General features: G+C 57.9%; 3 protein-coding genes across 5 annotated transcripts; 2 read left to right on the top strand and 1 right to left on the bottom strand.

Annotated features, from left to right (window-relative positions):
- Nucleotides 1-16,720: 16,720 nt before the first annotated feature.
- On the bottom strand, nucleotides 16,721-19,589 carry NEUROD2 (neuronal differentiation 2). Its single transcript, XM_004591141.2, has 2 exons — nucleotides 19,400-19,589; nucleotides 16,721-18,202 (listed from the first exon to the last, which is right to left on the bottom strand). The coding sequence occupies exon 2, from the start codon at nucleotides 18,195-18,197 to the stop codon at nucleotides 17,049-17,051; it is 1,149 nt and encodes a 382-aa protein (XP_004591198.1). The 5' UTR covers nucleotides 18,198-18,202; nucleotides 19,400-19,589; the 3' UTR covers nucleotides 16,721-17,048.
- A 15,593-nt stretch (nucleotides 19,590-35,182) lies between these two features.
- On the top strand, nucleotides 35,183-43,346 carry PPP1R1B (protein phosphatase 1 regulatory inhibitor subunit 1B). Of its 2 annotated transcripts, none has more exons than XM_058676356.1 (7): nucleotides 35,183-35,602; nucleotides 36,967-37,027; nucleotides 37,309-37,331; nucleotides 37,698-37,776; nucleotides 40,205-40,405; nucleotides 42,342-42,461; nucleotides 42,549-43,346. In XM_058676356.1, the coding sequence occupies exons 1-7, from the start codon at nucleotides 35,522-35,524 to the stop codon at nucleotides 42,584-42,586; spliced, it is 603 nt and encodes a 200-aa protein (XP_058532339.1). In that variant the 5' UTR covers nucleotides 35,183-35,521; the 3' UTR covers nucleotides 42,587-43,346. The 2 variants fall into 2 exon arrangements, with proteins under 2 accessions (XP_058532339.1, XP_058532340.1); XM_058676357.1 differs by having other exon boundaries at nucleotides 35,184-35,602; nucleotides 37,701-37,776.
- A 404-nt stretch (nucleotides 43,347-43,750) lies between these two features.
- Nucleotides 43,751-62,915, top strand: STARD3 (StAR related lipid transfer domain containing 3). Of its 2 annotated transcripts, none has more exons than XM_036495980.2 (15): nucleotides 43,751-43,910; nucleotides 54,340-54,598; nucleotides 57,136-57,213; nucleotides 57,503-57,580; nucleotides 57,707-57,760; nucleotides 58,497-58,614; nucleotides 58,803-58,901; nucleotides 59,101-59,156; nucleotides 59,395-59,487; nucleotides 60,001-60,063; nucleotides 60,168-60,263; nucleotides 60,532-60,611; nucleotides 60,736-60,840; nucleotides 61,884-61,977; nucleotides 62,444-62,915. In XM_036495980.2, exons 2-15 carry the CDS (start codon nucleotides 54,389-54,391, stop codon nucleotides 62,546-62,548), a joined length of 1,329 nt encoding a protein of 442 aa, XP_036351873.1. In that variant the 5' UTR covers nucleotides 43,751-43,910; nucleotides 54,340-54,388; the 3' UTR covers nucleotides 62,549-62,915. The 2 variants fall into 2 exon arrangements, with proteins under 2 accessions (XP_036351873.1, XP_058531555.1); XM_058675572.1 differs by lacking the exon at nucleotides 43,751-43,910 and adding an exon at nucleotides 47,462-47,714.
- The last annotated feature ends 481 nt before the right edge of the window (nucleotides 62,916-63,396 follow it).

Below are 63,396 nucleotides of genomic sequence, written 5' to 3'. Positions count from 1 at the left end.
TAGTCATTCAGGAAATAAACTAGCGAAAAGAAGATTCTCTGTGTCTCTCCTCTCTCTGTTACCCAGCCTCTCAAATAAATAAGTAAATATCTTCCCCAAATGATGAAACACTGCAGCTGGCATTGCAGCATGGCAGGTAAAGTCACCACCGTGATGCCAGCATCTCACATGGATGCTGGTTCGGGTCCTGGCTGCTCCACTTCCAATCCAGTTCCCTGCTAATGGCCTGGGAAACAGCACTGGCGAATGGTGTTTGGGTCCCTGCCACCCACTCAGGAGTTCCAATGAAGCTTTTGGCTCCTGGCTTCAGCCCTGGCCCAGCCTTGGCCATTGCGACCATCTAGGGAGTCTACCAAGAGAGGGAAGACTCTCTTTTTCTCTGCATGTGTCTTTCTATCTGTTTCTCTGTAACTTTTGCTTTCAGTTACATTTTAAAAAAATTAAAATCTAGGGGCCATTGTTGTGGTGAAGCTGTCACTTGTGGTACTAGCATCCCATAAGGGCACTGGTTCAATTCCTAGCTGCTAGGGCCCGGCGGCGTGGCCTAGCGGCTAAAGTCCTCGCCTTGAAAGCCCCGGGATCCCATATGGGCGCTGGTTCTAATCCCGGCGGCCCCACTTCCCATCCAGCTCCCTGCTTATGGCCTGGGAAAGCAGTTGAGGACTGCCCAATGCATTGGGACCCTGCACCCATGTGGGAGACCCAGAAGAGGTTCCTGGTTCCCGGCTTCGGATCAGTGCGCACCAGCTGTTGCGGCTCACTTGGGGAGTGAATCATTGGACGGAAGCTCTTCCTCTCTGTCTCTCCTCCTCTGTGTATATCTGACTTTGTGATAAAATAAATAAATCTTTAAAAAAAAATTCTTAGCTGCTCCACCTCTGATACAGCTCCCTGTTAATATGCCTGGGAAAGCATCAGAGGATGGCCGAAATACCTGGGCCATTGTACCCATGTGGAGACTTAAAAAAAAGTTCCTGGTTACTGACTTCAGTCTGGCTTAACTGCAGCCATTGTGCCCAACTGGGGAGTGAAGCAGTGGATGGAAGATCTCTTTTTCTCTCTTTCTCTGTCTCTCTCTCTGTCTGTAACTTTGACTTTCAAATAAATTAAAAGAAAATCAAAATCTAGGAACTTGCATCATGACGTAATGTGTTCAAGCTACCACATGTGACACTGACATCCCATATGGGGACTAGTACGATTCTCAGCTGCTCCACTTCTGATTCAGTTCCCTGATCATGCACCTGAGAAAGGAGTGGGAAATAACCTAAGTGTTTAGGCCCTGCATCCACTGGAAGATCTGGAAGAAGCCCCTGTCTCCTGTCTTTGGCTTGACCGAGTCCTGGTTGCTGTAGCCATTTTGGGGAGCAAGCCAGCAGATGAAAAATTTATCTTTCTGTGTAACTTTTGACTATAAAATCTGTAGGTCTGGTGTCATGGTATAGTGGGTTAGGCCACCACCTGTGGCACTGGCATCACATGTGGCCTGGCTCAGCCCTGGCTGTTGCAGCCATTTGGGGAGTGAACCAGTTGTTTTAATTCTGCCTTTTAGATAAATAATAAATTGAACTTAAGAAATTATAATCTAAAAAAAAACATGATAAGACACCAATCAATTCTGCCATTCAATATGCCAGGTTGAATATCAATATTCCATGCTGGGCACACAACCTTCGGTGGAAAGAGATACTTGCATGCTCGCCCACAGGGGGCCTACAAACCGGGAATGGAGGCCCATGAAACACACATCAACAGAACAAAATGTTCCTGAGAGAATAACAACATGACCTAGAGGTGACTGGAGGCCTACTGTGGATAAAGGGACAAGGAAAGATCTCTAAGGTGGGTCTTATAGCTCTGGCGGTTAAGCTGTCTCTTAAGACAGCTTGTTTTCTTGCTGCTCCTCTTCCCATCCTGCTCCCAGCTTGTGGCCTGGGAAAACAGCAGAGGATGACCCCACATGGGAGACCCTGAAAAAGCTCTTGGCTTCTGACTCCTGCCTTCAAATCAGCACAGCTCCGACCATTGTGGTCACTTGGGGAGTGAACCAATGGACGAAAGATCTTCCTCTCTGTCTCTCTTGCTCTCCGTATATCTGACTTCCGAATAAAAATAAATAAAGCTTCTTTTTTTTAAGATTTATTTATTTTTATTGGAAAGCCATATATATAGAGAGAGGAGGAGAGATAGAGAGGAAGATCTTCCGTCCAATGGTTTACTCCCCAAGTGAGTGCATGGCCAGAGCTGAGCCAATCCAAAGCCAGGAGCCAGGGGCTCTTCTGGGTCTCCCACACAGGTGCAGGGTCCCATCCTCAACTGCTCTCCCAGGCCACAAGCAGGGAGCTGGATGGGAAGCAGGGTCGCCAGGATTAGAACCAGCGACTATATGGGATCCCGGCGCGTGCAAGGCGAGGACGTTAACCACTGTGCTATTGCGCCAGGCCCCCCCCCTTTTTAAGATTTACTTATTTTTATTGGAAAGTCAGATATACAGAGAGGAGGAAAGACAGAGAGAAAGATCCTCTGTCCGATTATTCACTCCCCAAGTGATTGCAATGGCTGGTGCTGTGCCGATCTAAAGTCAGGAGCCAGGAACTTCCTCCAGGTCTCCCACGCAGGCGCAGGGTCCCAAGGCTTTGGGCTGTCCTTTGCTGCCTTCCCAGGCCACAAGCAGGGAGCTGGATGGGAAGTGGAGCTACTGGGGTTAGAACCGGTGCCCATATGGGATCCTGGCATGTTCAAGGCGAGGACTTTAGCTGCTAGGTCACCGCGCCAGGCCCATAAATAAACCCTCTTAAAACAAAACAAAACAAAACAAACAACAACAACAAAAAGATTTGCAGAGTGAGGGCTCAGTGAGGTAGCCTAGTGGCTGAAGTTCTTATCTTACATGTGCCAGGATCCCAAATGGACACCGATTTGTGTCAATTTCCCATCCAGATCCCTGCTAAAGCACCCTGGGAAAGCAGTTGAAGATGGTCCAAACCCTTGGGACCCTGTACCTGCTTTGGATCAGCTCAGCTCTGGCCATTGTGGCCACTTGGAGAATGAACCAGCGGATGGAAGATTTTTTTTTCCTGTGTCTCCTTTTCTCTGTGCATCTGACTTTCCAATGAAAATAAATAAATCTTTAAAAGAAAAGATTTTCAGAGTGAAAAGAAAGGCAGATGAGTGGCAGTCAGAGGCCTTGGGGAGGCAGACCTCGCTCTGTCCGCCATCAACCCAGAGAGAAAACCATGGCTGTTGGCATTGCTCCCCTCCTCCGTCTAAGTCCCCAGCCTCTGGCAACCAACGTGACTTTATTCTACATGGGAAGGAAACCACTGGAGGGATTTAAGCCCAGGAATGTCATGACCCAGTTTATACCTTTTAAAGGTCTTTTTATCTTATTTTATTTTCACCTAATTGAGAGGCACAGTGACAGAGAGAGAGAGAGACAGAGAGATACCTTCCACACTCTTGGTCACTTTCCAAGTACCTACAAAAGCCAAGGTTAGAGGAGGAGGAATCAGTGGCTCATAATGAGAGTTTGCAGAGTGAGGGACAAGGAGAGCTCAAGGACGTCTCCTAGGTTTCTGGTATGAGCTAGTGTTTGGGTGCTGCCGCTGTGCGAGAGGGCAGAGGCTGGCAGACAGCCCCTAGATATGGAGTCAAATTTGCAAAGAGAGTCATGTTGAGGCTTTGCTGCCCTGACCTGATGCCCCAGACCACGGAGGTAAGGAGAGCGTCCTCTGCGCTCACACTCTGCTGCTTTCTGGCTGCTCCTGCTGTTCTATGTCAGACTGCCTCCTGGGACTGTCCTGCCTCTCTGGTGTAGACAGAGGGTCCTCCTCTCACTCTCATCTCCCATTAGGTGCCAGAGGTTCTTGAAGTTTCACCAGGAAAATCTTGTTCTGCTCCAATTCGCTGGACATCCATGCGGGGTCCACCCCTGACCTGGGAAGCTTTGCTACGTTCTTTCATTCCATTTAGCCAATGACTCTTTTCCTAGTCTTAATAATGCCATCATAGTGATCTTTTTAAAATCTCGCTGTGAGACAACCTGCCCAGGATCACATGGCTGGTTAGAATCAAGTCTGGGATGAGAAATCTAGGACTGTTTCCAGCACAACAGCCTCTTTGGGAAGATGAAGACTTAGCTGCATGGGCAGAGTGGGGCAGGTGGAGATGGGAGGGACCTATCCCCCACTTTTATTCTTTCTTAAAGTATGGAGGCAGCAGAGGCCAGGCTGCTCATTACGTAATGGCCACCCCAGAACCTAAGCTGTCTTGGAAAAGTATGTCCCTGTCTTAGGAGGGCACAGTTGTCTTCCCATGGCTTCCTGGCATCACAGAAAGGGGGCAACCTACTTTGAAGTTCACGATTCTGTTTGGTGATACCAAAGTGCATTCCTGCATCCTCCATCCCCTAAGGATGGCATGTGTGTGTGTCTGTGTGTGAATGTGCATTTGTAGAGAATTTGTGTGTATAGGGCCAAGTGATTTGCACACATGTGTGCAACCAGAAGAAGCCTGAATTCTGTGTGTGAGAAGATGTTTATTGAGATGCCTGGGTTCTCACAAAGACAAACCACTTGTAAATTTCCATCTGCACATTCCTATGGGTGAAGTTCACATGGGATCCAAAAGGTCTGTCCCAGAGCTGCGTTCTGAGTTCAGCATGTCACCTTTCCTTGCTATCTCCAGTTCCCTGCCTCCTCCCACCTCCCCCCAAGTCAGGCAGAGTGCCCTCAGCCTGTGCCGGCTGGCACACATGCCACATGGTGCCTGGCACACGTCTGGGTAAGGATGACGCCCCCAGGACCGGCTGGGAAACTAAGCTACCCGCCGCCTCCCTCACCTCCAGAACGGAGCGTCCCCTTTCCCAGCCAGGGACTCGGGGGAGCAGACGGGGACACAGCACAGACAGATACAAACACAGATGCACCCAGAGACGCCCACAGGCGTGTACCCCAGAGAAGCACAGAGACAGCGTTCATACAGACTCAGGCCCACACGACGCATGCACGTGCACACACACACACACTCATAGCACCCAAAGAAAATCAAGGGCAGCAGCCAACCTGTCCCAGCCCTTCAGAGAGGTTGAATTTCTGTCCATGGTGCTGAAACCAGAAGGCTTACCAGTCAGTCCTTTAGAAGGACAAGGCAGAAGAAAGATGGGAGAAATGGGCCTTGGAAATAGGTGGAAAGTGGTGAGAGATAAGCCCAGAAAAAAAGTGATAGAAAAGATTCCAGGGCAAATGCTTGCACCCTGGACTTGGGTGAGGGAGGTGAGAATGAAAGGTGCTCTCCACGGCCATTCCTGCCCAGCATAGACTCTTGGTCCTTCAGGGCTGAGAAAGAGAAGAATTTGGTAATGGTGCCAAGGTGGAGTGGGAACCCAGATGTGTGGGTTCTGTGGCCTCCAGCTGCCCCTTCTGGATGCCCTCTCGCTCTGGAGGGAGGGCCTGGACATTGTAGGGGCAGGAGGCAGACACAGAGAAAGTCCTAGGTGACCTGGCAGATACCCACCCACCACCCCCCTGCACTGATTTCTTATCTGGATTTGTGTTGGACAAGTAGACAGTAATGTTGATCTGGATTTGTTCTGGGGATTATAGATGACTCCTGAATGCTTATCTGTAAGATTGGATTATAGGTTTCTCTCGCCTCTTGAGATCAAAACTTACTTCCAGTGAGACTGCCTAGCAGGGATGGCTTTCCCACTGACAGCTTCGTACGTGTGGGCTCTCTACAACACAACAGGAAGAATGCCTACTCCCCTGGTGAGAGATAGTTCCACAGAGCTCAAGGGATTTTCATGTAACTGGGTGAGAGGAAAGGAAAAGAAAGAGAAAAATGTGTGAAGAGAAGTGAAAGGATATAAAGAGACAGGGGAGGAAAAAGGTGGCAGAAAGAAGGAGGGTGGTGGACCTGTAGAAGGCAGGAATGCGAGAGGGCAGGAGAGACTCAGACAGACCCCCAGGGTCTGGAGAAAGGGCAGGGGAAGCTCCCCACAGGGAGCACATTGCTCCCTCCAAACTTTCCTGAGGGCCAGATCAGACCGGAATTCCAGGCCAGCCCTGCAGCTGTTCCTAATGGCATCCTCCACCCAGAGTTTCAGGCAGGGAGACCCTCGGGGCCAGGGTTATGGATGTGAGGAGCAGCTGGCTTGGTAAGCAGGTGAGGCCAGATGTAGTCAAGTGTATGCATGTGCGAGTGCATGTATGTGTGTGTGTGGTTTCCTCATGGGCGGGATGGGCACAGTGGGTGCCTCCTCCTCCTCAGGGTGTTTCTACTTATGCATATGGGGGCAGTGGCAGGGGGCAGTGGCAGGAGGCAAAGGCTGCACATGTGTGGGCATTCCCTGGAGGGTGGCTGCCAGCTTGACTGAGGGCAAGGGATAGGTGGAGGAAGAGGAAGACAGGTAAAGGAGAGGCATGAGTCTGAAAGCAAGGCTGCCATACTGCCTTTTATTTTCCTACCTAGACAGATGCCCAGCCTAGGCTCTAAGTTGCCATTTGCACCTCTCCATCCTCGCCAGAAATGCAAGTATAAGCGCAGTCCCTGACACATCGTGAAGATGATTATTGCTGTTTGAGGGGTACTTAGTCAATTATTTGTAGATGAAAGTATTTCAAAAAGTTAATGGAAAGTGGAGTGGAAAGAAAATCTTATTTTGGTACTAAAACATGTGAAGCCTGAACATAGTTTTTTTTTTTTATCACAATCATTTTCTATGAACTTCCTGAGGACCCGTGGCATGACATTTCTGAGTGTGTGTTGGCTTCTATGCTGCTGTTACTGCGTGGTCTTGTCTAGCGACCAGCTGGAAACTCCTCTTGCTACAGCCTCAGGTCCGATCCTGAGGTCTCCCCTCGGTACTGCAGAGACCTGTGCCTTCCCAAATCACCAAACACTCCCTGAAGAAAAGCAGTAAGATGTTTTCTGGGGTATGGGAGAACTCCAAGGTGAGTGACAGGGTCTTAGGGCACAGGGGTTCCCTGAGCTATCAAACACATGGGCACTCTGTCCCACCCTCCCTGTCCAGCCTGCTGCTTCAGGCACCCTCATGTACTACTGAGGCTCCTGGCACTACAATCTTTTACAGGATCTGGGCCATACCTTCCCAACTTTTTTTCATAACCCCAATTTCTTCTTTTCCTTTTCCCCGTTCTACCCAATCTCTCTTCTTTCTGGGGACCCAGTTGTAAGGAAAGGAAATTCCCACACTTAGTGACTCCTACCCTGCAACAGCGAAATGGATAATCTCATCCTGGAGGGCCAGGGGGCGTCTGTGAAGGCTGGCACAGGGAGGGCACAGGGTGGCAGGGCAGCTCCCATGTCCCCCTGCTCCCCCACAGCTCTTGTCTCATCACTGTCACCATTCAATCATAGCAGATGGGCTGCAGCTGTGAGCGGCAGCCCGGCACACAGGCTGGTCTGTGCCACTTGGGAGAGAAGGAAAAGAAAGGGAGGGAGGGAAGGAGGAGGGATGAAGGGAGGAGGGAGAGTAGAAAGGGAAAAAGAGGAGGAGGAAAAAGGGGAAAGAGTGGAGGAGGAGAGAATGGGCTGGCAGAGGTAGGAGACTTGGTGCCTTTGCTGCCTCTCTCTTCCCAGCAGCAGCGCAGAGGCCAGGGCTGGGCTCACAAGCTGGGCAGTGCCAGGCGAGATGGGCATATGCCCTTGATTACCACCAGGACCGCAGGCCAAGCCTCCACAGCCGCCACGGTCTCATAAATCAGTTTGTAAGTAGCAAGCACATGGACATTTCCCAGTTGAGAGGCCTGGCCTCTGCTGGCCCAGCTAGGGCAGCCCTGGCGGAAGGGCAGGTGCCAGGCTGGGGAGCTGGAGAGACAGAGATAGAGAAGTGGCTTACTGGGAAGTAGTGCCCAAGGTTTTTGGGCAAAACCTGGGGCCAGGGGCTCCTGTCACTAAGGAATAGGAAAAAAGGTGACAAGTGGCTGGTAGTGCGTCCAGAACCCCAGCTGACTGGGGCTCCCAGACCCTATGTTGGATTCCCTTGGCCAAACTGCTTATAGATGAAGGAGGGGTGCTGCTGTGGACCCTCCCCCTCAGCTCCTCCTGCCCTGTGAACCCCAGATCTGTGTGAGCACCACCCTGGGCACCAGAGTGTGTTGTGAACTTGCTTTCCAGGCTGGTAGCTCCTGAGTGGCAGGAAAGTGCCTCCGGGCGCCAGTCCAGACCCAACCCAGGTCAGACACCCGGTAAACGGGTAAAGGAGCTTTTCAAAGTGAGTAATTGGGGAAGGGGCTGCTTTTGGAAGCTTGTGAGTGGTCCCAGAAGTGGAGGATGTGCCTGACTCCTGATCCCCTCAACCCCCCCCCCGTGTGTGTGTGTGTGTGTGTGTGTGTGTGTGTGTGTGTGTTCTAAGGAACTGGGTAGGAAGGGGGCGGACATCCTGCGAACCCTGTCTTTCAGCTTTCAGGAGCTCCACATGCACGGCTCTCTTGAGTTCTCCTGAGGACCCATGCGAGGGCTGGCAGCCCTTGCATCCCGTCCCGGGGCGGTTGTGTCACACTGGGCTTGGTCTCCATCCCTCCACCGCCCACCAAGGCGGGAGTGGCCGGGGTCTGCTCGGCTCCATCCGGCACCCATGGCTGCAGAGCGGGCGGGGAGAGGGCGCCCGGGCTGCTGAGCGCGCGGTGCTTCCTCCCCGGGTGAACAGATGTCTCGGAATTTTAGATGTGCTCTCCGCTCCTCCTCACAACAACTCCCCTCCCCAGCTGGCACCGGCTGTGGCCTGGCGCCCTTCCCCCCAACCCCGCACGCCCAGGGCGGAACGACTCGTGGATCACGCAAGGCGGTCCCGAGGCCTGGGCTGGGCGGCCGCCGAGACAGCGGTTGCTGCCGGAGCCTCTCGTCTCTCGCTCTTCTTCCTCGTCTCCTTATCTCTGCAGCCCGGACCTCGACCTCCCTCCGCCTCGGCTGGGCTGGGTCTCTTGCCCCAAGCGTGCAGCCTGCTCCAAGATCCACGTCTATACAGACTCTCGCACTTTGCAACAGAAACTCCTCCTGGCAACTTCGGCTGAATTCCTTCTTCTAGAGACCCCCTTTTCCCTGCCTTCTGGGAACCCCTCCCCCCAACTGGCCTCCTGCCCTGGGTAGAAACCAGAGTTAATCCGGAAAACCTAGGGGGACTGACAGGGGTGGGATAGGGGTCCGAATTAAGGAGGGGGAAGAGGCAGGCTTGGCCTGGAGCTTCCAGTCACCCAAAAATTTCCAATCACTGCTAATTAATGAATAATCCAATTCCGTGGACCCCCGACTCTGGGAAGGGGGCGGGACCCGCAGCGAGCGGGAGGGGGGTCTTGGCAGCCCTCCGCCGCAGGGTGGTGCCAGGCGCCCTCCCCCCCACCCGCTAGCATTCCGAGGTAACAGGCATTTGTTACCCAACTGGTGCCAGGAGCGATTGGCAGGTTCCAGTAAGCACACAGATGTCCCCGCGTTCACTCTTCTGATATGAATTCTGTCAGCCCCGAATCCGAGAGAGAAAAGCAGACAGTCACAGACACTCCGGCCGCAGACAGGGATTGTCTGGAGTGCACACCACTCTGCAGCAAGACTTCTCCTTCCGTGGGAGAAAAAATTGAAAAGGAAAAGAAAAATAGAAATACTCTAATTTGGGGAGGGCATTTCCACGTCCCTGGCCCCTGCTGCCCTCCCAGATTTTACCCATAGCCCTGAGGGTTCTCCCTCCGCCTCCCCTCCAAAAACAAACAAACAAACAACAACAAAACAAACAAACAAAAAAAAACACACACAAAAAAATCCCCACTTCAAAGCTGTAGCCTGGCTGGCCAGCAGGACCAGCAGTGTCTTGGAATTCTAGAAATTCGGTGTGCATGCAAGCTCTAGGACCTTCAATGTACAGTCCTAGAACCTCTGACTTTTGAAATTGAAGAACTTTCAAAACGTTCAAATTACACCCAGAGCCAATCCTCGTGTCATCCTCTTCCTACGGGAGGAGGATATGTGTGCAGCACCCCCTCTTCCCATCCCTGAGCAATGGCCCAGTACACCTGGCTCCCAGGAACCAGCTTGGGAATCTGGCAACCCACCCAAAAGCAGCTACCTGCCCTTGCAACCAGGAGCATCCTGGGGAGGACAAGCCCTCTGGCTACTGTTGCTTCCCAGGCCAGGCACCATTCCAGCTGCTGGCCCGCTCTGACCCTGGGTGTCCCACCTGGCCACCCTACCTCTACACTCCGCCTCCCCCGTGCGGGAGCAAGTTGGCTGGTCACCCAGCATCTGTGAGCGGGGTGGGCTTGAGAGCCACCAGGGAACAGCTGGAGCTCCTGAAAGGCAGCAAGGTGGGCAACAGGGTCAGAGAATCTTCTTTCTGACAGCAGAGCCGAGCATGATGGGGTATGGGTTGGGCATGGTGGGGTATGAGTTGTGTACTGTGGGGTGGCATGGTGTGTGTGTGTGTGTGTGTTTTAATCCTTTTCTTTCTTTTAAAAGAAAAAGCCCCCATCCTGTGTCATCATTTTTATGGGATCTGCAATTCTGGCAAAAATCTGTCTTTAATTTAGCTGTCCATATAAAAATCCTCACTGTATAATAATGAACAGATGCCATGGAATTTAAGCTGGAGTCTGGGCTCCTCCCCGCCTTCCCCCCGCGCCTGGCACCGGGCACCGGGCACCGGCTGAGTGGCACAGACTGGCACCGACGCGCCAGCGAAGGGTGGGCAGGGGGCGACCTGGGCGCAGCGCCAGGGCGTTGGGGTGGGGAAGGGGTGTCAGGCGCTGGGCTTGGCCAGGCGGGGGACCTTTCTGTGAGGGACCAAGAGCGAAGCGGGTGAGGGAGGCTTCTGTGTTTTTTACAAAATGATCACTAGTTAAGGATTTGTGTTTGGTGGGGCTTAGGGGCCTGATGCTTCTTCTGATATACGTATATATATGTGTGTATTTTAAGCAGCACCCTCCCTTCCCTAGAAACTCAAATATTCTCGAGATTTAAGCTGGGTTATTTGTGACCCTCCCTGAGTCGCTCCCTCCTGGGCTTCGCTTTTCCAGCCCCGCCGCGGAGCGCCAGTTCGCTGCAAGCGGGATCCGCTCTGTGCCCAGCCGGCCCGCAGTCTCCGTGCTATTCCCGATGCGGCCGCCTCCAGGGGCTCCCTGGCAGCTTGCACGGGGCAAGCAGCGCCCTGTTGTCCTCCAGGAGAGAGGCCCTAAGTGGCCTTAGAGAGGAAAACCGGCGACGCGAAGGCGAGAGAGAAAGCTCCACCTGTCCTCTATACTCCAGTCTCGCGCTGTTCTCAAGAGAAAAAAAAATAATAATAAATGGTGTGTGTCCTGTGCGCCCTGCTACCTCCGCCTGCAGTGTTGAGAAAGCAGGCGTCCACTCGGGCGGGAGGGGTTGGTTTGGAGGTGTCCCCCCGCCCCGCCACCATTCCGTCCGCATCCCTCGCCTTTAATTCGACTCTGGTGAGAACAGATGTCCCAAGCCGGGCGGACTGCCCAGACCCCGCCCAGCTGTGCCCTTGGTGAAGACTTGGCTGAGAGTAGGAACTGGCACGCGGGTCCCAGGGGGGCATGGGGGCTCTAGGGGCTCCAGCGGGGCTTGACCGCTGCCTCGGCCTCTTGGTCAGTGCAGCCTGTAGCCGGAGATGGGAAAACCCCAGTCCTAATTCCATTAATTCTAAAAGAAGTGAGAGGCAAACAAGCAGAGAGAGGGACTTGACTGAGCAGGTGCACAACCTGGGTGTGGAGTTCGCAGCCCCAGCCTGTCCTAGGAGACAGCTGAGCTCCTGCGCTGGACCAGACAAGGGAACTGGCAATGCCAGAGCCACACATCTGGGAGAGCCTCCACCAGTGCCAGCCACAGCTGCTGCTGCCAGCCTCACTACTGCCAGCCTGGAATTCCCTGGTCACGACCCCTCCCCTCCTATCACTGTAGTCTCCCCTTGGGAACCCCTCCCATGGCCCTCCTCTTGCCGCTTCCGGCCCCCACACCCCCTGGGGGGCGTGAGGACGGAGCTTCCCCAGGTGGGGGATGGGGTGGGGTATGTGGGAGGTAGGGTGGGGGAATGTGGCTTCTTACCCCTTTCCTTCTGGGCAGAAACTTTGTTGAGAATTGTGGAAGATGCCTGGCCGGCCCAGGAAGGTTGCAGCAGGACTCAGAACCAGGACTGGGCGTGGAGGCTTCTCCCCACCCAGGTGACAGCTTTGCTCTGGGTTTGTGGACAGCGTCTGGCTGTCCTGGCCAGCAGCAAGGAAGGATGGCAGCGTGGTGGGGTGAGAGCTGGGAAGCCTACTGGGACAAGGGGAGGCCTGTCTGCCCCCTCCCACTTCCTGAAAGAAAAAAAAGGAAGGAAGAAAAAAGAAAAGCAGTTTTCTCCTTCCAGTATTTGGGAGTGGTGGGCTGCCCCTCTGTCGTTCAGTGAGGGGGAGTGCCGCGCCAGGTTAAGGCTGCTGGGCCAGCTCTAACCTGTGCTGCGTGAGGGAATGGTGGAATCCAGTGGACCCTCGCCACCCACCCAAGCCCAGGAGTAGGTGACTTCCTGCGAGGGTGACTGGAGAGAGAGAAGAAAGCAGGAACGAAACTGGAAACCTTTGACCGCTGTGGGGAAAGCCTGGCGCCCCCGCTTACCGACTTGACAGGCAAAGGGTTCAGAGACGCAAACGCAACTCAGAGGGCTCCCGAGCGCCAGGGCTTTCCTGTCGCCTACCCTCGTGGGGCTGTTCATCGGGTAGTCCCCCTGGGAGACGAAATCCGAGTCGGCCTTTAGGGCAAGTGGACAGCGATCCTGCCCCCCCTCCCCAGGTGGCTGGAACGCAGGGAAAGGGTCAGGGGACAGGCAGCCACAGCCTTTCCTCCCTTTCCCGCCAGAGAGGCAGCGAACGGCCAGGACGCCCAACCATGGCAGTATCTCTGACATTTTCCAAAATGCTGGACTCGCGGCGGCGGCTGGAAAGCAGAGGGAAAACGTCCTCCCAGGTGAACCCTGCCGCGTCTTAAGCCGAGCACGGCGGCTGGTGCGCGCTTGGAGATCCTGCCCCTCAGGCCTGGGCACCAGGGGTTCCCCGCGGAGCCTTCTGGCCGCTGGCCCCCCAGCACCACCTCGCTGGCCCCTCCTGCTGCTGCTGAGCTCCTCTGGATGTGTCTGCGCGCGAGCGCAAGAGAACAAGAGCGAGAAAGCGACCTGGGAGGGGGCGTCTGGGGCTGAATGTCCGCGCACATCTTCTTCTCCTGCTCATCGCGCCATCTCGCCAGGGAAAGTTGAGTGTCGGGGAGGGCGAGGGGCGGGTAGAGTGCAACCTGAGTGCAGGCGGCGTGAAGGAAGGAAGGGACGGCTGGGGTGGACGCCAGGATTCGCCGGAAGCGGAGGTGCTTTCAGGATCCCCGCCCTCAAATGAGCCGCTACGCCCCCCCACCCTGAGCAAACACAGATGCAGTGGCTCAAGAGTTAGCCACCTGCTGCGAAAAGCGCAGGCACCTCGCTTCAAAAGCACAATGGGACTGCACGGGATGGCCCTTGGAGGGACGTGTCTGCCGTCTGGCCAGGGAAGCCACGTGGAAGGGTCAGTTGCTTCTGGCCTCAAACCACCTGGATCTCACCCAGCCCTATCCAGCCCAGCCCAGCCCTGGACTTCAGAGGCAGTTCTGGGAAACCGGCTGAAGCTGAGCGGGAGGGGGAGCCCAGCCCAACTGACCTGTTTCCTAGGCTGGCTAAAATCCGGGTCTTTTCTCTCCCACGCTGTTTCTGCCAACCCCACCTGGGGCTCACCTGACCTCTTTAAGTGCCAGTTTGGTGTGCAAGGCTTGAAAGAAGTGGGAGAGAAGGAAGGCAGGCATTCTCCTTTCTTCTCCGAAGTAGGGGTGGTTCTGAAGTTCCTAAGACGCCCCCATTAGTCAGTGACAAGGACTATCCTATGGACCAAGAACCCAATGGTGAACAAACTCATGCTAGACAGGCAATCTGAGAGAACTGCAGGGAAGACAGTGAAATTTGGAAAGAATTGCAGTGAAATTTTTCAAAAATTGCTGGAGAATCCCAGCTGGGCCTCATGTCGTGTCAGCTTCCCAGGTTGGAAGGGTAGGGAGGGTCTCCCTGAGCAAGCTAGGGAGGGTCAGCTTCCCTAAGCATTCTGAAGGCTACCAAGAGATCACCTGCTGGGCATCTCTCTGCTGGGCAGGTGGAGGGGGTGCAGGTGGACTTTTATAGGGGGCTGCTGAGCTCCGGTTCAGCGCAATGCACCCGCCTTTTATCGTTTAGGATCTCCTCCAACTATCTTTAATGTTCTTGCTTTTGTCTGGGAGCTCTCGTTTTGAGACCCTGGACCAAACCTTTTACAGCTCTAGCACAACTGAACTCCATCCTCAGTCTCAATGCTACACTCCCCACATTAGCCCTGAAACAATTCAGCAACAAGAAAATGGATTCAGAAAAGAGTGTCTGAAACAGCATCTTTAAGGAAACCTCAGGTGTGTTCGGGCTTTAAGATGAAGCTCTTTGGGGACTTCAATCCCTCTCCAAAGAATCAGACTGTGGTGGGCATGCAGTGTGGGGAGGGTGTGTGTTTTGAGGGGATGGTGGGGCAATCCTTTTAAGGCTGTAGGTTCAGCCTCTGTCTCCGAGGCTCAGAGACTAAGAGGTTGCCTTGCCTGGGTCCAGCAGGCTTTCCCCAGGGCTTTGCATCCAGCCTGCCCTCACTGGATGAGAGTCCGGGCCAGGGGCCTTTGCCAGGCAGGGAGGAGGACCCACGCTTAAGAAGAGCTCCCTCCCATGCTCTGGGTGAGCACACAGCTGCCCTGGAAGACCTCACCACCATGCCGGAAAATGCCAACATTTTCAATGCTCCAGGAACAGACTCCCTGAAACACACAAGGAAGATGGCGAAAGGGTTCCCAACTCAGACTGCTGCTTCGTGACCTTACTAGCATCAATATTTTTCATAGAAAAATAGCCCTGTCTGGCACTGAGGGTGGGCTCCACTCCCTCTGGTTTTTTTTGTTTGTTTGTTTGTTTTGGTTTGGTTTTGTGTTTTTGCAGCAGTGGGTGGAGGACTGCAAAATGACCATGACTGGCTGGTCCCACCTGGACCCTTCACCAGCAGTGGCAGGGGTTGGGGGTGGTGGTGGTGCAGGATGCTGTTTTCCAAGAAGGCACCTTGCTTTGTGCCAGGGCTGTGTGTATCCAGTGCTGGCGTGGGAGGGGCAGTGAGTGTGGCTGATCCTATGCCCATTGAGGGCGCGTGAGGGTCTGCATGCTGGGATCCTAATGCCAGCCAGCAATGTCCCCAGTCCTTCTCTGGCCTCTGAAAAGTCACTTGCCACTCTGTCTGGGTCATGTTAGTCTTCCCACCACTCTACCCCCTCCCCTACGTGGAAAAAGCAAAAGTAAGCCACCTTGAGCAACTGGGTCCATCTTTGCATCTCATTTACATAAATATTTATTAATCATCATTAAACTGAACAGAAACACGCAATGCACTTCGGGTGTCCGACGGGAGTTTCTTCGCTACAAGAGGAAGGTAAAATTGTGTGTAGGTGTGTGGGTGAGGGTGTGGATGTGTCACCTGTGGGTCTGGTTTGTGTTTTTGCATTTTTGCAGCCTGTGTTTGGATACCTGGTTCCCTGCCTCTGGTGGGAAGGAGGTCAACTTCCTCTCCTTTGGGGAGACACCTCCCTGGGGGAGACTTCAGCTCTCTTTCCTGGCCCACTTGCCAGGCAAAAGCCAGCAGGGCATCTGGGACAAAATAGACCTGCTCCAGCCTCTAGGAATCGCTGAGCACCTGGTGCCCACCCAGTGGCTATCTGGTCAAGAACAGGATTCCACCTCCTCCAGGTTCCCATTCCTCCCCACCCACCTCCTCTTACCTCAGGAGGGGATGGAACTGCCTGGGAGGCAAGCTGGGGGCCTCAAGTTCACCTCCCTATGCCCACTGGAAGCCCCTGCCAAGCCTCTGTGTGTGTGTGTGTGTGTGTGTGCACGCACGCGTGTGCAGTGTGGTGTGTGTGTCTCTCATGCAAGCCCTCCCTCCCCAAACCGACCCCCAACAGTTTGCCATTCCATACAAATTTGGAAACAGGTTTTTAAAAAACAGCATGACGCACAACGGGGGACGGGGGTGGGGGAGGGCAGTGGCACTGGGGCCCCAAATCTCCGAGTCATTTGATTGTAGGAACCTGGGGAGGGGAGGGGGCGGCGCGGGCCCCCACTTCACCAAAGTGCACTGACCCGCGCTGGGCGGGGCGGCCCGCGGGCCGGGAGGGGCCGCTAGGCTCGGTCAGAACCTCCTTGCATAGATATTTGTGTCTTTTTATTATTGGTAGTATTATTATTATTATTTTGCCTTTTATTGCTTCTAAAAGTTCTTACTGCGTCTTTCTCCGATCCGGACTCTGCGTTCGGTCTCCGTTGCCTCTTAGCTTTTTGTTTTGTTTTTGTATGTTTAAAAAAAAACGAAAAGGGAAAAACGGATTCTAGTTACAAATCGTCATGATTTCTCTCTTTCCTCTCAATCCACGTCCCCTCCCGCTAAAATGAAAGTCGGAAAAAAGGGAGACTCGGGGGTAGGGGTGAAGGTGGTCCAGGTCCCCACCCCTGACTCCCCGGCCCGGGGGCCCTAACTTCTGGCCCCTTTCGCCCGGTTGCTTTCTGCCTCGGCAGGTCGGTGTCGGTTTTTACAATAAATGCGGAGAGGAGAAAAACCTCACCCCTCAGCTCCGCAGCCCCCCTCACCCATGTTTTCGGACCTGCAGGGACGGGGTGGTCCCTGGGGAGCGCTGGAGAGAGGTTCCTGGAGAAACACTTCCTGGGATCAAGAAGGAGCGAACCCTTGGGGGGATGGGAGGGTAGAGAGGAGGCTTGTCCCCTGGTGGGGATGCCAGGCCCCTGGGACGGGCCACCCAGGGATACAGAGGCCCGCGGCGTTCCGGAATGCCACAGGCCCTGCAGCGTCGGCCCTTGCGCTCCCGGCTCCCCGCGCCCGGCGCCGGGAAGGTGAGGATGCCCCTGCCCTTGGGGGTGGGGATGTTGGGGGGTGGGGCGCAAAGGCCAAAGAAAAAAAAAGCAGGGGGACCAGGCGAGAGGATCAGTTATGGAAGAACGCGTTGAGCTCCTCGTACATGGGCCCCCGGTCGTGGTGAAGGTGCATATCGTAAGACAAGAGATTCTCCGAGTGGACGCCCCCGCGCACGGCCGAAGAGCCGAAGACCAGCCCGTGGCCCGCGGGCCGCGAGCCGGGCAGCGCCGAGTAGTGCATAGAGTAGTGGTAGCTCTTCTCGTGGTCGGGCGACGAGTCCTGCTTGAGCGAGAAGTTGCCGTTGAGGCAGAGCGGGGGGCTGAGCGGGCCCTCGTACTCGGAGCTGTTGTAGTCCGGGCTCGCGCCGCCGCCGCCCGCCGCCGCGTACAGCGTCTCGTAGGCGGCGCAGTAACCGTGGGTCCGCAAGGCATGTGCGGCGCCACCGCCCAGGCCGCCGGCCGCCTGGCACTGCGCTCCCGCCAAGCGCGAGCACGGGTACGGGTAAGGGTGCATGGCGAACGGGCCGCCCGAGCCGTGGAAGCGGCCCGCGCCGTCGGCTCCCTGCTCCGTGAGGAAGTTGCGCGAGTTGAGCTGAAGGCAGCCGGCCACCAAGTTGGTGGTGGGCTGCGACAGACCCTTGCACAGAGTCTGCACGTAGGACACCAGGTCGGGCCGCTTGCCAGAGCGCAGGATCTCCGAGAGCGCCCAGATGTAGTTCTTGGCCAGGCGCAGCGTCTCGATCTTGGACAGCTTCTGCGTCTTGGAGTAGCAAGGCACCACCTTGCGCAGGTTGTCCAGAGCCGCGTTCAGGTCGTGCATGCGGTTACGCTCCCGCGCGTTCGCCTTCTGGCGCCGCAGCTTGGAGCGCTCTAGGCGCGCCTTGGTCATCTTGCGCTTCTTGGGTCCGCGTTTCTTGGGTCGCTCACCTTCCGCCTCGTCCAGCCCTTCCTCCTCCTCCTCCTCCTCTTCTTCCTCGCCCCCCAGCTCTCCTTCCTCCTTGACCTCCGCTAACGCGGCCTCCGGTACTTCTTCTCCGCGGAGAGGAATCGGCTTGGCGGCCCTGGCGGGTCCCGGAGCCCCCTGCCCGGGCGCTGGAGGAGGTGGCGGCGGTGCGTCGCCCTTGTCGCTCCTCGGCTCGTCGTCGTCGCCGTCGCCCCAGCTGGCGAACTTGGGCACGTCCGAGAGGAGGCCGGGCTCGCTGAATAGCCGGGTCAGCATGGTGCCTGAGGGCGCCCCGCGGGCGGGTGGGCAGGAAAGGGAGACAGACAGCACAGAGTTAGGGGCGCGCAGGGGTCACGAAGCCCGCCGCCCACCCCCACCCCCGGCTCCTGCGGGGTCCTGCCCCGGGAACGACCCGGGGACGCCCACCTCCTACCTCGTGCCCCGCCCAAAGCCAGCCCTGCCCTGCCCTGCCCTTCCCGGTCGCCGCCCGCCTGGGATCTCGGCCCAGGCGCTCGCCCAGGGGCTGGGCCCCAGCTCCGCCCCTCACTGGAGTGGGGGCTCCCCACTCCCCGCGCCCAGCTCTTAGGGTCTGGGCTGAGATCGAGTGCAGCGGCGGAGGTTCGGGGGCAGCCGAAAGGATCAGAGATCCTAGCCTGGAGAGGCGCGCGCCCGCCCGGAATGCCCGATCGCTGCCCGCGGAGGAGCGAGGCTAGGCGGCCGCGGGTGCAGAGCCCTGCCCGGCTCCGCGGCTCGCGCGGCCGGGGCCCCTCGGCCCGGCTCCCCCACCCCACCGCCCCTCGCCCGCTCTCACCCCCACGTTCCCTAATCCAATTTGCAACTTGGCCGCGCGCCGCCCCCGGCTCGGCCCCCATCCCCGGCAGCCCCAGCTCCATAGGCGGCAGGATCGACTCCTGCCGCCGGTGTGTGCTCGGCTCGAGGAGCCGGCCCCGGACGCCAGGGAGCCGAGAGCTGGGCGTGGGGAGGAGGCGCCGGAGCGAGCCCGTTCCGTCTCCCCCGCGTCCAGGGATCCCCTTCCCCTCTGCAAACTGCCTGCCTCCCATACGGCTCTCCTGATCTCGTTGTATTTCGGGATCGTTAGGGAGATATCCAAATTTGTTTGTTTGCTTTTCTCTTTTTTGGGGGGGTGGGGGTGGGGGAAAAGGTCGCAGGTTCCTTCGGGACAACCATGGGATGAGGGGGTTCCCCCTCTCGACCTCGTCGCGCCCCCACCCAGGGCTTCTGCCTCCCCACCCCACCCCAGCCCAGCCCAGCCCGCGGCGGGGTAGAGACGCCTCCCTCCGCGCCCCCCTAAGCTGCAGCCCTTAGGGGAGCGCGAACCAGGGGTTGCCTCGGATGCCCACCCAGTGTGTGGGGTGGGATCGTCCTGGGCCAGCAGGATGGGGAACTGTCCCATCGGCCGAAGCGGCCGCCCCCTCCCAGGCGGCGGGTCAGACGCAGCCCCCTTTCGGACAACTTACCTCGGAGAGGAGTCAAGGGGAGAGGGGAGGGGAGGGGGGAGGGGGCGAGAGAGAGGGGGGAGAAGAGGGCTTCTCTAGCTTATTTCATTGTTCCCCCATCGTCAGGGAGCGGGGGCAGCGGTTCCTCAAGGCGGCGGGCGCCGGCGTCTTCAGAGCGCCATGCGAACCGCGGAGCGAGTGTGGCATCTCTACCAGGCGGGGTACCAGCCTCTATGCCAGGCCATATGGGCTTGGCACGTCACGGGCAGCAGCTATCACATGAGAGACGGTGATTGGCATGCGTCTGCATTGGGGGAGAGCCGGCTCCCCCGGGACCCGCCGCCATCTGTCACTCTCTACTCCAAAAAAAAAAAATAAATAAATAAAGGAAATAAATAAATATCTCCATCGCCCTCCCATCCCCGCCCAACGCAGGGAAATCAGGGCTGGAGGTGGGAGGGGGAGGAATTGCCCCCCTCCGGAAGAAAGGGCTCTCCCCCACGCCCCCCAACCCCCGACCTGGGAACAATGGGGTGGCCAGCCTGGGAACCGGGCGCTTGGGGCGGCCACCAATTCTGAGACTCCTGTAGGGTGCCGCTCTGTCCATTTCCTCCCTACAGGCCTTGGAGGTGGGTTAGGGTCCAGAAGACCCTGGGTGGGGAGAAGGGACCCCCTTCCTTGCCCTCACCCCCATGAGGGTCTCCTCCACCACAAAGGGACAGCTGAGGCCCCCTCCTAGGGTGGGAGTGGGGGGACGTCCCTGGCCCAAGCCCCATAGGTAGATGTTGGCACCCTGCCATCCCTCATCCCTGTCTGCCCTTCCCCCACCCGCCCGCACGCACACACAACATATGTGGCTGAACGAAATTCAAACCAAGGCAAAGACAGAGAAAGGGAAAGATTTTGCTTGGTGTCTGTGCCTCTGCATGGGCGTGTGTGTGTGAGTGTGTGTGTGGGGGTACATATGTGTTTCTGTGGAGTCAGCGGCAGGGAGGCATGGCTGTGGATGTGTGGGCATGTGTGTGCTGGGGTGAGGGGGCAGGACCCCGGAGATAAACCGGGTACCCACTCCTCTAGGGGTGCAGGAGAAGGGTTAGTCTGGACTGCTAACCTAGAAACCTCTCTCCACCCACTGCCATCCACTTCCCCTGGTAGAAAGGCCGGCAGGCATCCCGACAGCAGCTTGCTCCCCCCTTCTGCACCCCCTCACAGGCTGACTTAGAGGAGGAAGGGGCTGAGCTGGGCACTGTTGGACGTTCTGCTCCCCCTGCAAAATGTACAGAAGCCTTGGTGGTTCATAGCCGACCTCAGTGGTGCTGAGCCCGCGCAGGTCAGACAGGTGTCTGGAAAAGGAAGGGAGGAAATTGGCCGTTTCCCCTTCTAGCGCACCTCTCAGCCCTCCCCCCTGGGTCACACACAGATGCTTGCAGCACAAGTGAGCCAGGTAGTTCTAGATACACACACACACACACACACACCTGTTCCTCATCCTCAAGTGCAGAAAAGGGACACACACCCTCCATGGACAGACACATGCATGTGAGCAGGTGTGGGGACCCTTGCCCACACCTGGTTCAGGTATTTGTGTGTCTTGAGTTTATGCTGCCCGCCCTTCCCTACCCTCCAGCTCACAGAGGCACCTCCCAGTAGAGTTGCATGTATAGCACACACATCTGAATATCACCAGTGAGCTGAGCACCTTCAGGCTGGGGGCGGTGGCAGTGAGGGGAGGCTATGGCCCTCTCTCCCTTAGGGACCTCCAAAGGGGGGTTGGGCTTTAAGACAGGTGACGGGGTAGAGAGGCCTTGGAAGCGGGGGTCACTAAGCAGGAGCTGGAGGCCCCCTTGTACAGAGGTGATATGTATGGTGGGGATGGACTTCCCTGGGCACACACAGATGAAGTGGACAGAGCACCCAGGCCCTGGACTCCCGGCCCAGTGCTGCTCCAACAGCCCCCACATCTGCTTCCATGTCTCTTCTGTTCTTAGATCCACTTTTAAGGCCTAGGAAAGTAAGTTCCAGAGTCCAGGTGACCCTGGGCTTAGCAGAGGAGAAGGTCGAAGGGTGGGTGGACAGAGACATGCAGGTGCAACTTTCCCCCCACCCTGGATCCCTCCAAGTTCAGAGGCAAACTCAAAGGCTTTTGTGTTGCTTTACGCAGTCCCTGGGGCCCTGACCTTGAGTACGCGCACAGGCTCCAAGCTTCTGATTCCTGGTCGACCTCACTCACCAGCTTTTCAGAAATACCAAAATGCCTCAAGCAGGGAATGCAAGCTGTCAGCCTTGACTTCTCTCTCTGTGAGATGGGGCTACCCATGCTGTCCCCTCACAGAGCTGGTGTTACTCTTACATGAGATGTTCTGTGTGCTGAGCCTGCCTTGGGGCTAAGCAGTTGTGGGAGCAAGCCTTCCTTAAGTGCTGGCTCCTTTTCCAACAGTACAACTCAGAGCTCTTCCCGCCTGCAGCAGGCACTTCTTGCAGTACCCCCCACAGTGTACATGCATGCACACACACATGCTCACACACTCTTGCTCGCTCTCTCTCTCCCCAAATGCTGTGTCTGGCTGGAAGCTGGATTTTTTTTTCCCCCAAAGGTTTATTTATTTTTATGGGAAAGGCAGATTTATAGAGAAGAGAGACAGAGTGTGAAAAATCTTCCATCCACAGGTTCACTCCCCAAACAGCTACAATGGCCAGAGCTGAGCCAATCCAAAGCCAACAGCTAAGAGCTTCTTTTGGGTCTCCCACGTGGGTACAGGGCCCCCCAAACAGCCATCCTCTGTTGTTTTTCTAGGACATAAGTAGGGAGCTGGATCAGATGTGAAGCAGCCAGGATTTGAACTGGCACCCACATGGGATGGTGGCACCTGCAGGTAGAGGATTAGCCAGTTGAGCCACAGCGCCAACCTCTGGAAGCTGGAATTCAACAGAATTAAGGGGTGAGTGAGTGACTCGGTAGGAGATTGAGTGCTTCCCCCCCCCCCCCCCCCCGTCCCCTCTTGGATGCTGGTTGGGACTAAGCTGTGCCAGGGTCTCGAGGATCCCTCCAGCAAGAAGCAGGGAGCCACTGGGGCAGCCCTCCCATCTCCTTCCTGCCTCCTGGCTATGGTCCCATCAGCCTCTGCAGGGTCCGGCGGAGAAGCAGGCTCCCCTCCCCGGGCAGGGGGCACGCATGGCGGGGGAGGGTTACTAAGTACTTCAACCCTCTGGTCTGTTCCTTGTCCCTGTCTTCTCTCCCTTTAGGAAAATGGAGCAAGTTTTTCTCACTCGACACATTTCAACTTTTTTTTTTTTAGGAGATATAATAAAAACCAGGGGGAAATTGGAACAGAGGGAAGTGTGGGATGGGCCTGTTTCAGACATGGGCTTGCAAGAGGCACAACACGTGTGTCCACATGCACACGCATGAGGCATGCACAGGCAGGGCCACGCGCCCCTCACCATACACCCGAGAGGCAGAGATGCCGTGACGGAGAGACAGAAAGAGCCAGAAATGGAAGGAAGGAGACGGAGAAGGACACCCAGAGATGCCATCTGTTCTCCCCCTGGCACTGGGGGAAGGGAGTTGGTGAGGGGCCTGGTCCCATCCGAGAGGGAGCGGGGAGTGCTGGGCGCCTCAGCCAGGCCTGGCAGACCCATGTCTGCTGTCCCCTGCTCTTCAAGGGAACAGGGGGTGGTTGAGGAGGGGGCTGCGGTTCCCATGGAGACATAGCCCCATCCCAAGGGAGGCCACCGTCTGGGCACCTAAAATGGCTGCCTCCAAGGAGTGGCGGCCATTTTATTCAGGCTCGGGTCCTGGGGGGCAGGGGCGACGCTGGGGGTGGAGAGTGTGGGCAAGGGAGAGGGGGACAGGTCACTCCAGAGCAGTCCAGGGGAAGCTTGCTTTGGGGGTCGCAAGAAATGTCTAGAAAGCTCCTCTTAGGATGACCCTGCCCCACCCACCTGATTCCCAGGGGTCCCTGGGCAGGCCCCCCCACCCCATGAGACTGGCAGGGTCAGGGCTCGCTGAGGGATACTTCCTTCCTGCCATGGGGAGCAGGTGAGTCAGACACAGGTGTTGTGCCCACCCCCTAGCTCAGGCTCCACAGAGCAACCACCTTAGGCCAGGCAGGTAAGGCCTCCGCAAAGGCAGGAGCACGATGAGGAGGGGTCTGTTGTCCCCCTTACCCTGAGGGTCACATGTTGGGGGAAGGACGGGAATTTGGGGACTCTGGAGGGCCTTGCTGCCGGCATGGGCTGTACAGGCAGGAGGAGGAGTGGGGCGGCTGGCACTGCCCAGACAGCGCCTGCTCCAGCAGCGCCCAATAAGTGAAGCTCACCCCTGAGGCGTCAGGGCACCTGCCGCCCCCTTCCCAGTTCCCTGCCCCACCTCAAGTGCAAAGGATGTGGTGGGGGAGGTGGGGAAGGAGAAACCAGCAGTTCCTTGTCGGCTCTGGGTGGGCACCTGCCCCGCTGCCCCCTCCCCCGCCGCCGCAGTGTGCCGGGGAGCGGCGGGCACGCCAGATGGCGTGGCTGAGAATGCGGCGACGTTGCCGGGAGGTGAGGGCTGGCACGGGTGATATGCGGCTGCGTGCCTTGTGGTGCCACGGGGGAGGGGCGGCCAGGGCCAGGGAGGTGTTCATCCCCCTTCCTCCCCCACCTCCCCCGTGGGCTGACCTCTTCCAAGTCTGCGACTCCCTGCCTGGACTCCACCCAGCCACGGGTGGGCCAGAGGATAGCTGAGCCAGCGATCTGCCCACTGTTGGGTTCTCGTCCCTCTTTCCTTGGCTGGGACAAAGAACCTGCTGAGTAACTCAAAGTCCCCCAGGAGACCTCAGTATCCCTCCCAGGCACTGGACGTGGAGGGACCTTTGCCCTAGTACCCCTGGACTTGTAGCCTCTGAATCCCAACTTTCTCAGCAGGCTGCCTTCCCTGATGGGCGTTGGTCCTGAATCTCCAATCAAGTCAGTCCCATCCTGCTTCCTGGCCACCTCTTCCTGGGAGTCTCCCCTGACCGCCCCAGTAAGGGCAGCTTCCTGCCTTGACATGATCCCTCACCTACCTGTGGTAGGCTGCTTGCTTCTGTATTTCCACCCTGTGTTCCCCACAGGTTGCTCCACAAATGCCCCGCTGCTTGGGCACCTGCCTGGGGTGGAGCGGCTGGGGCCCTGGGACCTAAAACAGTCTCCTAAAACAGTCAGGGCCAAGGTCCGGGCCAAGCCCAGAGCTTCTGGGCTGCTCCCCCTGGCCTTGGCCACAGATCTCAATCTGGAGAGGTGGACTTGAGGTGGTGGGGTTGTGGGAGAGCTCCCTAAAGAGGTTCTGCAGAACGGCTTGGGACTTGAAGCTATGCCTGGGCACTGGGCAGGAGGTCTCACTGCAGATCCATGCCATGCTTGCTGCAGGTTCACAACCTCTCTCTGCCTTCCCTTGGCCCCGGTCACTGGCATGGGGTGGTGAGGTCCAGGGACTCCGCCAAGCCCTGCTCCCTGCCTTCCTCCCTTGGCCAATGACACCCATCCATATACTGCCCCATGTCCCACACCCTTCTGTTGTTCAGGCCTAACCCGAGCCTTCTTCTTCTGGAAAGCCGACTGCTCTGGCTTCCCCTCCCATCCATCTTGTCTAAAGTGCACATCCACACCTGTTGTTCACCTGCTCAGGGGTCTGGAGGTGGGGGGGAGGGGCATGGACACTCCCCATCGCCCCCTGAGATCAGACCAGGCTCTGTAAGGACTCGCCCAGCCCTCCTCTTGAACTCACCCCAGGGCATCTTGCACTGCTTCCCAAACCTCCTGTCTGCCTTAGTGCCTTTGCTCAGGCTGTGTGTCCTCTTCGCTGGCACCCCAGCCACACACCCTGGATTCCCAAGCATTACCTTGCATAGGGGCAGGAGATGGGCTCACAGCCTGGCATGGGGAAGATGCCCAGGACACACCTGCTGCCCTTGTGAGAGTGGGTGCCCCCTCAGCCCTAGAAGCTTGCAACCTGGACAGGGCACCTACCCTTGGATCCTCCACCTCCTCCCCAGCCTTCCCACCAACTCCACCTCTAGCACAGAGCAGCAGTCTTCCCATCTGTCAAATGGGTGTGATCATTACAACCATGAACAAGTAGATGTGTGTTTCCCCTGCCCCAACACCCTGGTTCCCTGGCCAGGGTCCAAACAGGAGGGAACTCCAAGGGGCCCAAACCTTGGCCTATTCTGTCACCCTCTGCTTCCTTGTCTGTAACGTGGGAGTAGCGCCTTCCTCCACCTGCACCCCAGCCAGTTGTGAGGTGTACCCTCCAGGCACTGAGCCCTGGCTGCTGGGGGCAGGTTCCTCCTGGGGCCCGTGCAGGGCACGGGTGGGGGGGCAGGGGCAAAGGGTGCTGGTTGGGCTCTCTTTCCTCTGGATGGGCTTCTCCACTAATTTCCCTACGACCCTGGGGAATTTTTGTGTTTCTTTTCCTGAAAGTCAAGCCAGAGGTTTGGGCTGCATGTTCTGGGAGTCCGCTACTGGACAGCTCTCTGCTGTGGGACTCAGGGTTGGTACAGGGACAAGGGGCCCCTGGGGGCAGCAGGCCCAGCACAGCGCCCCCTGGAGGGTGTAGGTGTAGGACAGGCTGGAGAGAGAAGGGAGGTGGGGAGGAATGCGGGCATGGGGAGAGGGGCACACAGACCAGAGGACCAAGCAGCCCTGACTTGTTCTTAACTATTGCCCCAGTTCTTTGGCCCCTGCCCGCAGTGTACTTCATGGCCCACAGGCCAGGACGGGCTGAGCAAGGACTGCTGGGCTTCAAGGTCCACAGGCAGGCCAAGGGACAGCCTAGGGCTGCTCAATGCTGCCCACATTGGGATGCCATCTTAGCAGCTCAGAGAGGGGAGAAAGCTCATTTGGAGGCACCCAAGGCAAACCCGGGACTAGAGGCCAGGACTGATTCCCGCTTTGGAGGTCCTCCTGTCTCTGATTGTGAGGGGCCTCACCTCCTTAACCTGCCAGCAATTCAAGTGCCTGGACTGGAATAGACCCACACCCCTACTAGTCCTAGGATAGACTACTAGTCCTAGGAGTCCTACTAGTTTGGCTCTGGGTCCTTGTCCCTAGTCCAGCCAGGAGCTTGCAGGGCCAAAACCCAGACCAGAACTTGGTGCCGGGGTGGTGCCCCTGTCCAGTCCTCTGCTCTGGTATTGTCTCCTGGGTGCTGGTACCATCTGTGAGTGAGTGATAGGTACTCCATCTACACGTGGAAAGAGGCAATTCCGGGAACCATGGCCTTTCCTCCGGCTCACTGAGGTGCTTCCTCCTCCAAGAAGACACCTGGATGTCCCCTGAGGACACACTACTCCCTTCTCTGGTCTTTGGAGATGGACAGCATTACCACGTGCCCCCTTAGATGGCTGTGATGCCTTGCTAAGTCTTCATCTGTGAAATGGGTCCATTCTGACCCACACGAGTCAGAGTGGCGAACATGGAAAACATTGGTCCCAGGAGGGAGCGCCTGACACCTGGCGAGCACCCGGGCCACTCACCCCTGCTCCTGTCCATCTGCGTCTCCACACCCCACCCTGTGCCTGGCCCGGAGCCCGGCGCCAGGCTTGCAGTCCTGGCTTGGTACCCATCAGGCTCCCTCGGCACGTGCCCCGCGTCCGGGGAATGCGCCCCCCCTACTTTCTGGGCGGCCCCCGCCCCCGCACGCGCGCGCTGGGAGTGGCGGTGGCGGGAGGACTCGGCCCCTTTAAGGTGCCACCGCCGCGTGGCAGGGAAACAGCTTGTGCCAGCCCCATTCCGCCGGGCTCGGCTCGCAACAAGAAACACAATGCATAACAATCAGGCGCGCGTTTGGAGCCGAGCCACGCGCCGCGGGCGGGGCGGTGGCGCCGGGGTCGCGACCCCAGCCCCTCTGGCCGGGAGCGGCCACGGAGCAGTTGGGGACCTGGGCCGAGCGCTTTTCGGCGCGGCCACCCTGGGCGCCCCCCACCCCTACTCGCCCCCAGACTCACCCCCTGCATGCCTCCCGCTCCCTCCCGCCATCGCGCTCCCTACAAAGTTCATTCCCACTAACTCTTTTCCAGGCCACTTCCTCTCACATCTGACAATCCGGGGCCCCTCATTCTCCCAGTAATCACTCCACTGCACTAATTGCACATGCAAATATGCAAATGCGTATTAATTAATTACTATACTAATTAGTTCTGTGGTATTTGCGAGTAATAAATCATTGGATGGGAGCGAGGAAGCTGGAGACCTGGCCCATTTTCATTCTGCATAAAATTTTAATGGTCTCTCTGGCTGATCCGGGACGGCGGCGCGCGGAGAGGCTCTTAAAGGGCCAGTGGAGGCTGGAAGGGGCCAGGGCGGCAAACTCCGAGCAGCCCAGACTGGGTCCCGCGCCCCTGGGCAGCTGCCTGGAGGGGCAGCCACTGCCCCTGAAGGCTCTGTCACAGCCTGCCGTGGGCCTTTTTCTCCTCGCTGGGGTTAAGCGTCCCCCTGGGGAGGGGAGGTCTTCTCTGGAGAGAATCTGGGCTAGGGATGGGGGGGGGGGGTGGTTCCAGGAAGCTGAGCTCGGTTTCTTTAAGAGAGAAGAGAGGGCCAGGAGATGGTGAGGTCTAGGGGGCCTGGGTGACAGGATTCCATCCCCCAGGGCTGAGCCAACCAAAGCATTGGGCAGGCCACTCTGAGCTCCCACGGCTCCCTGACCCTGGAGTGGGGGTGAGAAGACAACCAGGAGCCTGTCATGGATGTCCCACAAACCTTTCTTGTCCCCAGGTGGGGGCAGTGGGCGTGCCCAACCTTCCCCATCCACACGTTGGGACTGTTGCCCCGCCCCCGTGGGCACCAGCTGGCACCCTGGCAGAGCAGCCCTGGGTTTGAGTGGGCCCCAGGGATGCTGATGCAGCTTCAGGAGGTCATCAGACCCTGGGCACCAGGGCTGGCTGGGCACAGGGACTGGGTAGGGGCATGCCGGAGCCCACTTGTCTGTGCTGCCAAGGCCTCCTCCAGACCAAGTCCGCTCCTGCCTGCGCAGTCAGCACTGCCCTGCAGGGGACTAGCCTGATCCCACCTGAGTACTGGAGCAGCTGTGGCTCTGTCCAGCCAGCCTGGGACTTGGGGCATGTCCTGGGCTCCACTTGCTGGATGAAGAAATAGTGACAGCTTAGGGTTGTCCAGTGGGGCAGGATGGGAACCCAGACAGCTGAGCTCTGGCATATGCACAGTCATGTCCACACTGCATGCTGCCAGCCGGGGCCCAGGGCTGAAAACCTGATGGGCAGGAACCAGGAGGCAGGTTCTGCAGTTCTTTCCTTTCAGACCTCGGCACCCATGGCCCAGAGAGAGCAATGGAGTTGATCTGTGACACACAGGGAGCTTGTGGCAGAGGTGGCTTCATGGCAGGCAGTAAGAGGGCCCTTAATAGCTCCTACTGGCTGGCGAATGGGAGCGGAAGTGGAAATGGACAGGTGGGGACCCCAAGAGCTGGAGTCTGGATCCCATAACTAACCCAGGAATCCTGTCTGCTTTGCCACATTTGCCCTAGAAATCCCTGACATGGCAGGCAGGGGGAGCTTTAGGTGAAGGCCAAGTGCCCCTTCAGAGTAAATGGCTCAGAAGTGATGTGGGGGCAGCTGTGGTACAGCCAGCTGACTGGCTTATGACACCCAACTTCCACACCCAAGTACTGACCCCTGTTCTTGCTTCTCCTCCGCTGCTGCCCAGCTTCCTGTCAATGCACCTGGGAAGGTTGCAGAGGGTGACTGCCCAACAGCTTGCGATCCTGCCACCAGAGGATGGCACTCCTGGCTCCTGGTCACAGGCTGGCCCAGTTCTGGCTGTCGTGAAAATCTGGGGAGTAAACCGAACAGGTGAGAGATTTCTTTCTCATGATCTGAGTCATTCTGCCTTCCAAATAAAAACAAACAATTTTAAAAATTATATGCGCGGGGCCCAGAATTTTGGCATAATGGGTTGAGCTGCTGTCTGCAATGCTAGCATTCCATATGGTCACTGGTTTGAGTCCCAGTTGCTCCATTTTTCATCCAGCTCCCTGCTAATGTGCCTGGGAAAGCAGCAGAAAATGGCCCAAGTGTTTGGCTACCTGCCATCCACATAGGAGACCTAGAAGAGGCTCCTGGCTTTGGTTTGGCAGTCCTGGCCATTGTGGTGGTTTCGGGAGTGAACCAGCAGATAGAAGATCTCTCTGTCTCAGTAACTACATTTCATATAAATCTCTTTATAAGCTCTGTGTTCATATGCATCCACTCTAATTTTCATAGCTGTCCTGCTACTTTTAATCCTTATTTTGTAAACCAACACACTGAAGAAGTGGGACCAAGTGACCTGCCCCTGGCTGCACACCTTGGAAATGGCGAAGCAGGGACTGGACATCCCGAGGTGGTGTGCCTGGCCACGCTGGTCCTTCTTGGCCCTTTATTTTATCTACTTGAAAGGCAGAAAGACCTAGAAAACAACTTTTCTTCCATCGGTTCACTGTCCCCCTAAAGGACTGCCAAAGCTGGGGCTGGGCCAGACCGAAGCCAGGAGCCGGGAGCTCCACACAGGTCTCCCAGGTGATCCCAGGGGCTTGGTTCTCTCCAGGTGCACTAAGCAGGGAGCTGGGCTGGGATCAGGGTGGGGGCTTGAACCCAGGCTCTGTGAAGGAGTGCAGGCTCCCCTGGCCGCCTCTCCCTCACCTCCCCTTCCTCATGGTGGCTGCTTCCTGGTGTGGGAGAGTCGGGGTCATGAGGTCTGGGACAACAAGGAGAAAAAACAAAATGCACTTTCTGGCCACTGGCCACACCCCTGCCATGTTCACACTGCCTCTTTGGCGCTAAGAGGAGCCAGTAAAGCGAACAAACAGGACATGCAGTTTCTGTGTTTGCCCCGAGGATGGGTGTGTCTGGGACCTTCCTCTTCCATCCCCTGTCCCTCTTGGGAGAACAGCTGGCCAGGGTTAGGGTAGCATCACCCAACACGGGAGCAGAAGAGCCCTGTACTCATGGTGGGAGGGGGCTCTCACCTCCCAGTGCCTCCGGGAGATTTCTCCAGGGACTCTAGATGCCCTCGTCCCACCCTCAGAACTGGGGGTGGGGGGTGGGGGTGCTGTGTCACCCACTTGCTGGGCTTGGGGTCTTGGGGGGGCATTGGAGGGATGGTCTCTGCACTGAAGCCCACCAGGAAGGAAGCCTGGCCTCGTTTCTGCAGGAGAAGAGGGACGCTCAGTGGCCAAGCTCACTGGGGTTTCCCCCACCCACACCCTATTTCTGGGACCATGGGGGCAAGTTTTGGGGGTGGGGAGAATGAGAGAGGAGGGGCAGGCCGGCAGCTCTGAGCTTCACTGTGCAGCCCCCAGGGCCGGGGGCCTGGGCAGGAGGAGGGGGCAGAGCAGCTGCTGGCGATTTATTAAGCAGTCACGGAAAAATTGGTTTATAAATTAACAGCTGTTTTAACTTTAGGGCCTCTTCTTCAGGGAATGGAAGCAGCCGACTGGACCGGGATTGGAGTGTGTGTGAGGCTGGTGGAGAGCGCGGGAGGTGGAGAGCTCCAGCAGCTGGCATTCTTAGAGGGGCAGTCTCAGCTGGCACCTCGGGGGGCACCAGGCAGTGGCCAGAGCAGGGGGTCTCCAGGTGCTGGGGGCCGACGTTGCCCCTCGCTGTGGGCCACAGCATGCTCTCTTCGCAACCACATCCCAGCTCTAACACTGGGGGGCGCCAGAGGGCACGAGACGGCTGCACTCGTTTCTGCCACCAGAGGGCAGCGTCGGCACATCCATTTGCTTCGCCCATGATCTGTGCAAACCGGTGGTCCATCGCTGAGCCGGGGGAAGCCGGTCCTGATGCGCCAGCCAGAGGGTGACAACGACACGGAAAAGAATGGGGGTTGTGGGTTAGGCAGCGCTGGAGGGTCGGCATGTAGCGCCGCAACTGCCAACTGGCATCCTGTATCAGAGTGACAGGTTCAAGTCCCGGTGGCTGTGCGTCCCATTCAACCCCCTGCTACTGCTCCAGCCAAGGCAAGGGAGTTTGGCCCAGGCTCTTGCCTTGAGGCCACCCCCTTGGAAGACCTAGTGGCAGATCCTGGCTTCTGCTTTGCTCAGCCCCAGCTGTGGTGGCCATTTGGGGAGGGAGCCAGCACAGGGAGCTCTCTCTCTTTTACTTTGAGTTCTTTCCAAAGCAGAGAGCGAGAGAGCTTGTGTCTTCTGGTTCACTTCCCACTTACTCCCAACAACCGGACAGGGTTGGGTGTGCACCAGTAGGAAGCTTGTGGCAGGAGCAGAGCTGAGCCACCTCAGGCTGGGGCGCCTTCCTGAGCACGCCTCGACCCCCACCCCCGCCGCTGGCCCTCTGCCTGCACCCCCACTCCCAACCTGCCCAGCCAAAAGTGGAGCATCAGTGAGGACTGAGCCCAGGGCTGTCAGCTCAGGTGATTGACGTGTTCATCTCTTCCCCATCCCTCAGCTCCTGTCAGCACGTGGCGCCGTGGCAGGCAAGTGGTGATGTAAAGGGTACATGGTGGGAAGGACCGGTCCCAAAATAGAATGCTGAGAGTTAACAGGGAGGTGTGCTCGGAGGTGCGCAAGAGGATGTTTTAGGGAGATAAAGATGTTTCCTATTTCCGTGGCAGTGTCAGCGCACGCCATGGAAGGCTTTAAACAACTCACTGAAATGCGTGTTTGGAATCCATAGCTTTATGGCATGCACGGTGCAACTCAGCCAAGTGTATCTGTAAACTACATAAGCATCAATGTGTGTTTACTGAGCGGCGGGCAAGGGGGTAGACGGATGAATGAATGGATGCTTCTGATGACTGCTGTGCTGCTGCCCTCCCTGTCCCCGCTGAGGGTGCTTCTGACCACTCCTCTCTGGTCCATGGCTTGCCCCGAGGAGAGCCCTGGCACTGTGCTTTCTGTGTCCCCTTCCTTCCCCCTGCCCTCCTTTCTTTGCCCCAGTGGTAGGGGAAGATGCCCCCCATGTGCCCAGACAGCTGCCTTGGCTCCTCTAAGGCTGCTTCCCGGGACTTCCTGGGGCCTCCCTTCCAGATGCCACATGCAGCTGCCAAGCCAGCTCTGGTTCAGTGATGACAAGGTTGGCCGCGCCATACCCAGCCATAGACCTGCAGCACTGCACCTCTTGCCCAAACGCTGGCCGACTCTGCCATCTGCTGGCTTCGTTTGAAACTGCAGCCCCAGCGCTGCAGGGACGTTTTGAAGATGGGATGGGGACTGGGGGGGGGGGGGGGAGTGTGGGGCTGCCGAGAGTGGGGTGGGTTGCGTGGTTGTGTTCCTGCACTGGGCAGCCACTCATCAAGATTCATCCTGGACCATGGCCATGTGTGCTACCTGAAGTGGGTTTTAAAATCTCAGGAAACTGAAGCACAGAGAACCAAAGCCATTCATCCAAGTTCACATCGTGATAACAGCCCCTGAGATTGCTACCTGGCCAATGTGACATAGAAAAGGGAGAACATTCCAGACTGAACCTCTCCTCACCTCCCAGAGGCAAGTCAAGGACTCACCCCACCTTCCCACCAGGCACACGGTCCTCCGATGTGCCAGGCACCACAGGCAGCACAGGGCAAGGACACGCGGGCAAATGGTACACATCTCTGCACCCCGCACCCCAGTGGCCATCAAAGCTTCCTGCCGGCCCTGGGAAAGAGACCCACAGCTCAACCCCAGTTAAGTCAATCGAGGTCTTGATTCATTCCTGTGCCTCTAACTCAGGAATAATAACCTAGGAATGGCACATTATATTTACATCTCATTTGCATACCATTAATTTTAAGTCAAAGGGAACACAAGTCGCCCTAGCCCCTTCCTTCCCAGTGCCTCCACCCCCACCCAGCTGGGCCTGGTCTCCTCCCCAGCCCCTCCCTGCCCACCCTCTGTGTCCCCTCCTCCAGCCCCGGTCTCCCTCCCCGACTCTCTACCGCCCACTTGAGAAACTTTTCCCCAAGTTCTCTCAAAGTCGCGTAGGATCCAGGAGAGAGAAATTGAAGTAATAAAACCTCATTTAATTCCTCACGGAGGGCAGGGCGGCACTGCAATTATCCTAATGTGGAGCTATTTTTACTTTCTCCCCAGTGCCGGCTTCTGCCCCTCTCCCTCCCTGCCTCCCTGTCTTGCTGTCTATCGCATATGTTCCCTGTGTCTCTTCTGCCTCTGTCGTCCTTATTCCTTAACCCTGTCTGTCCTTCTGTCAGCCAGTGTCCCCCAGGGCACAGGATGGGCACAGAGGGTAGAGACACCCTCCCGCACCCCTCCAGGCCCTGTCTTGGAGCCCACAAGGAAGATTCTCATCTCCCAGCTGGCCTGGCAGCTGTGCCTGCCTGGATCAGGGTAGCTCCTCCTGGTCTAGGGCCTGCCAGAGTTCTGGGGCTGGGGGCCAGTCCTGCACAGAAAGCCCTCCCTGGCCATGCATAGGCCAGCCGCAGGGTCCCCAAGGCAGGAGGCTCCAGGGGCTCCCAGTTGCACTGGCCCAGCAGGCCTTGCTTTCTGCTCATGGTATATCCAGCTGGCCCCAGTCCTCTGTCCCGCAGTAGGCTCCAGCATGGAAAGCCACAGGTCCCCTTGCCCAGTGGCTTTTCAGGTGACCAGAGCCTGGGCCATGCCCCTTGGGAATACAAGTTGCAGGCCAAGTCAGGGGCTGCCAGAGAGGCCCACACCCCTGGCCTGCCACCTGGCATCTGGCCGTTTGCTGAAAAGTCAACAAGTACATTGGGTGCCAGGCCCGTTGTGGCCGGAGGATGGTGCACTTGCTGGAGTGAACCGGCCTCCATTTCCCTGCCCCTGGAGGTGGCCTGACCCCAGTTCCCTCATTTCCCTGGTGGTGCAGGGAGTGCACAAGTTCCCAGGGCAGCTGGGGTAGGAGAGGTCCTGGCTGTCCCAGGGCTTGAGAGTCCCCAGGAGAGGAGACGCCACATGGATGTTTACATCTGTGCCCCCTTGGCATGCAGACCCCCACCAGCGGCGGGACAGACAGCCTGGACACTTCCCCTGGACACTTCCCTGCAGACGTGCCACGCCTCGTTAAGTCAGAGCCTTACACCCCAGAGGCAGGGCATGTAGCTCACTCCCCTGGCTCACTCCAGCAGACACCCAACTGGCACACGTGAGGACACACGTGCGACACCAGACACCCCCATCTCTGCCCCCTGGGCTGGCTCTGTGCCCCCTTCCATCAGATCTGAGGCCCAAAGGTAGGGAACAGGGCAGGGCACCACCCCCACTACGGGGCAGACTGTGAAGGGGGGGGTCTTGCACAGCCTGCCCATCACCTTCCCTGCCTCCGGCTTCCTTCCCGCCCCCATCCTGCCCCGCACACAGGCCTCCCACGCGCTGCCACTCACGCTCACATGCACCCACACCCTGTGCGCACACACGCACCCGGTTCCCCGCCACGGCTCGGCAGGCCCCTGGCATTCGCACCCCCTCCCTGCCACGGTGACTGGCAGGTGTCCTCCCACGCACACCTTGTTCACGCTCACTCGCTTTCTGGGACACCCCCATTCACGACGTGACTTGGGGATTCTGTCCCGCAGACCTGAGTGCGATTGCAAGCCGCAGGCAGGGAACCAGTTACTGTGAGACCTGATGCCCGCCCCTGTCCGCTGCCCTTTGGAGGGAGGCATCGCCCCTCTCTGCGGAGCTCCATCAAAAATGCAGCCTCAAGTTCAGGGGCGACGGCAGGGGGCCCCCAGCCCACTCCAGCCCAGACACACACCCCCACCCCACCCCTCAGGCGAGGGCAGGGCGCGGCTCTCAGCGCTCATTGGCCACGTCCTCCAGTGCCCTCCCTCCGAGGGGACGGGCTGGGACCCCAGGGCTGGCACGCGGCGCGGAACCCAGCAGAGACTTGGAAGAGGGAGAGGCAGAGCGAGGCAGACGGAGAGCAAATCCGGGCGGGGACGCTCCGGGCCGGGAAGGAACGAAAGGCGGAGAGACCCGCGTGGCGACCTGTGCCCCGGGCGCGCGCGGAGCCTGCACCTGGCCCCGCCAGCGAACCCGAGCGGCCGCCTCCCGCTCCCGCGCCAGGTCTGCGTCGCGAGTGGTATTTTTATCCGTGCGTGAATAACCCTGCTCCTCCTCCTTTTCTTCCTCCTCCTCGCCGCTCGCAGCCCGCCCGCAGCGCGGGCAGCCTAGCGCGCACTGCAGCCCGAGACCCCGAACCGCGAGCCCCACCCGCCATGGACCCCAAGGACCGCAAGAAGATCCAGTTTTCGGTGCCTGCACCCCCTAGCCAGCTCGACCCCCGCCAGGTGGAGATGGTAAGGGGCCCGCCCCCCCAACACACACACTGGGGGCTTCTCTGCTTTTCTCGGGGCGCTGCTGGGCAGGGCTGGCGAGGGGCGGCGGATCGGAAGAAGCTCGGTCTTGGCCAAGACCGAGGCGCGGGAAGTTGGCGGGAGACTCGCTACTTTTCCCAGCGCCTGGGGGCCGATCCCGCACGGAGTGGCAGCAGGGAGGAGGTCTGGTAGGCCACTCCCGGAACGGGGCCTGACCATCCTGGACCCTGCAGAGTCCCCCAGGTCTACTCGTTTCTGGGATCCTGCCCCAGGACAGGTCAGGACCCCCCTCACACAAACACTTTGGATTGGAGCCTTTTCTTGACTTGCTGCTGTCAGCCCCGGACGCCCGCCCCCCCAGGGGTGTGCAGCACATCCCATACCCCTTCAAGTTAGACTTCTTCCTGCAGCTGCCGGGTTTTGAGGAGCTTGCTGGGAATTAGGGGCCTCCGAAGGTTGGGGGGCAGGGACAGAGGGCTCCACCGCCACCTCCCCTAGCACACAGTCACTTGTTGCTGAGACACAGCATGGCAGAGCCCTGAGCATGGCACTCAGTCCTTTTGGGCAGAGGTGGGGGGACAGGACAGGGAGGCCTAGGCGTCCAGCCTGCAGGGGAGGCAGCGCTCTGACCTCACCTGGTTCTCTTTGTGCAGTTCCCTGGAGCTCAGAGGGGACCTAATTACCCGTCAGTTGGTCTGATTGCCAAGGGGGTGGGGAGGACAGTTGCTGGGCGATCTCAGCAGGTTCCACCACCACCACCACCACCATCAGCAGCAGCTTGGTGCATGTAGCAAGGAGGGCACCAGAACTGGGCAAAGAGTTCTAGGGCTCTGGGGACACTGTCAGAGGCACCCAGTCCCAGGCTGCTCCCCCCACCCGCCACCTGAGGGAGAGGGGCAGGGCGGCCATCAGGGGCAGGCAGGTTGAGGGAGCTTACAAGGCCTGGCTCTGCCTCCCTGGCAGCTGGACCTGTTGTTCTGCAGCCCTTGAAGTGTTGTTTTTCGGGTAGGGTCATGTGGCAGCTGTGGCCATTGACACATCTGCCCCAGAGGACCCAGGTCTGGCAGCTGGAGCCCCAGCCGGCTTTGGCTTCCGAGATCTGTTGTCCACTGGAGCAGCCGGACACGGGCTGGGAGTCTGTGACAGGTGCCTCTCGCCGGGCTCTGTGTGGTGTGTGACCCTGAGTACACAGCCCAGCCTCTTTGAGTCCTGGGCCTTGCCTGTCAGATGCAGGTGGTGGAGGAGCAACAGAGCTCCTTGGAGCTCTGAGTCTTGAGTTCAAGTGCCCAGGGTGAGCATGTATCTGGGGTGCACCTCCTGCACCCCACCTTCCTCCTTTTCCTTAGATCCGGCGCCGAAGACCCACCCCTGCCATGCTGTTCCGAGTCTCAGAGCATTCCTCCCCAGGTAGGGCTTGGGGCCCGCCCCCACCCTAACTCTGATGCTCTCCTGGATGCCCTGCTGGGGTCCCTGGAGTAGGAGATGGAGCTGAAGCTGGTGGTGGGGGATAAGCAAGGCCTGAGAGTCCAGCTCTGCCACCGCTTTAGCCACATTTCTCAGGCCAGACTTGGGGAGAGGGCCTTGTTTCCTTTCCCAGAGCTGGTGACTAATCCTGACATTCTCCCTCTCTCTCCTCTCTCTCTCTCTCTCTCTCTCTCTCTCTCTCTCTCTCCTGGGGGGCTCATCAGAGGAGGAGGCCAACCCCCACCAGGTGAGTTTCCTGGGGCAGCTGGAAGGAGGGATGCTGGATCCTTGGGGGTGGGGTGGCAGGATGCCCACAGTGGTGCCAGCCAACCCGGGGTGCCACCCAGGAGGCTTATTTACATATCAATCAGTCCTCGGAGAGCCTGATTCCCGCAGCTCCTCTTCCGCCCTGGCCTCTCTGCTCAGACTTGCACGGGGCCACTTGCAGAGGGGCTTACCCTGAAACACGAGTGGAGTGGGGTGGAGTTGAGTGGGATGGGGTGCAGGACCCACTCACAGAGGCTGGAGCAGGCTGCCTGCTGGGTGGGATGCGGTGGAGGGGGAGGTGTTGGGAGGGGCCTCTGGTGAACACCTTTGATCTGCACACCCCCAGCAGAGAGCAGCAGGAGAGGGGCACCACCTCAAGTCCAAGAGAGCCAATCCCTGTGCCTACACACCCCCCTCGCTGAAAGGTACCACCCCCTCTCATGCCCACCCTGCTCATCTCCCTGCTGTCCCCAGGATCCCTGATGGAGGGAGGTGGGAGGCGGGGCTTCGGTCATGGGGAGGTTTTGCTGCCTATTGCCCAGCCAGTGCATGGAGATTAAATCTGTCTTGGTCTGATTAGGGTGGCTGGGGCCCTCAAAGGCAGACTGTGGGATGGAAAGGCCCTCTGTGACAGGTGGGCATGGCTGTAACCATGGCTTTGTGAGCCTCTGCTCTTGGCAAGTGTGAGCTGTGCTGGCTTCCACTCCCCATCACGGGGTGCCCTCTCCTATGTCAAAGGCACCTGGCTACTTCCACACAATCTCTCAGAGCAGCACATGGGAGACCTTCCTGGTAGGCTTCAAGCAAGGCTGGGTTTGCAGGACCTTAGGAATGCACCAGGCAGACTAGAGGCAGGAAACATGCAAAGGAATTCTTACGCGGGTGCAGCTTGGGGGAGAGGGGGCCTCTTCCCACGGGATGCCTTTCCACCCCATCTCAAATCCTGCCTAAGGCGCTTCCTGCTGCCAGCCGGCCCACTCCTCCCCCCAGGGAGGCAGGGGAGAGAGTCCGGAAGGGTGTGCTGAGAGCTCCCTACAGGGGAAGGGGGTGGATAACAATTTCCAGCCAAGGTCAACAGGTGCACCTGTCGGGGCTGCTGCCAGGTTGGGGGCAGAGAGGCGGGGCTGAGACGAGAGGAGAGCTGGGGTTCATTCTCTTGCCACGAGAAAGGAAAAAGAGAAGTCAGGAGCCATAGCAGTGGGCAGTGTGCAGGCCCACCTGTGAGGAGGCGTGGGAGAGTCCCAGGCAGGTGCAGGGCAGAGGGACAGGGAGAAGGTGGCATCTCTCCAGGAGAGAAGGAAGTCCCTTCCTGATCCTGAGTTGGGGAGAGTCTGGGTGGATAAAAAGGGGAGAAACCGTCCCTTGGGCTCCTGATCACGGCCCCCTGAGGAAGTGGGACACAAAAATGTGCTCCACCTCCACCGCCCCTACATCTCTCAGGGAAGAGGAGGGGGTCAGGCATGAGCAGTCTGGGGTCCTTTGAGCTTATCAGAGGAGACTTGGCATGAGTGAAGGGTTCAGGGCCCCAGGGTTGGAGTGTGGCAGGAGACAGCCTAGCAGGGACAAGGGGCCGACCCCAGCAAGCCTGCAGTGGAGCACGAAGGGGAGGCCCACCGGTTGTCAGCATCCTGCACACCTGTTATCACTGGGGCTTAGGAACCTGCTCTCCTTCTGCTGAGGGAGCTGCCACTGCCTCACACACATCCCTCCTGCCCTCCCGGCCTTTCTCCAGCAGGAGGGCGCTGTTTCCTAGGCTCCAGCCCCTTTCTGGGAGAGGCAAAGCAGCAGGCAGATGGGGGTGTGGGTTGCAGGGGAGGGACCAAGTGGAAAACCCTGAGTCTTGGGGTGAGGTGTTCCAAGGTAGCACTCTCACACTTGGTTCAAGGTGAAACTGCCGCGTCTCCAAGGCCGGGGCAGGGCAATTTATCGCACTTTTATTGCCTGGGTCGCTTGCCCAGAGCCGGCAGGAGGCACTGGGCTTGGAGGTGGGGGCAGGGCGGGGCAGCGTGCACACACAATGCGTCCTCTGTGCCTGTCCCCGAGTTGGCAGGAGCGCCTTGCCCTGCTCACTGCACCGCAGCTTTCCAGCCTGCAGCTACCCCACTGGGCTTTTGCAGGAAGGGGGTCACAGTGACCTTGCCCCTGGGCTTGGCATGGGCTTGGGACAGTTGGGGAAGGCCAGTGTCCCATTTGCTCTCAATCCCTTTCTTTCCCAAGCCCCTGCTCCTGGCCATCCTTGGGGCCGGAGCAAGTCTTGGTGGTGGTGGTGGTTTGGGGGCGGTGTTGGCTTCTTTCTAGGTCGTCGCAGAGGGAGCTGGGAGCTTGGGGATATGGGTCAAGATTGTGGGGGCCACCTCTGCAGTTTCCTCATGTTCTCACCCTCAGAAGTATTGCTGCCCCTTGGGAGCCCTGTGAACTGGAGTGGGGTGGAGTGTTGTGTGTGGTGGGTAGTGGGTAGTGGGTAGGATTGGGGTCAGCAGGGAACCATTCTCCACAGAAACTCAAAGGGGGCATATGCTGAGGCCACTAGGTGCTGTGACTTCTACCCAGGGTGGAAGCTGGTAGATACAGACCCTCGCTGAGTCCAGGGAATGTTAAGCTGTCGTGTTACTCGTCTGGTCTTGCCCAGCCTGGCGCCCTGTGGAATAGGGGTGCTTTCTGGTGCCAGTCTCCTGGGGGAACAGCTTAAGAGTCAGACAAGATTGAGTCCGCCCCCCACTGGCTTTGCCCTGGTCTGTTCCCCCTCCCCCACTGCCTGCATGCGCTGCCACCCCCCTCCTCCCCGCCCCATCCCTGACCCCAGGGCTGACCATGCCACTGGGGTGACCATACCACCGGGGCACCCTGTGTCAGCCGTGCAGCGCATTGCCGAGTCTCACCTGCACTCCATCAGCAACCTGGGTGAGAACCAGGCCTCGGAGGAGGAGGATGAGCTGGGGGAGCTGCGGGAGCTGGGCTACCCACGAGAAGAGGATGAGGAGGAGGAGGACGAGGAAGAAGAGGAGGAAGAAGAGGACAGCCAGGCTGAAATCCTGAAAGGCGGCAGGGGGTCTGGTGAGCCAGTGGTCCCCTTGGGGGTGGGGGCCCTCCTGCATGAATGTCCTGCCACACGCCTTCCCCTGTAAGCATTTCCCACTGCAAACTGCAGGGACAGGAGCCTGCTCAGTGCACAGGAGCCTTGTGGGGCGCCTGGCCCGAAACCTGGGCCTCCTCCACCCTCAGCTCAGCCCTCGCCCAGCCAGGTTCTCCCCCATGATGTCTGCCTTCTCTAGGCATTAGGCAAGGCCACCTGAGGCTCTGGACCCCCACCCAAGGAGTGAGATGGTGGGGGAAGGCTCATACCCAGGCCACTGAGACAGCCCAGCACCCTCACAGCCCGCTTTTTTTTTTTCTTTGAAAGGCAGAAAGGGAGAGAGATCTTCCACCTGCTGATTCATTCACCAAATGTCCACATGAGTCAGGTCTGGGCCAGGTTAAAAGGTTAAAGCTAGGAGTCCAGAACTCCATCAAAGTCTCCCAAGGGGTGGCAGAGACCCAAGTATTTGGGCCATCTTCCACTGCCTCTCCAGCCTTATTGGGAAATGTGAGATTGGAAGTAGAGCAGCTGGGAATTGAACCAGCACTCTCACATTGCAAGTAGCAGCTTAACCTGACATGCTGCTCACCTGAGTTTCTGAACCTAAGATGTGGTCTCTGTGGCCCCACGGGGCTGACCCACGGATTCATCTTCTAGGATCTTATTTTCTTCTTTTCCTTTCTAGGATGGGTAGAAGGGTGCCCTCTAGTGTCTAGATTTAGAATTTGGGACTCAAGAATCTACCTAGCTCCCACCAGGTCCAACCTTAGTTGCTTAGGGAAAAAGGAGAGCAGACAGCAGTTTAAACCCAAGCCACCTCCAAAAGCAGACAGCTTGTCTCCTGCCATGGCTGTCCCTGCTGTGCTGGAAGGCTGTGCCACATCTGGCCTTCCCGATGTGCAGTCCACTTTGAGTCTCATCCTTTATGGGAATGACCACCCTTGCACACAAAACCCCTGGCAGTGAGCACAGCAGCTTCTGCTGCCAGCCGCAAGAGCCATGCTGGAAGTGCCAAGTCAGCTGTTGCGTGGCCCATGGTCTGGTGACCAGGAGGCAAGAGGAGGCTGCCCCTCAGGACAGGCAGGCAGGCAGGCAGGCAGGCACTGGGTCAAATGACAGGAGTTCCGCAGGGAACAACATTCCCACCACCACTCCAGGGTGGCTCCTGAGGGCTGGGCTGGACAGGGACTAAGCCAGCTTCATTGAAAGTCACCAACACAACTTTTCTGTCACTGTCTCCTTCAGAAGGCACCAAAATGTCTTTAAAAAAAAAGTGTTTATTTTTTATTGGGAAGGCAGATTTACAGAGAGGAAAGACAATGGCCAGAGCTAAGCCAGAAGCCCCTCCAGGTTCTCCCACGCAGGTAGAGGGTCCCAAGGCTTTGGGCCATCCTCCATTGATTTTCCAGAACACAAACAGGGAGCTAGATGGGAAGTGGAGCAGCCAAGACACAAACTGGCACCCACATGGAATGTCAGCACTTGAAGGTGGTGGATTAGCCAGTTGAGCCATTGAGTTAACCTCACCCCACCCCCATCTTTTTTTAAGGGTTATTTATTTATTTGGAAATTACACACAGAGAGATTTTCCATCTCTGGGTCATTCCCCCAAATAGTTGCAACATCTAATATCCTGGGCAGGATGAAGCCAGGAGTCTGGGTCAGCACTTGGGCCATGTTCTGGTGCTTTCCCAGGTGCATTAGCAAGGAGTTGGGTCAGTAGTGGAACAGCCCAGACTCAAACTGGTGCCCATATGGGATGCTGGCATCATGGGTGGTGGTGTAAGTTGTGACACAGTGCAGTCCTCCCAGCTGACATGTCTGTCACACAGCTCAGGAGCCATCCTCTGCCGTGATGCCCTGGAAAGGGCAGACTCAGAACCTGTGTTTCCACCTGTTCTTTCCCGTCCTCAGCTGGGCAGAAGATAACCTGTGGCCAGGGTCTGGAGGGGCCCTGGGAACGCCCACCCCCTCTGGATGAGCCCCAGAGAGACGGACACTCCGAGGAGCAAGTGGAAGATCCAGTCCTAGGCGGTGAGGCTGGGGAAGGGGGTGTGGGGGTGAGGCTGGGGTCATGCGGGGTAGGGCCAGGCCCTGAGTCCCTCCCCGGTTACCTTACAGAGCCTCAGGGGCCTGCTCCTGCTGAGCCTGGCACATAGACACCCAGTCCTGCATCTTCCAGAAGGAAGTGGAGGGGACATCGCTGCTCCCCAAGAAATCCACTCGGCCCCCACCCTGTTGGTACCCTTGCCCCTGCCCTGCTAGGCCTGCAGCTGCTAACTTCTAGGAGACTAAGGCTGACTTGTGCTTGCCCACTGTGTGTTTGCCCACTTTTGGCCAATGCCTAGAGAACTCCCCTGGGCACTTGCTGCCTGATGCTGACTCTTTGCCAGTCCTTCCTCCATTCTCCCAGGGGGCGGTGGGATGTGAGAGCTCCCCCACTGGACAAGTGGGGACACCGGGAACAAGGACTTGCCCCTCACAGTTCCCCATCCCTGGGTCCAGGAGACCAACAGGGCAGGGCCCTCAGATCTGGGGAGAGGAGGTGCCTGCAGATGCCCTTTGATCTTTTTCCTTCCCTTCTCCCAAGGGAAGGGGTGGGCACGTTGGGAGTCCCATCCCCCATTCTCCCAGCAGGGCCCAGAATTCAGGCACCAATCACAGCCTCTGTATTTTGGAAACCTATTCCGATCACCCCTGCTCCCACTGGGTGCTTGGAAGAGGGACTGGCAGAAGCTGCTTGCTGCTGTCGTGTTGTGTTTCTATGCCAGGAATGCCGCTTGGTATCTGTCCTTGAGGGGGTGCGCGGCCGCGGGGAGCCAGGTCCTGCTGAGTCCTCCAGCCGCTCCGTCCCCTCCGTCCCGGAGTCCAGGCTTGGACCCCCCTCCCCCGCTGTAATAAATCTTTGTAAATAACTGGGCTGAGCCTTCCTTTATTATTTTTTTAAAGGGCACGCGGCAGAGGGGGGAAGCGGGGTAACCTGGTGTTGACGGTTACTCATAGGCTAGGGCCTTGAGTTCCTAATGTCCAATCTTCTATCGTGGCAGGCTCGGGGAATTCAGAAAGAACGACATCCTTGCAGGGATGGCTGGGAGAAGGGCAGAGAGGCCCCTTTAGAGTACAGGTGCATTCCTCCAGGAGCCTGTGCCCCGCCCCGCCGCGCCTCCCTCAGGAACTTCCCCCTCTCCCCCGACAGGGCCGCGTCTCTGTGGCTCAACAGCGACGAAAGCCCCGGGCTTCTTCTTTCCCACTTCCCCACCCTCCATAAGCCCCGTGCCCCTTAAAACCCGACTTCAGGTCCCGCGGCCTCCGGGCGGGGCTGCAGCCTGACGTAACTCCGGTCCGCTCTCGGGGGCGGACTCAGCCGCGGCGGAAGTAGCGCCGCCGGCGGAGCTGCTTCCGCTCAGGACCGCTGCCGGAGCCGCGGAACTCAGACTGCAGCCCGCGCTGGACGAGCTGGGCGCCCGGGCTGCCATGGAGCAGGTGGGTCCTGCCGAGGATGCTGGAACCGGGCGGTGGCTCGCGGGCTGCCTTCGGCCGGCAGGTCCCGCCTCCCTGCCCAGTGTCCGCCCTGGGTTCGGTCCGACCCTCCCCGCGCCCGCCTTGTCCCGGGTTCCGCCCCCTGGCTCCGCCCCACGTAGTGTGTGTGTGGGGGGGGGGGGGGGTGGTCCCCGGAGCTGCGACCCCCGGCTCTGGGTCGCCTCCCAAAGCCTCACTCTTAGGAGAAGCGAGGGGACTGCATCTTTTTATGGGGCAGGGATAGAGCATGGGGGGTAGGGATCGAGATTTGGGATTGAGGAGGTGGGTCTCTGTCTCCCTGTGGCCCCGAGGTTTCTCCAGCTCGCTTTGCAAATCCTCTGGGAACAGCTTCCTGGCGTCCCCAGGGCCTTGAATGTAGCCTTGTGGAGTTCTTAGGGACGCCTGACACCCTGGACCCTCATTCTGAATTACCCTCCCGCCCACTTGTTTTGCTAACGTGCCGGCAGGATTGGGGGGCCCCCACCTTCCTTTCTTCCCCACCCAGGCCCTCTCTATCCCTGGAGTCGGGTTGGTCCCATCCACTTCCTAGCTTCTCCTTCACGTCAGCTGAACACCCAGCTGTATGTCCATGGCTCAGCGCCTTCCTTGGAGTGCCAGCCTGAGTCTTCTTGCTGCCCCCCTCCCCAGGGTGGGCACCCTGGCTGAAGTCTGGGCTAGTCTGGCAGATTCTCTCTGCTTCTCCAGCCCAGCCAGAAACCTGTGAATTCTCTTACACTTCCTCTCCTTCCTCAGTTCCCAAGCCCAACAGGTGGCCTCTTCCTGTTCATCTATCCATCTGAAACAGTATCACCTTTGTGGAAATGATTCCCAGCAGGAGACTGGATCATCTCCCGCCACTTCCAACCACTGCCAGCCCTGTCTCCATTGTCACTCTAGTGTTTTGCTTACTTGCCACTTCCTTGCTTGGAAGAACCTAAACTGGCTCCGGCAGAGACTGGGTCCAGCAGCTGCAGTGTCCTGCCCATTGCCTGGGGTGGCCCTAGCTGCCCTGCATTCATTATGCCTTCTCCTGCTGCACTCTGGCAGCCCCCCACCCCCGGTCCCTGGGAGTCAGCTTAGCACCCTTTCTGTGGTAGCATCGTGGCTAAGGAGACAGACAGATGACCTGGGCTCTGATGTGGTTTTGGGAACGCTGACAAATCTCATTTTCCTCCTTGGTGAAGTGGAAAGTCGTTGGCAGGATCCCAAGAAGTCCGGGGGGGGGGGGGGCAGCGAGGGGGTGGGGCTTAGCACAGTCCAGAGCGTGTATGTGTCCAATATGTAACCTTTTGACCATTGTGACTTCTGTGAAGATAGCATAGCTCACTGGTTAAGATCTTAATTTCTTCTTTTGAGATAAGATCTATTTGAAGGGTGGAGTGACAGAGGGAGAAGCACAGAGAGGTCTTCCATCTGCTGGTTTTTTTCCCAGATAGCTGCAATGGCTGGTGGTGGGCCAGGCTGAAGCCAGGAGGTTTATCCAGGTCTCCCACGTGGGTGACAGGACCCAAGCAGCTGGGCCATCCTCCACTGCTTTCCCAGGAGCATTAGCAAGGAGCAGAGGTGGTGCAACTGGGACTCCCAACCAGCAGGCTGGGATATGGGATGCTGGCATTACAGGTGGTAGTATATGGCGTCACAACGCCAACCCCAGTTTTCTTTCTTTTTTTCCCCAACTGCTTGAGAAGCACTAACATGACTTCTCATTTTGCCTCAGATCCCCCAATCCTTACTCTTTGTCTATAAATAAAATGCTGAGCTGGGGGCACTGGAGGCAGGGGTGAAGATTCAAAGGTGACAGAGCCACAGACCTGCTGGCAGAGGGCTCAGGAAAGTGGATCTGGAGATGGACAGGGGTCACACTGCCAGCAGTGACTTTGGTGTCCTGGGAGAGAAAGGCTGGGGGTAGTTTCCTCTGGGGAGCTGGTGGCCAGGGCCGTCATGGGAACAGCTGCAGTCACCAGAGGGGAGGTCAGGGCTGGTGGGGGCTCGGAGAGCTGGGGCCTGTGAGCAGAACTGCAGTGGTAGTGATGGGGGAGAGGGGAAAAGGCTGAGGATGACAGAGGTGGCTTCGGCTGGTCAAGAGGAAGTGTCCCCTTAGCCCAGAGTGCAGCTGGCGCCATGCCCTGGGGAGATCTGCAGGCTTGGCCTCTGGTGTCTGGGACTGCGCAGCCCAGGATGGTGTCACCCAGGAGCCTTTGTACGGGCCTGTGCCTTGGACCAGAGTCGGCTGTCTGCTGGTTTGCCTGCCGGGCTTGCCCACTGCCTTTGTCTGCAGCTGACAGGCTTCTCGGCCCACAACCCCTCCTCTCTGGGGCTCCCCTGATTGAGCTGACTCCAGTCTGGGTCTGCTCCTCCTTCTCTGGCACACATTTAAACACACATACACACACACACACGCGCGCGCTTTGTTCACTCCTCCTTGCAGCGCTGGCCACAGTTGTGACATGCATGTGACTGTGTCTTCCTCACCAGGCTAGAATCCCTGATGGGCCAGAACAGGGTCCTAACGTCCTTGGGGGTAGCCCTCTGTAGACAGTAATTCTGTGTTACGTGAAATCAAACTCTTTCTCAGCTAGACTTTTGGCGGTGGGAGGGGTCCTGCGGCTGAGCCCGAAAGTCCTGCCCATTTGGTGGCTCGTTCTTGTTCCATTTGGTGGTGGACCTTGTTGACTCCATTTCACAGATGGGGAAGTTGAGGTCCAATAAAAGTCATGTCAAGATCTGTTTCCCCCAGCAGAAATTTGAAGAACCATATCCTAATACCAGGGCCATGGCTGCCTTCCAGAAACTTTCTTAGGGCTCCAGTTGCTGCTGCCATGTCACTGGGTCCAGGGCAAGGAGGGCATCCCATCTAAGCTCTTTCTGGCTTCTCCGTGGCCAGGGCTAGCGCTGGGCACATGTGGGGACTTCTCGAGGGGAGCAAGACCTCCCCTGGAAGATGAAAAGATGACTGCCCCTTTCCAGACTGGCCTTGGGAGCTCGACCCCATCCATCTCAAGGGTTGCTGGTGTGACTCGGGGGGCCCTGACAAGCCAGGGATCACAGTGTGCCCAAGCTGGGGCATCCCCAACATTGCACGGGGTCTGGGTGGGCTCATTGGGATTTTTGAGTAAATGCAGACACCAGAAGGAGCCTCTGGGGCGCATCGAGTTTCTGTTTCCACTTGACTTGTCTTTCCACTTCCCCAGAAGGAAAGGAGAAGGGGAAGGGGAAGGCCTTGGCCTGGGGCGCTCAGTTATGACCGTGGCCTTGGCCTCCCACTTCTCTAAGAACTGCCCAAATCTTCTGGGGTGCAGTGGGTGGGGCTAGTGAGCCAAGGCATAGGACTGGAAGCCTCTGAACTCCACCACGTCTGTCCTGGTTCAGCACTGTGAGGCCCTCAGCAAATTGGTGTGCAGGGAAAATGAAGGGTTCCCCTGACCTGCCTGCTGGGAAGGGGAGGAAGGGGCCTGAGTGCTGACCAGGGCAAGACTCCAGCACAGGGTACCCAGTCCCCAGGAAGGGTGGTCTGGCCTGGCTGAAGTGTGGGCGTGCACCTCTGACTCTTGAGTTGCGGAGCGCATTTCCTGGTAGCCTCTGGGAGCCTGGGAGCGCAGCTGCAGCTACAGCTACTGCCTTGGGGAGCAGGAAGTCTGAGCACTCTGAGTAGTAGATGAGCCTACTACGTGGAACCCCTCTGACTGTTAGCGGTGTCCTTCTCTCTGGCTGCTGTGGCAAGAATAGACTTGGGACGAGGAGGAAGCAGAAGGCAGGAAGTGATAGCAGGTGAGAGGAGGTGGCTTGGGTGGTGACCGGCTGAGCAGTGGAAGATCCCAGCTGGATTTCCCAGGGAAAAAAAAAATCACAGGGTTTGCTGATGGTTTGAAGTGGAGATGAGATGTGTGTGTAGGGGGCAGCCTGTCCTGTTGGGCTCCATGCATACAACCCTATATCCAGCAGAAGCTCACAGCCGGCTCCTGGGGAAGCCTGGGGAACCTATGGGGTCAGCTCTGCCCACCCTGGTATGTCCTCCTCCTGGGACCAGCGTAGACCACTCCCCGTCTGATAGCTTCTCTTGCTGTGGTCAGCTGTATCCTTCCTGAGCCTGCATCCTCTTAGGTTGGCCAGTGGCAGGGTTGCCCTCATCCACACGCACAGCCTTGCCATTCACCTTGCTGTGAGTCCTCCATTAAGTTGGGCACTCACAGGGCTTCCCCAGTCAGCTCTGTCCCTCCAGGGAAGCGAGAAGAGTGCCTGTTCACACAGTAGCTCTGCCTAGAGCCACTGCCCAGAGCAGGTGGCTTGCTCCTGGTAATTGCTGGGAGGAGGAGGTGCTGTTGTTGGCCGCGTTGGACTGAGGAGGGACACTCAGGCCACAGAGTAAGTGACCCCTGTGGGGGGAGTCGCAGGCTTGGCTTGATCCGTCTCCTTGTGTTGAATCCAGTTTTCGCTTGACTGCCAAATCCTGCCTTCCTTGGGGTGAGGGGTACCCCAGGCAGCCCCGTGGCCCAAGTGCGGCTGGTGCTGGCATTTCCCGAGGGACGTAGTGTGAGCCGGTGGTACTGTGGAAAGCCCTGCCACCTCAGGAGAAGCTATGTCACTGGGAAAGGGGGGGCACTTGAGGACACGGTGGGTGGAGCTGGGGGATTGCACTCCCTCCTGTAGCCCATGGAGCTCAGCCCCCCGTAGGGCGGCACAGACAGGGTGTGGGGTCTCTGGAGTTGGCATCACTGACCCCCAAGATGCCCCCAGAGGCCTGTGGTCCAAACAGGTTACAGCCGCAGCCACCAAGGCTTGGGCAGGCGGTTGATTTCACTGTCAAAATCATAGCTTTGCTCGCTGCATTTGCCTGTGTGAACTAAAATCTGCGACCATCAGGCTGGGGGGAGGGGTGCAGGTGGGGAGCGGAAGGGAGGATTGATGTTCATCATGTGTGGTGACCTCAGGAGCTGGCCTCTGAGCCCAGGCCAAGCAGCATGAGTGGGAAGGGGAGTGGCAAAGGAAGTGACAACTCCCCTTCCTGCCCCTACACCCAAGCCCAACCAGGAATCACTATTGCTGGAGCCAGGGTAACTTGGCTGGCTTATAGTCCAGGCTGCCCCAGCAGGAGAACTGCTGAGTTGAGATTTGAGCCCAGGCCCCACAGGGTGACTTTTATTACCTGCCACCTGTGCATTCCAACCATCCCTGCCACCCACTCGTCTCCTGCCTCCCACAGCCACCTCTGAGCTGGCACAGGCCTCACGCCCTGCCTGCTGACACTTCTCTGTGAGGAAGGAATTCTGGGAGTTGGTGCAGGTGGCAAAATATGAGTGACATAAAACTGACCCCTTTAGGCCATCTCTCTGTATGCAGGAAAGTAAAATTGAGTGTGTTTTGGTTGCTGTTCTTTTTTTTTTTTTTTTAAATGTGAGGAGGTGGTCTCTGCCCCAGGCCCCAAAGTGGGAGGGGCAGTCTGAGATGACGGTCTGCTCTGTTTCCCACGCTGTCAGTCACCTCCTGCTGTCCCTAAGGTTTGGAGCCCCTCCCCCAGTCCACTGCAAGTGGCCTTAGGGATAAAAGCCTGGAGAAGGGGTAAACCCTGTGACCATCCCCTTGAAATAACCAGTCACCCAGGTGCCCTGACCCTGACTGTCCCAACCACCAAGCTGCCTTCCCTTTCTCCCAAGCCTTAGCAGCTCAGCTGCCGCAGCACATGGGTGTCAACTCTGCAGTGGTTCCAGGCTGACTGCTTCATGCCACAAGCCAGGCTTCCCTCCTGACGCCTCTCAAGGCACCTGGGAAGGGCTGTCATGCGAGGGCAGGGCTGGGGGGGGGTGAGAAAAACCTCACAAGGCTTGTACCTGTCTGCCCATAGCGGGATGGAAGCCAGGGCCAGCTGTTCTTGCTGACTGTTGACTCTCTGCCTTCCAGGCCTGGTTGGACAGTTAGCTAGGGATACAGTGTTGGAGGCTGGGAGACAGTTGCAGGCCAAGGTCTTGTCACTGACCGACAGGCAGTCCAGGGAACTCCAAAGCGATCTAGGTGGGCTGTTTCTTTCTTTCTTTTTTTTTAAAGATTTATTTTATTTTTATTACAAAGTCAGATATACTGAGAGGAGGAGAGATGGAGAGATAGAAAGGAAGTGGAGCTGCCGGGATTAGAACCAGCAGCCATATGGGATCAAGGCGAGGACCTTAGCCACTAGGCCACGCTACCAAGCCCAAGGTGGGCTGTTTCTAAGCTGGCCCTTGGAGGCCTCTAGGGCTGCTGGAGCCTGAGCAAGGGGGCTGGCAGCCTGTAGCTACTTTCACCATCACAGTCTAATTTTTATCTATCTCAGATTTGAGATTCCAAGTACAGTTGTTGTTTGTAAGTTGCTGTATGTTTAAAAGGAGTTTAAAAAGTTTGTGTTTTTATTTTTTTCTTTTTAAAGAGTTACGTATTTATTTTTATTTAAAGGACAGATTTTTAGAGGAGGGAAAAAAAGATCTTCCATCTGCTGGTTCATTGCCCAAATGGCTGCAGTGGCTGGAACTGAACCAGTCTAAAGCCAGGAGCCAGAAGCTTCTTCAGGGTCTCCCATGTGGGTGCAGGGTCCCAAAACTTTGGGCCATCCTCTATTGCTTTTCCAGACCACAAGCAGGGAGCTGGATGGGAAGTGGAGCAGCCGGGAAATGAACTGGTGCCCATATGGGAGGTTGGTAATACAAGCAGACGATTAGCTTGTTGAGTTACCACACTGGCCCCAGGGATTTCCTATTTCCTTGAAAAGCACAGATAGATAATGCAATCTTGGATCTGCTAGTTTACTCCCTAGTGGCTTCCATGGTTGAGGTTGGAGTTGGCCAGGTGGAAGGCAGAGGTATGAAGCTCCATCTTGATCCCCCACACAGGCGGCAGGGACCCCAGCACGTGAGCCATCTGCTGCTGCTGTCCCTGAGCACGTTAGCAAGGAGATCGGAAGCAGGCTCCTCATTCAAACCAATGCTCATGTGGGAAGCTGCTGTTGCAGGCAGCAGCTTAAGCTGTTGCACCAAAATGCCAGCCCCTGTTTATTTTCATTTTATTTGGAAGACAGAGAGAGAAAGATCTTCCATTTGCTCGTTCACTCCCCGAATGTCTGCAGCAGCTGGGGCCTAAGCAGGCTGCAGACTGGAGCCTGGAACCCCATCCAGGTCTACCATGTGGGTGACAGAGACTCAACTGCTTGAGCTGGCACAAACTGCCTCCCAGCGTCTGCTTTACCAGGAAGCAGGGAGGAACTTGAACCCAGACACACTCGGATGGAGGGTGTGGGTGTGTTACCACAGATGCCTACCCTGAAAAGGATGTGGGAATGCCATGGTCTATTCCCATTTTACAAAATAATATTAAGAAGAAGAACTTGTCTTAGGGTTCTGGGAGTCAGTAGTTGCCTTGAGACTGGGGCACAGGTCTCAGAGGGCCCCACTTTTCCCAGCTTGAGGCCAGTTGGTTTCCTACCCCTACCTAGGAGCTCCACATGTGGTTCACACACACACTGGGGTCGTCAGCCCTGCTAGGTTCCCTAAGCCTCTCTGCTCAGAGCCCCGTCTGCAGGAACAGCTGTCTGGGCATGCGCGCGTCTGTACCTGCTGCTCCAAGTATGTTTCACCCCTTTCCCCGCAAGCTGCTGCCACCCCAGTCCCATCCATGGGAATGGAGGAAGCCAGAGGAGAGGACAGACAGGGAGCAGACCAGGAGGAGGCAAGTACAGCAGCCAGAAGTGGGACCAAAGAGAACGGATAGGAACTGATGCAAAAGACGAAGCGGGTAAGGCCTAGCAGCTGAGGTCCTTGCGTTAAACGCGCTGGGATCCAATATGGGCGCTGATTCCAGCTCTGGCGGCCCCACTTCCCATCCAGTTTCCTGCTTGTGGCCTGGGAAAGCAGTCGAGGATGGCCCAAAGCTTTGGGACCCTGCACCCGTGTGGGAGACCCGGAAGAGGTTCCAGGTTCCTGGCTTCGGATTGGCACAGTACCGGCCGTTGTGCTCACTTGGGGAGTGAATCATCGGATGGAAGATCTTCCTGTCTGTCCTCCTCTCTGTATATCTGACTTTGTGATAAAAATAAATCAATCTTAAAAAAAAGAAGATTTGGGCTCTGCAGCGTGGCCTAGTGGCTAAGGTCCTCGCCTTGATCCCATATGGCCGCTAGTTCTAATCCCGGCGGCTCCACTTCCTCTCTATTTCTCCTCCTCTCAGTATATCTGACTTTGTAATAAAAATAAAATAAATCTTTAAAAAAAAAAGATTTATTTGTTTTTTTGTTGGAAAGGTAGATTAACAGGGAGAAGGAGAAACAGAGAAAGATCTTTCATCCACTGGTTCACTCCCCAAGTGGCTACAAAGGCCAGAGCTGAGGCAATTCAAAGCCAGGAGCTTATTCTGGGTCTCCCACATGGGTGTAGGGTCCCAAAGCTTTGAGCCATCCTCCACTGCTTTTCCAGGCCACAAGTAGGGAGCTGGAAGGGAAGTGGAGCAGCTGGGATATGGGATCCGCGTGCATGCAAGGCGAGGACTTTAGCCACTAGGCTACCGTGCTGGGCCCTAAGATTTTATATTTTGGAAAGGCAGATATATAGAGAGAAGGAGAGACAGAGAGGAAGATCTGTCCACTGGTTCACTCCTCAAGTGGCCACAATGGCCGGAGCTGAGCTGATGTGAAGCCGGGAGCTTCTTTTGGGTCTCCCATTCGAATGCAGGCTTTGAGCCATCCTCCACTGCTTTTCCAGGCCACAAGCAGGGAGTTGGAAAGGAAGTGGAGTAGCTGGGATACGAACGGGACCCATATGAGATCCCGGCACAGGCAAGGCAAGGGCTTAAGCTACTAGCCTACCATGCTGGGTTAGGTTTCTGTTTTGAACTAAAGCAGAACCTACCAGATGTGAGAGAGGGGGTTAAAAAAAAAAAACTAAGAAATCCAAGTGGAAAATTACTTTGCAAAACAGGAAGAAAGGGGCAAAGAGAAATGGAGACAGAGAGGAAGGGAGACATGCATGGCAGGAGACCCAGGGCCATTAGAGACAGAAATGTCACCTGGAACTGCGGCCCTATCAGCATGAGGGATGTGTTGGATGTGCAGGTCTGGTATGGTCAGGCTGGTGGACAGAGGGGTTCTCCCTTCCTGGAACTGTCTCCTTCTCACTTCCTCAGGGAACCCTAAAGAGGTGGCCTTGGGCCAATGCCTTTGTCTTCCTGCTCACAGCTTCTGCTGAGGGTCCTCAGCTGCTGGGCATGGGCTTGCACAGGGACGATAAAGGTGAGGTGGCTTCTTCCTTTCTTTGGGGGCCACTCTGGCCTCCCTGCAGCGGGACCTGGCATTGAGGGCCAGGAGACCCAGTCAGTCACAAAGCATCTGCCATGTGCTGGGAGCGAGGGAGGTAGTTGTGGCCAAGTGTGACATAGTCCCTGCATCTGTGGAGAGCAGTGGTCGGCCATGAAGCAGAGGCGAGCTTCCGAGCTTCCGGCAGCCCCAAGCCAATGCTGTGAGAGGGGGCAGGAGAGTGGGAGGAGCCACTGCTGGGAAGACCAGGGAAACATCCCTCATCAAGGGGACAGCCAGGGCCAGGACCCCAAGACAGGATAATTGCCATGTGGATGGATCCACAGCAGGGCCTGAAGGGTCCACTGGTGGTAGTGGTCACAGTCTTGGGACAGAGGTGCAGTTTGTAAGGACAACAGGGTCCGTGCGGGGCTGGGGTTGTGGGCGGGGAAGCTAGGGTGGAGGACCGGATGGGAGTGGGGAAATGGGGTGGCAGTGTTCATTCTCCATTTCAAAAAGCTATCAGCTCTGGCCAGGAGTGGAGGAATGGCTGATGGAGAAGAGGTCACCGTTGGGAGACCCAGCCTTGGGAACCTGGTGTGGCCGCAGGAGAGGGCGGGCGGTGCTTAGGTCTAGGGAGCAGTGGTGGAGCCTGAGAGAAGGGATCCAGGGGTCGGTTCTCCCTGCTTTCAGGTCCCAGCTCCCAGAAATGCTGCTCTAGGAAGTCCCTCCCAGTTGCCATGGATTAGAGGGTGGGAGGGGAGGCTGGCTGCTGGGGAGGGGGAAGGGAGGGAGGGAGGGAATGTGGCTTTGTGCTTGGCAAACAAAGAACAGAGCTTGGGGCCCTCTTCTTCCTGGGGGTGGGGCAGGCCAAGAGGCTGTTGACAGGACCAGAGGCGGAACCACAGGGCCTGGCCAGGCCACAGCGGGGGGCTGAGCCCCCAGACAGGGCTGAGGGGGACCCCTGGGACTGTTGGGGTGGGGCAGGGTGCAGGAAGGCTCTGTAGGCTGGGCAGCCAGGCTGGTAGAGGAAGGTGGCATCAGTGCCCTGGGGTGAAGGGCAGGGGTATTAAGGGCTGTGTGTGAAGGGACAGAAGGAGGTGCCCAGGACCTACTCAATTCTGACCAGCCACTTTCTTACCCCAGCTGCACTGCTGAGGCCCTGCCCTTCCTGCCCTGAGGTGGGGCCACCAGGATGAGCAGGCTGCCTGGGGAGTTGGAGCACAGCCTGCCGGCCGTGGCTTCCTTGGGCTCCTCGCTGTCCCACAGCCAGAGCCTCTCCTCGCACCTGCTCCCGGCACCCCCAAGGAAGCGCCTGGCCATCTCCGACGTGCGCCGCACCTTCTGCCTGTTTGTCACCTTTGACCTGCTCTTCATCTCCCTGCTCTGGATCATTGAGCTGAACGTGAGTTGGAGTGAGGTTTGGGGCCACTTTGGGGGAGGGGAGTTCACGGGGCCTCGGATCTGCCCTGCCACTGGGAAGGCCACCTGTGGATTGAGGATCTGCTTAAAATGAAGAATAAAGGGGAGACAGCTGCCATTCACGCCACTGCCAAGGAAAACAAGGCTCAGAGTCATTTGACCCAGGGCATGAGGCAGGTTGAACTCCCGGTCTGCTCCAGAGGTCACACCCTGGGCCTCTGCACTGTACTGCCCACTAGTGGAGACTGAGAACCTAGGAAAATGACCTTTCTGCCCTGACTTACTCAGGCTCCTGTTCCGCGTACAGCTCATCAGTCAGCCTTGAGTTGAGCACCCTGCAGGTGGGCGTTTGGCATAGAGGGGTCTGGCATTGCTGTAGTGGTGGAGATGCTGATTTCCTGTATCACAATGCCAGAATTCAGGTTCTGCCTCTGCCTACAGCTTCCTGCTAATGCAGACACTAGGGGACAGTGGGGTTGGCTCAGGAGTTTGGGCATCCCCAACCCCCAGCCCCTCGGGGGGTGGACAGTGCAGGCCCTGCTGTGGGTCCATCCACAGCACACAGAGGCAGGAGCTCCAGGAACAGGATGTCACAAGCCTGGGCTGGCCCAGCTGCTCCCTTTTTCAATTTTTAAGATGTTTAATTGTTTGCTTTGGAAGGCAAGGAATGGGAGAGGGAAAGACAGTGTGTGACTCACAGACGGCCCATCTGCTGGTTCAGTCCTTGTTACTAGGACTGGGCTGGGCCAAGCCGGGAACTCCGACTAAAGCCTAATACTTGAGCCGTCATTGGCTGCCTCCCAGAGACTGCTTTAGAAGGAAACTGGAATCGGGTTCCAACTTGGGCACTGAAGTATGGGGTGTAGATACCCAAGGTGGGGTTGGAACTGCTGCACCAAATGCCCACCCCATCCTCTACCTGGACTGTGACCCCCACCAGGGGTCCCCTCTCATTTCCCTTCTGCAGCGTGAGCTCACCATCAGAATCTGGGGTGACAAGGACCACTTCCTCCAGGACTGAAGCCTGGGGCCCAGGAAGATGAGGCCATTGGGAGGCCTGAGGAGTTGAGGGAGGGAATGGTTGGGGCACAGAGTTGGAGGGGACAGGGCTTGGAGGCCACCTTGGGCTAGTTTGGGTTCCTCCCCTTGAAGGTCCTGGCCAGTGTCCAAGCAGGTGCCAAGATCTGTTCCCACCCAACGTTGAGAACCCAGTTTCTTACCAGAGAAAGGCTGAAAAGACTCTGCTGGTTTTCCTGTCATAACCCTGGGCTGTCGGCAGCCATCACGCACACATGGGGACCCGGACGGGGTGGGACAGAGTGGGGAAGTCTTTCCCCAACCCCCACCCAGATATGCATTCAGATATCATGGAAACTTGCCCCATGGCCAGTAGGGCAAGTGGCCTGCCCCTTGCCAGGTACCTGTGCCAAGTCCTTGGTGATGTTCTCTCATTGCCTGAAGCCTATTCATGCTCAGCTAGGTGGTGTTTGTATGACCTGCAGGACCCCTCAAGGATGTGTGAGTGACATAGGGGGGCCTGTAGTCACAAGCAGGCAAAGTGAGCAGTGAAAAATGAAGGCCCTGCTGGGGCCTGATATGACCCTGGGGTAAGAGAGGTGGAGGACGGAGGCTCCCCGGGGTGGGAGGGGTTGCAGGCTCCACGAGGAGCCGGGGTAGTGAGCTCTCAGCAGCAAGCCTGGCAGCCGGGTTTCGTAGGTTGTCTTGGGGATGTGTGGGCACATGCCTGCTGCCTCTGGGCATCCGAATCTCCTGGTTCTTGGTGAAGATGTGCTATGCTTAGCTTTCTCTGAGATGTGGACCCAATAATCTGAGCATCTGCATCTTTAACAGGGCCCTCCTCTCCCAGTCCAGATGACCTGTTGGAACCCAGAAGCCCCCCTTCTGTTGGGTGGACATGAAGGTTCTTGGGTCTCAGGGCTCCTGAGCTGCACTTGCCATGGTCCTCCAGTGTCTGCCTGGTGCCCATGCAGACCAGACCTGATTCTCAGTATCCGCCTGGACATGCAGCCAGACTAAGGTCTCGGGCACTGGTGAAATGTGCGGTGAGCTAGAGCAAGGACAGGGAGTGGTGTGATGGATTCTGCCCATTAAGCACAAACCTAATCAATCAGTTTGCCACCTGGGGCTCCATCTGACCCCATGCCCTTGCCCGGCCCCTGTCACCCCAGATGGAGTGTTGGCTGGGAAGATGAAGCACTGTGGTTCTAGGGGAGAGGAGGCCCCAGCATCCTGTCTGCATACCATCATCTCCCCTTCCCAGCTCCTGCAGCCTTCAAGGCTGCGACTTCCTGAGCAGCTCCTTGAGTCTGGGCTGCCTGCATCTTGGGGCATCTGTGTGAGTGCCTGGAGTCCCTGGCCACTGGCAGGGTGTGCCTGTTTGGGGTGTCTCAGCATCTTACCCCTGCCCCCCAGCCCCCTGCGACCCTGCCCTTCCTGGGAGTGCAGGGCAGCCCCAGGCCAGGGTTCCGCCTCAGCACTCTCCCTGCCCCTCTCCACCAGACCAGCACAGGCATCCGCAGGAGCCTGGAGCAGGAGATCGTCCACTACAGCTTCAAGACCTCCTTCTTTGACATCTTTGTGAGTGTCCTCGCTAGAGTCCAGGGACCCTGGGGGTGGGGAGCGGGCTGCAAGTCGGCCTGGGCTGTCTTCTTTCTACGACTTACCCAGTTGTTGTTAGACAGGTCCCTTAACAAACCCCCTTTCTGCTTTGGGAAGCCCTGACTCCAGGTTGGCTGGTCACTCCTTGCCTGTGCCCCTGCACAGCTGGCAGAGCAGGCCTGCAGGCCAGCTGGGGAAGGGGGTCAGTGGCAGCCAGGGATGGGGTGCTTGCAGGCTGCCCTGATGGCTGGGCGCCCTTCCCCACCAGGTGCTGGCCTTCTTCCGCTTCTCAGGACTGCTCCTGGCCTACGCCGTGCTGCGGCTCCGGCACTGGTGGGTGATTGCGGTAAGAGGCCCCTTTCCCAGCAGCCCTTGGGCCCTGGCAGGGCTGGGGCAAGGGAGGGGGTGATGGAGGAGGACTCACCCCCCCAGCCTCTGCCTTCCCTCTCTCCCTCCTCCTCTCCCCTGGCAGATCACTACGCTCGTGTCCAGTGCTTTCCTTATTGTCAAGGTCATCCTCTCTGAGGTCAGTGGCTCAAGGTCTGACTGGGCTAGTGGGCATCTAACAGAGGGCTGGGCTTCTCCTAAGAAACTGCCTGTTTTCTCTGATTCTGGTTTCTGTCCTTGCAGGCTGGGCTGGGAGCGAGTGGGAGCGAGTGGGAGCTTATTTATAAAGAATCATCTTTGGGGCTGGTGCCATCACGCCATAGTGGTTGAAGCCACTGCCTGCAGCACCAGTATTTCATGTGGGTGCCAGTTTGAGTCCCAGTTGCTCCACTTTCCATCCAGTTCCCTGCTAGTGTGCCTGGAAGGGCAGCAGAGGATGGCTCAAGCCCTTGAGCCCTTGGGTCCACTTGGGGAACCTGGAGGAAGCTCCAGGCTCCTGGCTTTGGACCAGCTCAACTCTGGCCTTTGTAGCCACTGCAGGAGTGAACCAGTGGGTTGAAGATTCTTATTCTCTGTCTCTCCCTCTCTCTGTGTGACTCTGCCTTTCAAATAAACAAACAAACAAATAAAGCATTTTTAAGGAAGAAATCCAAGGATCATCTTCATCCCTCACTTACCCCTCTCCTACAACTTCAGGAATCAGAAATTCTTCCTCCAGCCCAACCCCAGCTGGGGCTTGTGCCAGAGTCCCCAGGCAGCTGGTACAGAGTGTGGAGTGTGTGCCCGCGCTAGGAAGGCCCGTTTCGGTGCCCAGAGAGAGCCCTGGGTCTCCGTGGGCACGCCTCTGCCGAGCAGCTAAGCCCCTTCCCCCACAGCTGCTCAACAAGGGGGCTTTTGGCTACTTGCTCCCCATCGTCTCCTTCGTTCTTGCCTGGCTGGAGACCTGGTTCCTCGACTTCAAAGTCCTACCCCAGGAGGCCGAGGAGGAGCGATGTGAGTGCTGGGACCCTGCCTGACCTAGGAGATCAACTGGGCAGGCGTCAGAGTGGGCTCTTAGCTGGCTTGTCACCTCTGAGCCACCTGCCGGGAGCTGAGGGGGTACCTGGGGCTGGTGGGGCACAGGGTCTGTGTATGTGTTCCTCCAGTCTGCTGAACCATGGCTGCCTTTGTCCACTCCCCAGGGTACCTCACTGCCCAGGCTGCTGTGGCCCGTGGACCCCTCTTGTTCTCCAGTGCCCTGACCGAGGGCCAGTTCTATTCGCCCCCAGAATCCTTTGCAGGTAAGGGCCGCTGGATAGGGGAGGTGCCTTCTGGGGGGGATGGGGCTGGCTGTGTTCTCTCTGTTCCTCTGTTAGGTTCCCAGGGGAAAGCCAGCAGCCCTATCCCACACGCCTTCAGCCCCCGCAGCCTCGCGCTCCCAGCGCCTCCCACGCTCTCTCCCCACCCCTTGCCATTATCAGCGGGACGTGTTTTCTGCAGGGTCTGACAATGAATCAGACGAAGAAGTCACTGGGAAGAAAAGTTTCTCTGCCCAGGTATTTTCTCTGCTCGCTCCCACCGAGCCGTCAGAAGGGGCAACCCAGAGCAGGGTGGGGGCGGGTTGGGGGCCAGACTTGTCAGTAAGGCAGGGGGATGACCAGGACAGGCAGCCTGAGTGCCAGGTGGAGCCTGTATGAAGGTATAGCTGGGCCAGGCCCCTCTGGGAGGTGTGGGATGTGGCTGGAAGAGAGAGTTGGTCCAGGCTGACCCCTGTGGGTCGCCTTCCTGTGCCAGGAACGGGAGTACATCCGCCAGGGCAAGGAGGCCACTGCAGTGGTGGACCAGATCTTGGCCCAGGAGGAGAACTGGAAATTCGAGAAGAATAATGTAAGAAGCCCCTCTTCCCCCACAGCCCTCTCTCTTCTGAGGTCTGAGGTTAGAGCCTGTGGGAGGCTGGGATCCCCTAACCCCCTTCCCGTCTTTCCCCCTGTCCCCCATCAGCCTCCAGCCCCTTGGTCCTTGCCATCCTGCCATTCGGGTCCCTGGAACCCTGGCTTTGAAGGGACAGCCAGGCTTCTGGCTGTGGCTGGTGTTTTTCATGATCACAACAGCATACTCTGAAAAAGTTGCAGGGGTTGGAGAACACCCACCTGCCCAGGCCTTACCCGGCTGGTCGCCCTGGGCGGTTCACGGCCGTTGGGCCACACCTTTGCCCTGTTCTTTAGCTCTATGTCTGAAGCTCTGCTCTGCCCCCGCCCTGCCCCTGTGGCCCCACATCTGAACAGCTGTTCAGATGTCCCCAGACACCTGGGGGTTTCCATCCTGTGGTGCTTGCTGTGTACCACCCCCACTCATCACCCACCCCTGTCCCCATGCCCATTCCCCTCCTCCCTGCCACAGGAATACGGGGACACCGTGTACACCATCGAGATCCCCTTTCACGGCAAGACATTCATCCTGAAGGTGGGTGAGGGGAGGAGGTGTCCAGGGGTCCCCCAGCATGTGCCTCCCAGCCAGGAGGGAAGGCCTGACCTACCTGAGCCCTGCTGACATCCCCCTGCCCACAGACCTTCCTGTCGTGCCCTGCGGAGCTGGTGTACCAGGAGGTGATCCTGCAGCCTGAGAGGATGGTACTGTGGAACAAGACTGTCACTGCCTGCCAGGTGAGCGGCCCGGTCACCATGTGATGCAGCTTCCCTACCTGTGTGCCGGGCTGGTGTCTCCCGTAGAGCAGGTGGAAGGAGGGAAGGAGGAACATGTGGAGTTTACAGCCTGGGGCCTGTGGAACATGGCCATTAGCAAGGGGACTGGGACAGAGAGAAGGCCAGTGGAGTGGGGGGATTCCAATGAGCGGTACCCTGTCCCTGGGGCTTTCCTGCACCTAAGGCCGTCCTCTTCCCTCTCCCCTCCCACCCTCCTGATGGTCCTCAGATCCTGCAGCGGGTAGACGACAACACTCTCATCTCCTATGATGTGTCTGCAGGAGCCGCGGGCGGTGTGGTCTCCCCTAGGTGAGTTTCCCCCAAGTCCCCCCTCTCAGCCAAGGCTCGTGCACTTGGATCTTGGGCTCTGTGTCCTCCCACACGCCCCCAGTGCTAAACCAACCCTCCTTCACTCCCTTCCTCCCTCCTCCAGGGACTTTGTGAATGTGAGGCGCATCGAGCGGCGCAGGGACCGGTACCTGTCAGCTGGCATCGCCACGACACACTGTGCCAAGCCCCCAATGCACAAATACGTCAGGTGAGCCTGGCCTCACCTGAGCCAGCCTGGGGAGCAGTGAGCAGTGTCAGGTGCACTGTGCCCAGCTGGGCGCTGGCTCCTCTGATACCGCCCTAGCCCACCAAGGACCCTCCCAGCCCCTAATCCTGCTCATCTGGCTGCTGTGCTGGGGGAGCCCCAAGGAGGAGGTGGGGCAGTAACTGCCTGATCCCAGTTGCCCCAGCTGGAGGGGATGTGTGTGGTTGGCAGCTGACCGCAGTAGACCACAGGCAGGGATCAGGGCAGGGGGCTGGGAGCGAGAGGTCCCCCAGTCTGGGCTTCCTCCTGGTGCCTAAGAGTACATGGGTCCTCTTTTCCTCTCCCCATCCTGGCCCTGTGGACTTGCCTCTCATCTCCTGGAAGAAAGGGAGCAAAAGTCTTCAGGCTGTCTACTCTGGCCTCCTGGATTTCCTCACTGTCTAATCCTGGCCCTCCGTGCTGCATGCAGGTGGCTGGTAGCTAGTCCCGCACAACCCCTCCTCTCTGCCAGCAGAGAGCACTGTTCTAGAACATGAGGGTGGGGCTCTGGACTTGACCTGCAGCACACTTACTGGTTGACAGGGCTATCTCCTTCCTTCTCTGGCTGCCAGCTTCTTGCCTGGAAAGTGGGCTTACGCCCAGCCCAGCCCATGCCAGCCAGATCCGACCACTACAGACAGCTGTAGGAGGCCTCCCCAGCATGAAATGGGTACGGGTGCAGGCCAACTCCGCAGCCTAGGGGACACCTGTTAGCCGGGGAGCAGGTCCCAGATGGCATTGGCCCATCCACTCCCTCCAAGAATAACACAGGGCCCCCCTTTACCCCAGACACAGGAAAAAATAATGTGGAAATAATAGTCTTACCCACTTTCCTGTAGCCCTTGAACCTTTGTGTCATAATTAACTACGTAAAGATTATCAAAAATAAAGAAAAAAGAGAACAACATAGGGAGAGAAAGAGTGTGTATGTGTTTGTGAGTGTGTGTGTATGGACAGGGAGCACACTTGGCTCCAGAGCAGCCCCTGAACAGCCCCTTTCTCTTCAGGGGAGAGAATGGCCCCGGGGGCTTTGTCGTGCTCAGGTCAGCCAGTAACCCTCACGTATGCACCTTCATCTGGATTCTTAACACGGATCTTAAGGTGAGTAAAGAGATGGAGGGAGTCGGCTTGCAAGCTAGGCCCTGGTTGGGGGAACCCTGCTGCACCCCAGAGATTCCTTTCCATGCTCAGGGCCACTGACTCTCAGCCTCCTTTTCTACTTGAAATCTGGGGCCAGTCTCCATGTGTCCTCTCCATCCAACTCTTCCCCCTTCCTCCCTGCAGGCCCCAAGAAGGGGCGGTGGCAGACAGCCAAGCCAGCCCCACCCGGGTCTGTTTGTGTGGTCGATGCCAAGCCCTGGGCACTGTGTGTTCTTCCCGGCAAGGGTGTGGCAAAAGGGGGACCTGGCTCCTTGCCATAGCTGCACCTGCACTGTGACCCCAGGCACCCCGCAGGCGCCAGCTGTTGGGGGAGGGGAGGGAAGGGAAGGGGAGGCAGGGTTGGGGGATCCCTGGCCGGACCAGGTCGTTTTCTTTTCTTTCTTTGACCACTCCCTGCCTTCTCCAGGGCCGTCTACCCAGGTACCTCATTCATCAGAGCATCGCGGCCACCATGTTCGAGTTTGCCTTTCACCTGCGCCAGCGTGTCAGTGAGCTGGGGAATGGGGCGTGACCCACCCACCACCCTGCAGGCCAGGGTTCTTGGTCACCCACCACAGTCCTCGGAGCCCGAGAAGGGAGCCTACTGGGCTTCTCGCTGTCATTGCGTGACCTGGCTTCTAGTGTGTGGACATCACTCTGGCCCCAAGCCTCACCGTGCCTGCAAGCCATGGCTCTGAGCAGAGGGGCTCTGCTGGCTGAAGGAAGTGGGGTGTGCCCTGTTGGTGTCTCTGTGGCACCTCCTCAAGCGAGGAGGAGATGGCCGTCCTCTTCCTGGCCAGGGAGCACGGTCTGGGAAAGGAGCCTCAGACAGGGCCAGCCAGCAGCACAGTGAATGAAGGAGCCCCTGGTCTGCCATGCTTGTCATGGTTTGCTGGGGTCGGGGGTACTGGAAGGGGTCGGGACCTCTCTCTCCACATGAGCACGGTGTGGGGGAAGGGGGTACTGGCAGGGACTCTTCTCCCTCAACCAGCCCTCCTCCCTGCCCCAGGACCTTTGTCATTCGAGCCAATTAAAAAGACACAAGCTCTGATTAAATGAAAGCAGCCTTGGCCTGGGCTCTGGACGGAAGAGGGCAGCACCAGGGAGGGCAAAGAGGTGCTCATTGATGGCCACACAGGCACCTCAGCAGCCTCCTGAGTGGTCAGAGGCAGAATGCCCCTCCCCTGCCAGGGCCTAGGGAAGGGGCACCCAGCAGCGGCCTCTGCAGGCCCTTGAATTCAGGGTCCTGACACCGGGCACCCCTGGGATCCAGCATCTTGGACTTCACTGATGCTCTTCCCTCAGCCACATACACCAGGTCACATGGAATGGGGTACCCAGGCCTGGACCCTTCTCTGCCCTCTTTCTGCCTGCAGGCTT

Source organism: Ochotona princeps, chromosome 17 (assembly GCF_030435755.1).
Source record: "Ochotona princeps isolate mOchPri1 chromosome 17, mOchPri1.hap1, whole genome shotgun sequence".
Classification (NCBI taxonomy): Eukaryota; Metazoa; Chordata; class Mammalia; order Lagomorpha; family Ochotonidae; genus Ochotona; species Ochotona princeps.
The sequence above is the reverse complement of the archived record's forward strand: the minus strand, read 5'-3'. Positions and strand labels throughout refer to the sequence as shown.

Excerpts from the sequence above, each read along its gene's own strand:
- PPP1R1B (XM_058676356.1), top strand. The coding sequence starts at position 35,522 with ATGGACCCCAAGGACCGCAAGAAGATCCAGTTTTCGGTGCCTGCACCC. Across the intron at positions 37,028-37,308 it reads CTCAGAGCATTCCTCCCCAG|AGGAGGAGGCCAACCCCCAC; the intron begins GTAGGGCTTGGG and ends GGGGCTCATCAG. Across the intron at positions 37,332-37,697 it reads AGGAGGCCAACCCCCACCAG|CAGAGAGCAGCAGGAGAGGG; the intron begins GTGAGTTTCCTG and ends GCACACCCCCAG.
- NEUROD2 (XM_004591141.2), bottom strand. The coding sequence starts at position 18,197 with ATGCTGACCCGGCTATTCAGCGAGCCCGGCCTCCTCTCGGACGTGCCC.
- STARD3 (XM_036495980.2), top strand. The coding sequence starts at position 54,389 with ATGAGCAGGCTGCCTGGGGAGTTGGAGCACAGCCTGCCGGCCGTGGCT. Across the intron at positions 57,761-58,496 it reads TCAAGGTCATCCTCTCTGAG|CTGCTCAACAAGGGGGCTTT; the intron begins GTCAGTGGCTCA and ends CTTCCCCCACAG. Across the intron at positions 60,264-60,531 it reads AGACTGTCACTGCCTGCCAG|ATCCTGCAGCGGGTAGACGA; the intron begins GTGAGCGGCCCG and ends GATGGTCCTCAG.